We start from the raw sequence: 72089 nt of genomic DNA, 5'->3' as shown, positions 1-72089 counted from the left end.
CTGCCCAGTCCTGAGGCTTCCACACCCCCCCCACACCCCCCCCCAGCATACCCTGTCATATGCCTCACTTCCACCCTCATGGGCAGAAGGACCTGGCCCTACTAGCATTGGGTGGGGCTGCTACTGCAGGCTTCCCTGAAGTCCCACTTGCTTCTGGCAACAGGCAGGGAAATGGTGAGCAGGGGCAGGGCTGCAGCTGGGTGGGAGCTTGGAGTGTGGGGCTGGCAGCAGTGAAGAGCCTGCACCCAGTGGGCAGCAGCAGCGTGGAGCTCGGCTGGGCAGGGTGATGGTGTGGGGGGTGGTTACAGTGACCCCTCCTGCACTCCCCCTATGGCACGCAGCCCTGGCAGCTGATGGGGGCAGCAGCAGTAGCGGGGGGGAGGGGAAGGGGGTCCAGCAGTGGTGCTTGTGCTTGGCGTTGGTGTCTGGCTCCAGCCAATGCTGCACATCCCGCGGAGGAGTGCAGCTCCCATCGGGCCAACTGTATTGCCAGTGCTCCCTGCACAGGAGGGAAGCCCCAGGTGCTGGAGCCAGTTGGGGCAGGGAAGGCAGCTGTTTCTAGCACCTGGGAATTCCCTCCCTTGCCACTTGAGTTCTGAGAGTGCAGGCTATAGAGACTACCCGGTGGGGGCTGCGTTTCTTGCTGCGATGTGCAGCGCTGCTCAGAGCCAGACACCAGTGCCCTGAGCACCCCTTCCTGCTGCTGAGCCATTGGGGGTGTGTGTGTGAGGGGTTCCCACACCCCTCTCATCCTCCATTACACTGCACAAATGCCACAGAATCCCTCAACATACCCTATGCCCCCCCCATAGTCACACCTCCTTACAAGCTCCCCCCTTCCTGCTCAAACACACATCCCACCGTACACACCTTCCCCACCCCCACCACAGACATATACACATACCCCCCACTCCACTGTACACCCTCCCACCATACACGCATACACCACCACCATCATATACACACACCTAACCGCACCCCCTACACAGTATAAAAGATTAAGAATTTTGAGTTATTACGCAATTACCTCTATATGCTATAGTAGGTATATGACTTTTAGTGTACGATTTGTTTTTTTTCTGGTTCTAAGATGGCAACCCCCCTGTAACAGGTCGCCCTCCCCAGCAGCATCATTTTTCTGCTTGTTACCTGCAAAGGGGTGCCCTTGAAGTGCCTTAATGTTTCTCGTGTCCCGCTTTTAGTTACCTGCCATGTCTTGATGGAAATATTATACAGATGTTCTTGTAAGCGGGGGACTGCCCATTGTATTATTTTGTGTTGGGTTCTCAGCCACCACGGGCCTTGATCCCCCATCTTTCTCTAGCTAGGCCTCCCAGTCTAAACCCACCAGATAGGGTTTGACTCCAAGGCTCTAGCTCCTTGACCTTGGGGCTTATGGCCCTCCTTTTTTGCCTCCAAGATGGAACCCAGACTGTCTGGCCCAGCAGCCCATCCACTAGACCCACAGCCAGGGGGCCACAAGTTCAAAGCTGGGCAGTGGTCTTGAACCCCCACTGTCCCAGCCCAAAAGCACACAGCCACACACCCAGTGCACCAGGCCACCCTGGCCTTTTATCACTCTGTCTAAGGCACTAACAAGGCCTCCTCCACCCCTACAGCCTCATCCACAAACCACCGGTGCCAAGCAACCATAGTGTGTGTGTGTGTGTGTGTATCTATATCTAGTCAGTTAGCGAGTTCTAACCATAACAAAAAAATAGAAATTGAAGAAGGCGGCAATGCCAGCTTACATTTTCTTTGTGGCTTCGTGCTTCTGCTTCCCCGCTGCCTGTGATGCTCCTCCTGGTGGCTTTGCCGCCACTTCTCAGAGGATCAGCAGCAGTTCGCTTCTTACAGCAGTCAGACCTCTCTGGGGAGCTCCCACACACACCTTGCTTCCCCTTCAGCCACTGCCACCCTACTGCAGCCAAGCCCAGGGTTTTTATAGTTCTAGCCTGCCCCTTCTGGTCACCTGACTAGCTGGCCAGGCTCAGCTTTTAACCCCTTCCCTGCCAGCAGGCTGTGCCTGGAAAGTTCTGGTCTTAAAGGGACCAACCTGCCTTCTGGTAGCAGGGATAGGGTTCCCTGTTACACCCCCCTCCCAAAAGAAATATTTCTGGGAGTCAAAAGGAGGGACTTCTAGTGGCAAAAGTCAGGGGTTAGGAGGTGGGACTTCCACTCCCAAGATGGTGACCAGGGAATGGGGCAACTGTCAAGGATTAAGTGGCCCTCTGCCCAGAAGAATTGCCTGCCCTGGTATAACCCCATTTTTTAAGTTGATCATACTATCTAATAATGGGCTTCACAAATTGACTATGCATTGTATGAAAAGTACTTCCACTTGTTTGTTTTAAACCTGCCTTCTGTAAGCTTCTGTAGGTGCCCTCTAAATCTTCCTTTCTGGGACCTAATGAATAACAGTTCTCTATTCACTTTATGCACATGTGATCTTATAGACCTTTATCACATACCCCCTCAGCCTTCTTTGCAAACTGAAAAGTTCTAGCCTTTTCAGTCTGTCTTGATAAGGCAACAGATCCCCTAATTATCTTTGCCTTTCTCTGAACCTTTTCTAATTTCACAAATTCCTTTGTAAGATGTGGAGACCAAACTGGTGTGCAATAATCAAAATGTGGGTGCACTATGGATTTATACAGTGGCATGATGATGATTTTTTTTCAATTTTCTTCTTAATGATACCTAATTTATTGCCTTTTTATTTTTGGTCACTGTTGCATATTGAGCCGATGTTTTTTTAGAGAACTATCTACAATGACTCTGTCTCCTTCCTGAGTCGTAAGAGCTAGTTCAGAACCCAGTGTTTTGTCCCTGTATTTGGGATTATTTTTCCCCATGCACATTATTTGCGCATATCAACACTAAAATTCATCTGCCATTGTTGCTTACTCACTTAGTTTTGTAAGATCTTTCTGAAACTTTTCACTATCAGTTTGGGATTCAGTTACGTGAAATAATTTAGTATCATCTGTAAACTTTGTGATTCTACTATATACTTCATTTTCTAGGTAATTTAGGAAAGTGTTGGACAAAACTGGTCCCATCATAGATCTTTGGGGGACCCCTCCATCCTGAAAAATGACTATATACCACTGTCTTTTGTTTCCCATCATCTAACCAATTTTTATCCCATGAAAGGACCTTCTTTCCAATCCCATGATAGCTCAACTTTTTAAAGAGCCTTTGGTGAGGGAGCATATCAAGAGCTTTTTAAAATCTAAATATATCAATTAGATTCCTCTATCTTTGTGCTTGTTAAGACCTCCAGCAGATGGGTGAGAAAGGATTTTCCTTTATATAAAAACCATGCTGACTTCCCCATTATATCATATTTATTCGTGGGACTGCTGTTTTTATTCTTTATTATAGATTGTATCTATTTGCCATAGATAATTGTAGTGCCCAGGATCACCTATAGAACCCTTTTTGAAGATGGGTGTCATATTGGCAACTCATGAGAAGACTGGCATGGAGGCCATTTGTAACAATAGGTTACATATGATTTGCTGCCCACAGTTCTGTAATTTCACATTTGATTTCCTTCAGAACACTTGGGTAAACGTCATCTGGTCCTGGTGACCTGCTACTGTTTAATGTATCAATTTGCCCTAGAACTTCCACAACTGTCATTTCAGTTTGATCTAGTTCTTTGGATTTATCTGCTGAGAACAATTCATCTGGTTGGGGAATCTTCCCAGTGCAAAGAATTCATTTAGTTTCTCTACTAAGGCCTTATCTTCTCTGAGTGTACCTTTTACATCGTATTCATCTAATGTAGGGGTTGGTAACTTTCAGCGTGTGGGCTTGATCTGGTCATTTCATCCAGTCCATGGATGTGGGGTTTGGTGGCATTTGATAGTGGGGGACTTCATCAGCAGTTGCTTTCCTGTGCTGCTGCAGGGAAAAGCGCTGGCACCAGGTGCTGTCCCCATGTCACCACAGGGGAAAGTGGTGACAGTGCCTGGGTCCTAGCACCTGCCTTTTCACCGGCCTCTGACCTGAAATGAGTTGATCTAGCCTGCAGCCTAAAAAGAATGCCAGCAGCTGATGTAATGGTCCAACCAGTGGTCTTCAAATTCTTTTTTGAACACTTGTACATTTTTTGTATTCTGATTTGCTAATCTTGCCTCTAAGCCAATTGTTATACTGGGGTTTATATGATGACCATACAACAGTAGCCTAATACCTATACAGCTTTGAAAATCCCTACACTTCACTATAACTGTGTTTGCTCTGAGAACTTCATAATAATAGTTATTCATAAACTCACAATAACTATGACTAACTTCACCATTTCTTTACCTAGGTACCACAGATTTTACTGCAGATATTAAATACAATTTAATAATAGTTTCCTAAGAATTAATAAAATAGGTGGTGAAAGATTTCTTTTAGGTGTGAAGACAGAAATGTAGTTGAGAAAAATGAGGTCAAATGGATCAGTGGGGCTAGATCCAGAAGTTGAAGCATCCATGTTTGTTTGGAGCCTACATATGTGTCATTCTGAAGGCATTAGCTTATCATCTAAGAGGCTGGAGAGCGCTTGTTTATAATGGTAATAATCATATCCTGGGCTAATAATAACTCAGTGCTTCTAGGCCAGGATATAATTGCCTCCACAGTCTACGTGTGTGATTAATGCATGCAAATAAACTGTGGAGCTTATTATTTTAGAGTGTTTTGCTCCTAGATGTGCTGTTTGAATGGGGCAGGATCCGTAGTAGGCTGTGGATTTTTTTCCTGTGCAGCAGTGTACATGTAGACACTGGCCCGGCTGACTGGGGCATGAGAGTACTTCAGTATGGGGGCTGCCTGCCAGCTAGCCCCATACTGAAGCACCCTTATGTCCTGGCCAGCCCCTCCACAGCATACTGAGCCTGGTCGGAGAAGCCTCGGGCTGGCAAGCTGAACCCCCTGGTCCCCTGCCAGGTGGGGTTGCTGCAACCCAGCTCAACATGCTGTGATTCAGGTGCACATGTACACCACGCACCTGGGAGCTTCCTTTATTGCTGCATGTTAATGACACATGTAGATGCACCCAGTGAGTATAAGATTGGGCTCAGAGTGACGTGCAAAAGGTGTCTTTTAAGGAGATCTATTGACAAAGTTGCTGGAACTTAGATGCTAGAGGTAGAATACAACAATTTGGTATAAAATATAAAAATTCACAAAGCCCTTTTAAAAGATTAGGTCTCCTAAATAAGTGATGAATAGTTATTTGAAGATATAGCTATAATTTTGTTTGCTTCAGGATTTTAGAGATTACTCAGTAGAGTAGGGGTGGGCAAAATACAGCCCATTGGCCAGATGCGGCCCACCAGTCACTTTTATCTGGCCCATGGTGCTCCCCAACAAATTGTGCTCTGCCCAGCCCATCTGCCCATGAGGGTGGGAGCAAGGCGCTTACACCCGCCCTCAGCATATCCTATTATGCCTCACTCCCATCCTGATGGGTCGAAGGGCTGGCCCCACTAGCATGGTGTGGGGCTGCTACTGTAGGCTTCCCCACATCCCATTTCCCCTGGGCAGCAGGTAGTGAAGCTGGGGGCAGGGGTGGGGCTGCAGCTGGGTGGAAGCGCAGAGCATGGGGCTGGGATTGGCTGCAGCATGGAGCCCTCACCCAGGGGGATGGGGGCAGCACAGAGTTTGGGTGGGCAGGGTGTGGGTGTGGATGTGAGGGGGGAGGGGCATGGGGATCCCTCCCACACTCTTCCCCATGGTGCGCAGCCCTGGTAGGCAGTGGGAGCAAGTAGCAGCAGCAAGGAGGGGCGCTCTGCTTGACTCTGGTACCTGTCTCCTGTCTGGCCAGCGCTGCAAGGAGCATAGCCACCACCAGGCTGTTTGTTTCCCCAGAGTTCCCTGCATTTGTGGGGCACAGGAGGGAAGTCCCAGGCACTGGAGAAGCCTGGGGCAGGGAAAGCAACTGGCTCCAGCACCTGGGGCTTCCCTCTTGTGTCCAGCAAGTGCAGGAAGCACCAGGGAGACAAACAGCCCGGTGGGGGCTGCACTCCTTGCTGCTATGTGCAGCTCTGCCTGGAGCCAGGCACCAGCTCTCCTGCCTGCTGCTGCGCTATAGAGGGAGTGTGTGGGGGGGTCCCCACACCCCTCCCACCCTCCCTTAAACCCTACAAATCACACACAGACACACACACACCACTCCCTCCAGTGTTGACTGCATTGACTGCAGGAGAGGACAGTTTGCTCCAGAGACTAGTGTGTTCCAGAGCCACCCCCCCAACATATCCTATGCCCCCCCACACAGCCACACCCCCCTTACAAACTTCCCTTACACTCCACCACGCACACATCATTCACCACAGCCCACCCCACACACACCATACACCCCACCATATACTCCCCCACACATGCACTCAACCTCACACCCCTATACAATACAAGACTGAGAATTTATTATTGTGTTATTATGCAATCATCTCTATATACTCTACACAAACACAAAGCATGGCAAAATATTTTTTGTAATAAAATTAATATATATTATAGTGGGTGTTTGACTTTTAGTGTGTGATTTGGTTTTTTCTGGTTCTAAGATAGCACTCCCCTCCCCCCCTCCCAAAAGGAGTATTTCTGGGGAACCAGGGGAAGGGCCTTCTGGTTGCAAAGTTCAGGGTTTAGGGATGGGACTTCCAGTCCCAAGATGGTGGCCAGGGGGTGGGGCACCTATCAAGGGGTGGGGCTACCCCTGCAGCCCTTGACAGCTCACTAAACTTCGTTAAGTAGCCCTCCGCCTGAAATAATTGCCAGCCCCTGCAGTAGAGGCTTAGTTTGCAAGTCTGTAGGTATGTGCATCAGTGATTTTACTAAGTTGTGGTTATGTCTGAGCAAAAAACAGAATGATGAGAGTCTCTTTCACTGGTGTAAATTTAAAGCAAGAATAATTTACATTTAGCATAAACAGTTAAATGGGTAGCTGGCAGGAATAAAGAATTCTCAGTCCATCAGCTGAAACTCATTCTTCCTAGTAAACTGTATCACTTCCTAACAATGACTTGGGAGCTAGTAGTCTTTCAAAGCGTGCGTCTACAAGTGTGCTTTAATGTGCAATAGCCTACTCTACTGCACATTAAAGCAGCACATAAAAACTATGCTAATAGTAGATAATGCTAATACATCATAATAGAATAGGATAGTGCACATTAAGTGTTACCTGAAAAGCTTTCACTTTTGCTGCTGCGCATTAGTGCAGCCTAATGCACATTTATTTAGTACCTCATATTGGAGGTACTAAATTTAATCCACATTAGGAAAAGCACATTAATGCACATGTAGACACACCCAAAGAGACATTTTTATTGGTTTACATTTATTGACAAACACTTCCCTAATTCTCGGTGTTGAAATCATGCCCCTATTTAAAATGGTGTTGAAACTCCGATTGATTTTTAGTGAGTCCAAGACTTTTTTGTTGCATAATAAATTATTAAAGAGCAGTTTTTATAGCTAAATTTCTCTTTGCATTTGAAATATGAGACCTAAAATATGACTTTAAAGTTCAGTGTCCAATAGAGAATGCTGTTAGGCTTTTTGAGGTTTACAGTTATGTTACCATTTTGCTAAGCATTAGCAATGGAAATACTGAGAGAACTAGTGTAAATATCTGTATAAAAGACCTAAAGAGTCTTTGGGAATCTGAACTAAGACATGATAACATTGTCTACAAAAGAAACTTTATCTTGGGATAAAACTTTGTTACCCTTTATGCAGCTAAGTGGTACTTACCCAACCATGTTTGCACTTACATGTCCACACTGCACAGGTAGTAGAAATGCAGACTGTAAGAAGGATACATGCATGTACTGTGCAGGTTCACTAGGCTGTGCACTAGGGCTAAGTACAAACAAGGCTGAATCAATTCAATCTTTGCAGGTTAGTCTAAGCTGTGTAGATTGAACAGAATTCACTTTTGATACTGGAAATGCAGCCACATGCCTTCAATGGCCCAGGTCAGAAGCTGGGGAGTGCTAAGGCATGCCTCCCTGCTTGGCTGGAGCAGGCAGCTTGGGCCAAGGCTTGCCCACCTTCCCTGGGGGAGTGGGGGAGAGGGGACACAATATCCAGGGATACTGGAGGACTGTAAGTTTACTTGAATCTGGAGGGTAACTAGGGCAGAAGTTCAATAAACCAATTTAACCTAAATCAGTTTAGTTTGATACTACATCCATCCAGGCTTATGTTAAACTGGTTGCGGCCATTCTGAAAGTGGTTTATGTGAACTTGTGTTGTGTTATGGATTTGAACTGGTTTCTGATTACCAGGAATCCGGGTTTTCCATTTGCTGTGGAAAAACATGGATTTTCTCATTTAAAGGAGAAAATAATGGATCTTCCACTTTAAAGGAGAAAAAATCAGGAAATGGCGGGTTTCCCCTTGCAGGCTGGCAAACTCCCACTCCCCCCAGCCCCAAGCATTCTCCTGCAGGCAGCAACTTGGCCAGCCTGCAAGAGGCTGCTTGGGGCTGGGGGAGCGGGATGTAGTGGCGCCATGGGATGTAGAGGCATCTACACGTGCACACGCATGTGGCAACCAGGCATTGGTGAAGAGCAGCTCCTGCAGCTCTCTCCAGTTAAGTCTATGAGGGTGGGGGTGAGTGGGGAAAAAGAGAACACAAGCCACATGTCAGGGGTGTGGGGAGAACAGGTGGTACAGGGGAGGGGGCACATGCCCCCTGAGATTTTTTCACACAGTAGGGCACAGGGCTGCAGCTGGGCCAGACCAGCTCCAGAGGAACTGCCTTCATGGTCCAGCAGGCAGGGTTTGCTAGGGGAGGGAGTGCCACACCAGTATGGTTGTCAAGGTTTTATAGATTTCATAGATTTTTAGGGTCAGAAAGGACCTCAGTAGATCATCAAGTGTGACTCCCTGCCCTGGGCAGGAAAGAGCGCTGGGGTCAGATGACCCCAGCTAGGTGCTTGTCTAGTCTCCTCTTAAAGACCTCCTAGGTAGGGGAGAGCACCACCTCCCTTGGAAGCCCATTCCAGATTTTGGCAACCCTCACTGTAAAGAAATTTTTCCTAATGTCCAATCTAAATCTGCTCTCTGGCATTTTATGGCCATTGCTCATGTAACCCCAAGGGGGGCCCTGGTAACCAGATGGCCACAAGATCCCCTATCAGCCTTCTTTTGCAGCGGTTGAAGAGATCCAGGTCCCTCCATTTCTCCTTGTAGGATCTTACCTGTAGGCCAATAACCATACGAGTAGCCCTTCTCTGGACCCTCTCAAGGTTATCCACATTCCTCTTGAAGTGTGGTGTCCAGAGCAGTACTCCAGCTGTGGTCTTACCAACGCCACATAAAGAGGACCTGCTCATGATGCACCTTCCAATGCATGAAAGAGGGGGGTTGACCTTACTTTTCACTTTGTCACATTGATGACTCATGTTTATTTTGGAGTTGACTATGACTCTGAGATCCCTTTCTGCTGCTGTGTTGCTTAGGAAGTCACCTTCCAGCCTGTAGGTGTATTGGTGTATCTTTCTCCCTAGATGCAGCACTTTGCACTTATCCTTGCAAAGTGCATCCTATTCTTTCTGCCCACATTCCCAACCTGTCTAAATCTGCCTGAAAACACTCCCTGCCCTCCAGCGTGTTAACTTTACCCCATAATTTGGTGTGGTCTGCAAATTTGGACAGAGTGCTTTCCACACCCTCATCCAAATCACTGATGAAGCTATTGAACAGCACTGGTCCAAGGACCAAACTCTGGGGAACTCCGCTGCCCACATTTTTCCAGGTCAAAAATGACCCATCCACCACCACTCTCTGTGTGTGCCCCATAAGCCAATTCTCCACCCACCTGACCATGTAGTAATGTAATTCTCCACCCGCCTGACCATGTAGTAATGTCAAACACAACTGCTTAATTTATTTATAAGAATGGGATGTGACACTGTATCAAAGGCCTTTTTCCAATCCAAGTAGATGACATCTACCTCAACTCCTGCATCTAAGCATTTTGTGACCTGGTTATAAAAGGAAACAAGGTTAGTCAGGAAGGATCTACCTGCTATGAAGCCATGCTGGTTGCCCTTCAGCATTATTTTTCTTGCTGGAGTGCCACAGATGTGATCCTTAGGTTAGATGCCCCATTCCTGCTCAGCAGCATCAGGAGGCACCATTCTGCACTGCCAATGCTGCTGTTGCCATGCCCCACCATGGCCACCATGGTGGTGTGTTGCTCTCTCCTGCCCACTGAGCTGCAGCTCTTGTATGGAGCTGGTCTGGCCCAGCTGCAGCCCTGTGCTACACTGTGGGTGCAAAAATCTCAGGGGGCATATGCCCCCCTAACCCCCCGGCATTGCCTGTACTCCCCCTGCCCCCCCACATATCACCTGTGCCCATACTCCTTCGTCCTCATGCACCTACCCCCTTTCTCACACACTGGGGGTGGAGGGGCTGTGGGTTGGGAGTGAGGATCACTTTCATGGCTATGGCTGTTGTGGGTTGGTAATGAGGGGCACTGGCAGGACCAGGGGGCTGTGGGCTGGGAGTGAGGGGTACTGGCAGGGGTGGGGGGCTGTAGGTTGGGAGTGAGGGGCACCTGAAGGGCTGGGGGAGGGATGTGGCTTGTGAGCGAGGCACAACTGCATGGGCAGAGGCAGGATACTGGCATATCAGGGCTGTTCATAGCCACAAAGCAGCAGGGGGGACAGCCGCAGCTGGACCCATGTCCTAGTGAGTGTAAGGGGCAGGGGAAGCTTTGATTTTCGAAGATAAAAAAATGGCAAAATATCTATACATATACGTATGCATTTAGAATTTATTTATCATAATGATTGAGGCACTATTAGACTTCAAATTGCTTTAAAATTATAAATATATCCATAAAACATTGTGTTCAACTGATACCTATATTTATATAGTGGCATTTAATTTTAATTGTACAAAAAGGCGTATTTGGGGGTTTTTAATCACAGAATGTGAGTTTTATCAGGGAATTTGTGGTTTTTAAACAGAAAACCAGAATCCCTGCTGATCACTTATATCAGTTGATGTGTAACTTCTGTCTCTAACCTAGCTGCATAGCTGCATAGCTGCACTGGTGTAAGGTGGGAGGAGAAGGAAGTCGCTCCCATGTTTTGGTCCCAATGGTTGAGTGCAGGGGTGGATCCAGTGGGTTGCAGCAGTGCAGTCACACCCCCCTTTGCCTGTGTCATGCATAGGCTGTGAACTCAGAGATAACTGGCATGTCAGTATAGCTACTGCCAGAAACTTTGCGTGGGCTGGGATCTTTTTGAGCTCACCATGTAGTTGGTTTGGGCTATGCCCAGAGGTTCTTTTTTCACACAGCTCTACAGCCCAGCTATTGAAATGTCCCTTCCCTTTCCTCCTCCCTAGCTCTGAATTCAGCAGGGGGAAGGAGGACAAGCAAAGGGGGTTGTAAAAGCTGTGCTTGTAATCCCTGCTGGTGCCATTGCTATCTGGCTTCTTGTCTCATTGTCCTTCTTTACTTTCCTGCCATACCTTGATTAAAAAAATATATACAAAGACAGAGGTGGGGAGGCAGTATTTCTTAAATACAGTTGGTATAGTGATCCTGGGCATCTTCACAGGGATCCTCCATTCCTTACACCCTGTCCTGACCACACCTGTGATGCTCTGGGCATGATTGTCCCTCTGGGTGCTCTCTCTTGCTCTTTCCATCCCTCTCTCTTGGCTCAGGCTGTTCGTCTTACAGCTTAGCGCTGCTAGTAAAGCTGTTAGCTGTTGGTCAGCAGTCCTGTTGGTGGTCCCTTGTCTCTTCAGGGTTCCTGAACCCATCCGCCCTTCCTAGCGGGAATCGTCATGGACTTAACAGTAATCCCTTTGCTGGGTCCATCCTTCTGTGGGCTTCCTCAGAGTACGTGGGGCAACACCCCAAGCCCTTCTGCCTGGCAGTTGGCTTTTCTTGTCTTCTTCCCTCACGAAAAGGCCTCTTGTCAGTTCCTTACTCACTGGTTACACCACTATTCACCCCAAAGAGGATTTCGGTGCTGCTTCCTGATGATTGGTAAGTACCTATACTCTTCAGGGTTTCTTCCAGTTCCCTGGCTGACTGTAGCTCTGTGATCCATGCTGCAGCTCCATGCGAACCCCGCTGCTCTGGGTATCCCCTCCCCAGGGCCACTAGCCCTTGGGCTTGTGTCCCCTTTAACTTCTGGCTCCATCCCCAGGAGCCAATCCACTCTGTTCTGCCCCACACATGTTCTCCTGCTGGGGCCGGGGTGGGACTCAGTGGCCTGGCCACTAGTAAGTTTTCCTTAACCCACTCCATGTAGCGTGTCTCTTTTGTCCCAGTAGTGGGCACTGGAGTGGGTGCTCTGTTATAAATCTCCTCCCCTTGTGAAGGCCTGGTCTTGTCCAGGCCTGAAACACCTCTTACAGCATGCTCAGCAATTGTGTCTGACATCTTATCGGTGATGGTTCTCTGTGGCCCTTCCTCGTCTATTCATGACAGGAAATCAGTGCCAATGTTCAGTTTTCTGGGTTGATGTTCTATGGAAAAAGAAAAGGGTTGCAAGTCTAGGGCCCATCTCATCAATCTGGAGTGTTCTGTTTTTGTGGGCTGTGGACCTCAGGTGGGCATGACCTGTTACTAAAACAAAAATCCTCCCAAGTAGGTAGTACCAGAAGAGCTTGATCCCCCATTTAATTGCTAGACACTCTCTGTATTGTTGAGCAACATGTCTGCCCCGGTAATTGCCGGCTAGCAAAAGCCACCAGGTGTTCCTCTCCTTTTGCTCATTGTGTCAGAACAGCCCCTACAGCTATGGTGGAGGCATCAGTTTGCAAGCAAAGGGGCTATTTAAAATCTGGCGTGAAAAGCACCAGGGCCTGGCACAGGGCCTCTTTGATCTTCATTGTTTCATAGTTGGTAGGGTTGGAAGGGACCTGAGCAGATCATCAAGTCTGACCCCCTGCCATGGCAGGAAAGAGTACTGGGGTCAAACAACTCCGCCGAGGCGTTCATCTAGCCTCCTCTTAAAGACCCCCAGCATAGGAGCCAGTACCACTTCTCTTGGAAGTTGGTTCCAGATCCTAGCTGCCCTGACAGTGAAGTAGCACCTTCTGATATCGAGCCTAAATCTACCCTCTGCCAGCTTGTGACCATTATTTCTTGTCACTCCTGGTGGTGCTTGGGGGAACAGGGACTCCCCCAATGCCTGTTGGTCCCCCCTGACTAGTTTGTAACAGGCCACTAGATCCTCCCTCAGCCTTCTCTTGTGGAGGCTGAACAGGTTCAGGTCCCTTAACCTCTCCTCGTAGGGCCTGCCCTGCTGCCCCCTGATCATGTGGGTGGCCCTCCTCTGGACCCTCTCCATGTTGTCCACATCCCTCCTGAAGTGCAGCGCCCAGAACTGGATGCAGTACTCCAACTGTGGCCTGAGCAGTGTCGCATAGAGGGGGAGGATCACCTCCTTGGACCTGCTTGAGATGCATCTGTGGATGCATGACAAGGTACGGTTGGCCTTCCTTACTGCGTTCCGACACTGTCGGCTTATGTTCATTTTGGCATCAGTAATGACTCCAAGATCCTTTTCTGCCTCCGCACTGACAAGAAGGGAGTTCCCCAGCCTGTAGGTATGCTGCTGGTTCTTCCTCCCCAGGTGCAGTACCTTGCACTTGTCAGTGTTGAAACCCATCCTATTCTCATCCACCCACCCCTGTAACCTGTCTAGGTCTGATTGCAGCCTATTCCTCCCTTCTAGCATGCCCACTTCTCCCCACATCTTAATGTCATCTGCGAATGTGAACAGGGTGCTTTTTATACCCCCATCCAAGTCGCTGATGAAGATGTTGAACAGTGCGGGCCCGAGGACCAAGCCCTGTGGAACCCCACTGCCCACATCCCTCCAGGTCAAAAATGACCTGTCCACCACCACTCTCTGGGTGTGGCCTTCCAGCCAACTAGTGACCCATTTGACTGTGTAGGTGTCAACACCACAGTCCCCTAGTTTTTTAATGAGAATGGGATGAGAGACAGTCGAAGGCCTTCCTAAAGTCCAGAAAGACTACGTCCACTGCTGCACCTGCATCTAAATATTTTGTGACCTGGTCATAGAAGGCCACCAGGTTGGTCTGACAGAACCTGCCTCTAATGAACCCATGTTGGTTGCCCCTAAGCATAATCTCCCCTGCTAGCCCCTCGTGGACATGCGCCAGGATAACTCTCTCAAAAAGCTTACCCAGGACCGAGGTAAGACTGACTGGCCTATAGTTTCCTGGATCCTCCTTCCTCCCTTTTTTGAAAATGGGAACCACATTGGCCCTTTTCCAGTCCTCTGGCACCTCACCAGAGCACCATGAGTGCTCGTAAAGCTGTGCCAGGGGTCCTTGAAGGCTGTCTGAGCCAACGGGCCCCGTCATTCTGACGTAGCTGTCAGAGTGAACAAAATACTGGCATGCATCTACCGATGCCTCTCAAGCAAGACTAAGGATGTCATCCTCCTGCTCAACTTGGCATTAGTGAAAATGTAGCTGGAGTACTGCGTCCAGTTCTGGGAGCCACACTTCAGAAAGGATGTGGAGAAGCTTGAGAGAGTCCAAAGGAGGGACACATACATGAGGTCTGGAGAGCAGGTCATTTGAGAAGAAGCTGAAAGACTTGGGATTGTTCAGCCTGGGGAAAAGAAGACTTAGAGGGGACCTGGTGGTAGCCTATAAGTATATAAGGGGCGTACATCAGGGCCTGGGGGAGCATCTTCACCAAGGCACCTCAGGGGAAGACAAGAACCAATGTACACAAGCAATGGATACTACTTGAAGATTGCTTCAGATTGGACAAAAGTAGAAACTTCTTTACAATTTGAGTGCCTAGGGTCTGGAACAGATTCCCCCCAGGGGTAATACAATCACCTACCCTGGAGATCTTTAAAAAACAATTGATGCACACCTTGCTGGGGTCATCTGACCCCAGCAGTTTTTCCTGCCCAAGTGTAGGGGCTGGACCCAATGATTTTGTGGGGTCCCTTCCAGTCCCTAACATCTATGAATTGTACCAGCCCTGTTCATGAGCCTTTGATCAAGTCTGGTAGTGGCGTGGTCAGCTCTGAGAACCAGGGAATAAACCTTCTATAATAGTTCACTAAACCAAAGAAAGCGTGCAGTTGTTTCTTAGTTTTAGGGCAGCTCTAAGACTGGATGGCCTCCGCTTTATCTATGAGCAGCTGAATTCACCTTTGGCTTACATTGAAACCCCAAGTATTTAATTTCTCTTTGGCCTAGGGCATGCTTCCTGGGGTTGCTTGTCAGTCCATTGCTTCTCAATTCCCCTAATATACTTTTTAAATGCTGCACGTGCTATTCCCAGGTTTGGAATAAATTATATTGTCTCCATATGCTATAGCATATGTTTGATATGGGGTCAATATGTGGTCCATAGGGGTGCACTGATAGAGAATTTTTGGGCCGATACCAACGGCCGATTTTTTAATGAGCCATATCAGCTGATACTTATCCAGTTCAGATATGCAGCCGGGCAATGTGGAGAGCATCGTTTGGCTGGTAAGTCTGTTGTGGCGGAAGGGGCATAGAGGGGACAGATCAAGGCCCCCGCAGTGAGGGAGGGAGTGGGGCTGGGACAGTAGCAGGTGCTGCACACCTGGGGCAGAGCGGGGGATGGAGCTGCGCATGGCTTATCTGGTAGGCACAGGGGAGGCAGCTCCCACCACTATGCAAACCCTGGGAGGGCATGGGAGGGGCATGTGCCCCTGGATCTGTGTGTGGGGCAAGGGCGGGACTTCCTTCTGGAAGTCTATATATAGCCTAATGTTTCCATCTGGTTTGGGTACCACCACCAGAGGGCTACTCCACAGACTATGCAATTCCTTGATAATACCTCTCTCCAACATTAAATCCAATCCCTTTCATAAGGATTCAAATATTAATTAGGTTAATTGCCTCCAATGCTCTCTCGCTATACTCCCCAGGGAAATGAGTATTCAATGTTGCACCCCTTTGGTCTACCCGGTTCTTCCATAAAGACATCTTTAAACTCCCTGATAAACTGCTTTATCTGGTCCTGGCCGCCCTTGGGGATTTGCACTCCAATTATGGGTTCTGCTTTTGTTCCCCTGGAGTTTGAGTCCCCTCCTTTGAGTCCCAGGATGGGTTCCATTTCTCGTGGGTCTAGGAACCCCCCTTTCCAGGCTTTCCCACTTCTTTAGTAGATTCACGTGGTATACCTGAGTACGCTTTTTCTGTCCTGGTTGCTCTATCTCGTAGTCTGTTGGATTTAGTTTCCAGACTACCCTAAACAGCCCCTGCCACCTGGCAATCATCTTACTCAGTTGATCTCTCAACATGACTAATACCCGGTCTCCCGTTTGAAACTCCCTGTCTTTAGCCCCTCCGTCCTAGTACTGTTTTTGTCAGGGCTGGCTTTTCTCCAAGTTGTCCTGAGCTATTTGTCTCTCCCTTTCCAAGCGCTCTCAGTTCTGCTACCTGATGCATTCTCCTTCTACCTGGCAGCTCATTCTCTTGCCAGCCCTCACAGACTAAGTCCAATAGGCCTCTGGGTCTATGGTTATATATTAACTCAAAAGGCGAGCATCCTTAGGACACCTGGGGGACCTCCCGGATAGCAAACATTAGTGGTGGGATGCTAAGTTCTCACTGTCTGATATATCCTTGGATGCAAGTCTTGATCATTGCCTTCAGGGTATGGTTAAACCTCTCTACCAGGCCATCTGTTTGGGGGCAATACAATGACACACACACTTGCCTAATTTTCAAGATCTCACAGACCCCCCTCAAAACATTCAACATGAAGTTTTTACCTTGGTCACTTAGTATTTCATGGGGGATTCCCACACTTGTTATCCACTTAATTAACTTCTTGGCCACTTTTTGGGCTGTTACCATCAGCATGGGCATTGCTTTGGGATCTGAATCATAAGTCCATTATCACCAGTATGAATTGGTAACCCTGGCGCTCTTTGGGAAGGGTTATCTAAAGCCGTCCTATCAAAGGTTTTCATAATGACGGGCAGCAGTTATAAGGGTACCTTGGCTTGTTTGATAGCTGAGTACCACTGGCATGCTGGATATACCCTGCAAAACCACTCAACCTCTTTATGCAGACTGGGCCAATACACGTGCTGGGAGAGATGGGCGACAGTCTTTTCTCGCCTTAGGTGTCCCCCTAAGGGTAAGATGTATACTATTTGGACTAATTTCTTTTGATATATTTGTGGCACTAATACTTGGGCCACCTCCATCCCCTCTACTTTCCCCTTTTCAACCCAATATAATATGCTATCTGTTATCTCAAACCAGGACCATATGGTCATTAGGTCTGGGAGTAACACCTCTTCCTCCTGCTTGGCTAGGTTCTCAGTATACACTTGCTGGAAGGTAGGTTCCTGCTCTTGTTCTTCCCTGAAATTGCTTTCACTAATCACCTCACCCAGGGTGATGAATTCCCTGGCCTTGTTTTGGGTCCTGTCATCCCCCACAAAACCTTCCTCTGAGGCCTTCTGAGCAGAGACTGACTCTGCGATCATGGGCCTGGTCCATTACTTCACAGAAATAAGGCCAGTCCCTTCCATGTAGCATTTGGCAGGGCAGCATGTGAACAAATCCCACAGCTAGTTTTTTTCATTTTCCCCATCACTGTGAGACTGATCCGCCACCTTGGATACGTAAGTGACCTGCCATGTATGCATACCATACTGATCTCCACATCTTCTTCCCCTACATGGGGGTCCACTACTCCCTCCTTTATGATGGTTTGGGTGCATCCTGAATCAATTATGACAGGAATGATCAGAGAGCCCACCTTCACAACTACCATTGGTTTAGGTATCTGACTTGATCCTGTCAATCTCCTGAAGCTGCAGTCCATCCTTTCTTCAGGGCCATGTTTGGGTAGTTGCTCCCTCAGAGTGTCTGGTCACTTATCCCAAGTGTGCTGCTCCCCAGGCCTACAGGGACAATACGGGGCAATATGCCCTGAGGTGCCACACCTGTAACAGGTTACTTCTCATGGCTCTGCATTCTTCCCCTTTTTTCCTGCAGTCTCAGGCTCTTTCATCCTCATGCTTGTGGTCTCAGCCCATACCCTGTTGAGATTGCAGGTCCAGTGGTCTTGTGGCCTTTTCCTCTGGCCCCTACTCCACAGTTATGAATGCTGAAGGGCCAGCTGAAGGGTTTTATCCATGTCACCAGGTTGATGTCTCCTCACCCAACATTGTGTTTCCTCTTCAAGGTCTTCCAGGAATTGCTCCAGCATGAATACGTCCAAAACCACAGCCATCATCTTGCCTTCAGGTTGGACCCACCATTCATTTGAGTCTCTAAGTGTCTGGGCCAAAAGCCTCAGCCATTGTTCCTCTGACTTCTTTGCCCTGAACAGCTGCTGTTAGACTTCTGGGGTGATCTGAAATCGGTATAAGATTGCCTTCTTCAGAGCTTGGTAGTCATTAGCCTTATCTCATGTTAGCTCCCTGTAGGCCACTCCGTGTGATCCCCACTGCTCTGGTCATCCCCTCCCCAGGACTATTAGGTCTGGGGCTTGTGCCCCCTTTAACTTCCAGCTCCATCCCTGGGAGCCAATCCACTCTTTTCTGCCTCGCACCTGTTCTGCTGCCAGGGCCGGGGTGGGACTCAGTAGGAACCAGCTGCATTCCCTGCGGCTCGTGCTGTCCTTCAGCAGCTCAGGCCCTGGTAAGTTTCCCTTCCCCCTCTCTGGGCAGCATGTCTCTGTTGTCCCATTAATGTGCCCTGGTACAGCAGTGCTCAGTCAGGGTTCAGAGCTGAGTAGAAGCAGGGACTGAGAGCCACCACTGCTATTCTTCATCCCTTCTTTGTTTGTCCTCTCCTTTTCCCTGCTGCTGAATTCAGCAAGCAGGGCAGAGGGAGGAGTAGGGTGAGTAGCAGCAGCACTCACCCCCTGGGCTCAGCATCTGTACCAGAGCAGGAGCTCCAGCCAGAGCCCATGAAGACCAGCCAGTGAGATCAGAGAGCTCCGAGTTCCCTGGCATGCAGGACTGTGTGATAAGTGGAGTATGGCCACCCCCCCTTTGCCTGGTGCATATGCTCCCCTGGTGCATGTGAAGTGAGCACTCTTCACAGTGCATGTACATCACTCCTGACAGTGGAGTGCTCAAATCTCCCACTGTGATCCAGGGGTGAGTGGCTAAGGTACTTGCCCAGGAAGACTAACTTTTAGGCACTCCTTACCCAGAAGAAAGGATTTAAACCTGCTTCTTTCCAACTTCCCGGTACAGTGCTCTAACCACCAGGCAAAAAGTTAAGTATTATCTTTTGTCCTTGGACCAAATTGACGAATATTCACATTTGTGCACTATTAGAATAATGGTATAGCTCAGCAATGTTCAACAATGGCTAAACAAGTGCCCTGGGAAAATCCTGTTGGAGAGCAGGGTGGCACGGTTCTGGCAGTTGTAGAGGGGGCGGTGAACAGGTTCAAAGAAGAGAGCGTGTGTGTGTGTGTGTGCGTGCGCGCGTGAGTGCGTGAGTGCATGCGTGCATGCGCATGCAAGTGTTTGACACAGGAGTTTTACCCCAAACAATCCCTGGCTGCTGCTATTGCCACTGCACACTGCCTGCCCTGTCTCCTGCTGTTAGAGCACAACAGCACTGTGTCTGTACCCTCACTGCAGCAGCAGCAGCAATGCTATAGGGCTGCTCTTGCTTCTGCGGTATGGATTCTGAAGGGGTGGGTATGGCTTTGGCCCCCTTCTAATTTGGCACGTGGCGCTGGTTCCCTTCTTACCTGCCCCCCAAGTTTATACTACTGGTGTTCATCTGGCTATGGGCCAGATCTGGCACACAAAGGCATGTCATCTATCCTGTAGAGCTCCCCAGAGGGGCCATGTGCCAAATTGTACCCACATGCCAAACCTGCAAGTGGACTAGACCCACAGGCCATTCCTGTGGAACGGATCTAGCCTGTGGATTCACCCTGCACCACTCATTGCAGCCTGGAAAAACTGAGCACTACTGTTATAAATTGAGTACAGATAGGAAGAAGTAACTCTAGATAATAATAAGAATATTAGCTAAAGAGTTGCTCTGGGCAGGATTGTGGCCAAGGTAGATGAATGGAGACCTTGGTTTTTCATTTTCTAGCAAGAAAGAGTCTAAATATAGGTAGTCCCTATGCACTCCTTTTATAATGTAAATATAGGTATAATTTCTCTTTCCTAGAGAAGGAGCACACTACTGACAATGGTGGTGGTCGTTATACTTACCACAAGACTTGAAAGCAAGAATCATTTTATAAACCAAGTACATGTTACTTGAGAAGGGCATTGTCTCACTATTGAATGGGAAATGCACGATAGGCTCATGAGAGTGAAGAAAGGAAGGACCGAAATAATTTCAGAATCCACTTTAACTGTAGAAATAAGAGACTTTGAGATCCATAATAAGAATTTTGATTTGATTTACTGAGGTTCACAAAAACTGATGAAATGGTTATCTGCTCTGTTACTGAGCAATCAGGCTTCTGTCCAAAACCTAAATTGCACTAGGTCCGGCTTGGGAATTGGTTGTGGGGCTGGAGATCGGCATAAAAAGCTTTCTCACTACATATCTTTAAATGGAATTCAGCATCCATCAGCAGCACTATAGCCTTTCTTGGCTCTAGAGTAAACTTTGCCAGAGGTAAGGTTGCCTGTCTTTGCTTTGGGTAATTGGATGTTTGAGTGGGATCTTGACAAACCCTGACAGCACATGTTAGCTGTGATCCAGTGGGGAGCTGTCTATTGACTGGATGCTGGGCATTGGAGCAAGGATTTGATCCATAATGGGTGAAAGCACTCTTCCTTCAGGCTTATTTCTATCTTCCCTTTCTTTCCAGGGACCTCTTAAAATTTTCTACAATTCACATTTCATTATGGAAACAATACTTAGACTTTCTGTCTGTCTGTCAGGATGGACTTTCTCATTATTTCTCATTCTCAGACTTCTGCAATCTGGGAAAGAAATGGACATGAAATAAGATAATCAGAAAAGTCAGCTATCTTTGCATTTTAAGTAAGGGAGACAAAAATACCTGAGGAGTTGGAATACATCCTATCTTTAACTGACAGGTGTTGATCCATGCAGATATGTAGAGCTCCCTGTTAACAATAATCTTTATTAATATACAGAAGAAAAGAAAAGCAAACCCTAACTTCCCCCTGTATCTCTGGCATCTTGCTCCACAAAGCCACAATGAGAATTCAGCTTCAGGAGGAGACTAGGTCCTGATAAACCACGTGGAGTAGTACATTTAGTAGAATTCAGTAATACTCAGTAAAAATGTGAAAATTCCTTTATTGCTTTTTATCACTACTAACCTTGCTCTCTCCTAAAGTCTTATATAATATTAATTTTTAACTTGGAACAAGATAACATTCCTAAAAGATTACAGTCTTTAGGAGATCTTTTAGTTTTAATTCAATGACAATGATAAAAAGAAAAGCCTTTTTGCCATGTGGCACTTCTCTTCAAAGATTTACAATATTCCATGTTTTTAGCAGCCAGTATTCTTTATTTGGATGACAAGAGGGTTGATTTTTTTATTTCAGAAGAAAACTAATAGAACAGCTTTAAAAAATGTGGGATGTCTTTTCTGTTTCTCCTGAGGCTCAAGAAAGTTTATGCTTGGTACACAAATATGTCATAACTTATTGATTTGAAAGGAAATGTGTAAATTACCAGAAGACAGACATATGGCCATTGGGAATCCCCTTAAGGATAAAAATATACCCTTGTTTGAGCTCTCAAAGTAATCATGGCAAAGACTTGTGTGTAAATTTTTAGAGCCGAAATGTATGTGTTTTTCCCTAAATGCCTCTCTCTCTCAAAACTAAATAGCAAATCTCAAGAGCAAAAGAATGAGGCCAATGTTAAACAAAGAAAGTTGTGATAGATAACTGAAAATAGCTGATCAATAAGAAGATACATAAAAACAATCTCAACTCTCTGCTTCTTTGAAGAGGGAGAAAAAGAGAAAGAAATAAAGTGTGGGGTAGGTTTGTAGAGATCCAGGAAAAAACAAGGGGCAGGAGATTGGAGAAAAGAGAAGCCAATGTGGATAGTGGAGCTGGGGAATCAAGGGAGGTGTGAGCAATGTGGGGAAAGGGGGGGAGGGATGGCAGCAATATATTGTGTGCGTGAAGTCTGTGTGGCAAGGTTCAGCAATTCTGTCAGTTATCACGGCTCATATGCAATCCATTGAGGACAATGCAGCATATTGCTACCTTATTTTGTATATCATCTTGCAGGCAGATGTAAAGGACACAGTAATATTGGGGTGGGAGCCTGAACAAAATTGAGATGGGTCACCCCTCTCCTCTGGTTCTGAAGTGTCCATCCCAAGTCCTGCTGACTGCCCCTCTTCTCCAGCACTTTCCTTTCTACCTTCTTGCCTCCTTCCTCTCTTCCAACAACTAGTCTGCTGCTTCCCCTCCCTGTTTCTGCTTAGCTGTTCGGCTCTTGTACTGGCTATTTTGTTGGCTGGAAAGCTGTAGTACTGTTTTACATGTCGCACTGGGGCTGCTGTGAGTTGTACATGGAAAGGGAGAGATGGTGGCAGGATGCCTTCTGAAGTGCCAGTAGCCCTGTTGGTGGTGCAGTGTTGAGGGGAGAGCAAGGATTCTGGCAATTTCATCTTCTTGCCTTTTTCTTTCTACCCTTTTGCTTTGCTCTTTAGTGCAGGTCTATGCAGCCCTAATCCACTTCCTTTTTGGTCCCTGGCTTTCTTTTTGAGGCAAATTAGAGGCAGGAGGAAGGGCATTCCCTTGAATAGCAATGTGGTATTCTTTCCTGTGCAGGTCCTTCGGACCAAATAATGTTGCCAGGGGTTGGAGCTTTACAGCAGCTAAAAACACTAGCAGAGTGCAAAGGTGAAATAAAAACTCAAGAGAGATGGAGAATAGGTCTGCAGCATTGGGGACGTGTAAGAATGAGGCAGGGCCCGTTGACCAAAAAGGCCAAACATGTTACTGCAACCAGGGTCCTCATATAGCAGCATCTGTTCCCTAGAGCTCAGTGGATCATCAAGGTCAACCCCCTGCCAGTGGCAGGAAAAAGTGCTGGCGTCATGTGACCCTAGCCACGTGTTGTCCAGTCTCTTCTTGAAGACCCCCAAGGTAGGGGAGAGCACCATCTCCTTTGGAAGCCTGTTCTAGATTCTGGCAAACCTAACCATGAATAAGTTCTTTCTGATGTCCAACCTACTCTTTATCAGCTTGTGGCCGTTGTTTCTGGTTATTCCAAGGGATGCCCTGGTAAACAGAGCATCTCCTATTCCCTGCCGCTCCCCCCGGGGTGAATTTGTATACTGCCACAAGATCCCTCCGCAGCCTTTTCTTGCAGAGGATGAAAAGTTCCAGGTCCCTCAGCCTTTCCTCACAGGGCCTTCCCTGCAGACCTTTAAACTATATGAGTGGCCCTCCTCTGAACCCTCTCAAGGTTGTCCACATCTCTCTTGAATTGTAGCGCCCAGAATTGGATGCAGTACTCCAGCTGTGGCCTGACCAGTGCCACATAGAGGGGAAGCATCACCTCCCTGGACCTGTTTGTCATGCACCTACTAATGCATGACAAAGTGCGATTAACTCTGCTAATTACTTCATCACATTCACAACTCATATTCATCTTGGAGTCAATAATGACCCTGAGATCTCTTTCTGCCACTGTGCTGCTGAGAAGGTCATCCCCTAGCCTATAGGTGTGCTGGTGATTCCTTCTCCCTAGGTGCAGCACCTTGCATTTGTCCTTGTTGAACTGCATCCTGTTGTTCTCTGCCCACTTCTCTGACCTTTCCAGGTCTGCCTGGATTTGGTTTCTACCCATCAGTGTGTTTGTTTGCTTTGCCCCATAGTTTTCTATTCACAGGTGTCATCTGTGAATTTGTACAGAGTGCTTTCCACACCTTCATCCAGGTTGCTAATGAAGATATTGAACAGCACTGGCCCAAGGACCGAGCCTTGGGGGACCCCACTGCCCACATCTTCCCAGGTTGATACCAGCCCGTCCACCCCCACTCTCTGGGTACAACCCTTAAGCTAATTGGCCACCCACATGACTGTGTAATCGTCTATGGCACAGCCATTCAATTTGTTTATGAGAATAGGATGGCATGCTGTGTCAAAGGCCTCCTTAAAGTCCAAGTAGATGACATCTACCTTAACTCCTGCATCTAAGCATTAAGTGACCTGGTCATAGAAAGAAGCAAAGTTAGTCTGGCAGGATCTACCTGCTGTGAATCCATGCTGGTTGCCCTTCAGCATTATATAACCTGCTGGACTCCTACAAATGTAATCCTTGATAATTTTTTCAAGGGTTTTCCCAAGGATAGAGGTGAGACTCACCATTCTCCCTGCATACCTGTCTTACTAAGCCACAACTGCCTGTACCCCAAGGGCTGGGAGGAGAGGAAGCAAACTGTATTTTGTATATTTATAATCAGGAATCCTGGTTCTCTCTGATTTAAAAAAAATCCCTAATTTTCAGTTAAAAAAGTAACCACAAATCCACGTTTTCCCATGATTTAAATGAAACACCACTAATATATAGATATAGATATATATATATAGTGATGTTTTATTTTAATCATGGGAAAAGGTGGATTTGGGGTTACTTTTTTTTTAACTGAAAATTGGGGATTTTTTTAAGTCAGAGAAAACCAGGATTTCTGTATGTAATTTATGTATTAATAAAAGGAAAAGGAGATTTTGGCAGATTTGAAATGGGAGAGTTGAGTAGGTGGAGAGAGACCCTTTGGAAGAACATTATGCTGTGAGCTGCAGAGAAGATAACTAAGAACATGTGAAGGGAGAAAGAGGATGTTTGATATAGCTGAAAAAGTGATGAGGGGAGTTGAGAGACACAAGGTGAAGAAGGCAGGCTGGAGGCAATTCATACAGAGTTGTAGAAACAACAAGGCTGTTTGTAACTGGAAAGTTTATAATGTAAAGTCTAGCAGGCACCACTGTAATTCATTATAAACATTAATTCAGTGAATATGATGTTTCATGGTTATGGTATGTTTGAGTAAAGAGGGTTACCTGTCTTTTTTAACTTTAAATATACATTATACTAAATTACTTTTTCTATATTAGTTTAAAATTCATATAAAATGATTACTCCAGAGTTACTTTTATCTTAATGGGTGTCATTCCATTGACTAACTTACCTATTGGATAAACTGCTGAAGCCAAAATCTCATTCTGAATCTACAGGTGCCAAATTTATAGAAAGATTAATTTATAATAAAAAGCTCCTGCTACATTATGACAGATCCAAGCCAGGTGTTTGTGGTTCCATCTACACATTGTGAATATCACAAAAAGTTTTGAATACAGATGAGACTAGTGGTATTTTGTTTCACAGGAGAAAGGAAAGGAGAGAAGTAGCTAGCTGTGTTATGTCTTAAGTGAGGCAAAAGGAAGAAAGGGATGGCACCTTAGGGACCCTCTCCATGTGCAGGTAAAGATATGATGGGATCTAATGTGTGATCCACACAATCACACCTCTTGCCGTGCCACACGTCCATAGTAGGAGACACAATTGTGTGGACCATGCATTAGTTCCCGTCATGCCTTATTGCCTGTGTAGGGAGAGGCCCATCCTGACAAGAAGAAAGCTCCCTTGGGTGGGAGCCCAGGTTGGATGATGGGGCTCCCAGCTGCAGGGGTGCCCCAGGAGTCTCTACAGCAGGGAAATTGAAATTGTTGCAATCTTTCAGCCTTAGGGGGACTTCATGCACCCCTGAAGCTGGGAGACCACAGCTGCCATGCTCTCCCATCCAAGCAGGGGTGGGGGGAGTGGGGCTCCATATACTTCCACAGTTGAAAGACTGCAGCTGCTGCAATCTCCCAGCTGCAGGGGGGTGGGAGCTACATGAGCTGGGAGCTCCCGGGCTGTGGGTTGAACATGGGTCCCTCTGAACTGGGAGCTTCAATCAGCTGGTAGGGGTCCCAGCTACAGGGGCCCCTGACCACACGTTCAAATGTATATATATATAAAGGGCTTAGTCCGGCTGTCTGCGTGTCTGTCTGTAACACTTATGAGGGGCATGGCTCCCAGTGGGGTGTGGCTCCAGCCAGTGCTTGTATCAAGAATGCCCATCAAGAATGGTGGGCGAGGAGTAGCTACAGCGGAGCAGGCCAGGCAGAGCAAACCAGGTGGACGCGGGGGGAGGGGGGTGACACGGGGCCGGGTGCGGGGTTGGGGTGGGTGGGATGGGGCTGGATGTGGAGCGTGGGGGGGTTGGCGCGGGGCTGGACACAGAACAGTGGCAGTGTGTGGTGGTGGGTGGCCGCAACTGCATGCAAGCTTCCCCCCTGATCCTGGGGGGCAGTGGCAGCGCAGGGTGGTGGGTGGCAGCGCTCTGTCTCTACCATCCTCTCCCCCCCGGGTCATTCTTGACAGGCAGTTTACTTAGTAGTGTGATAAGCTGATTTAACTTAGTTTATGTCCTCAGGTAAACCATGTTTGCCTCCCTGAACTTCTGTACAACCTAGGGTTAAGTTGATCTAAGTGTAATGTCTGCATGTACCCTAACTCATTCAGAAAAGCATAGACTTTTGTAGGAAATGGTCTACTTCATCAGATGCATCCTTACAAAGTTGGCTGTCACCTACAAAAGCATGTGTCTTTCTGAATGAATTAATCACTGTGGTGCCACCCTGCCCTGCCTTCTGTCAATAAAAGGAAGGTAATTATTTTCCTGAAAACAGAGTTGGCTGAATACATGAGGGGAGAACCCTAGCTTACTGAAGTATATGGGAGTTTATCCAGAGGCTTTACTGAGCTAAGATTCTGCCAGCGTCTTTTTACAGCGCCCACCTGGTTAAATTTGAATCATTCTTTTTAACTCAGGGGTAAAGACCAAATAGACCCTGTAGCATGTTGTTGTTCTGTGACCATACCATCAAATTTTAAAGAAAGTAAGGCAGACAAAACGGTTCTTGTATCCTATTTACTCTTTCCAGACTTGGATCCTGCCAGTAGTGTAATAACAGTAGATTAAAAGATGCTCAGTGCAGTCATTTTAAATTTAATGTTGTGGCTGTTGGATCATCTTCCCTAGTTTCATCCCATGTGTACTTCACAGAGAAAGAGTCTCAAATGAGGGCTACTTCCAACAGAAATTGTAATCACAAGGTATAGTCACTCTTTTGGAATCTGCAGATTTTTATTTCCATATGAGATGCAATTTAATCATTAAGGGAACTTTTGTAGCGCCAGGCTAGCGTGCCTTCATAGAAGGAAGTTGACCCCAATTTTGTAAGCGGGTGTTTATGAAGTCAAAGGTGCACTCTTAAACAGACTAAGAAGCTGGGCCAGCAGCAGAATGCCCAATCTGGCACACACAGGAGAAATTATCCACGATTAAAGAGTTTCTGATTAATATGACTTATGTGCCAAAACTGCACATGCAGCGTATGATCTCAATTAGAGTGAAACCTAATTCTTCAAGGCTAAGCTCCAGATTCATTCTGTAATTTCTCCTTTGTTTAACTTGGACATATTTCGACAACAGGATTTAAAAAAAAAAAGGCAAAAAAACACCATTATAAATTGCGCTTCTAAAGAAAATGTCTTTCTTATGGTGCCGCACTGAGTACCTTGACTATTTAATTTTTTTGGGGGTTGTTGTGCATTCCTCTAAAGCACTGGCATTTAGTGTTGCTAATGGAGCTGTAACAGTTTTCAGGAAAGAATGAACACTCATGTGCAGGTTTTCTGCTTAAAAAGTAACTCTTGCCAAAAAAAACTGCTTGAAGGTGGAAAGGAATAAGTATATAATCACACCACTGTCATTACCTCTGATATTAAGAAAGTAGGAAATGTCAAAGGCCTGCAAGAAAAATAAGTCCAGGTTTAATGAGTCCGCTGGAGAGGAATTATCAACATTAATCATTTAGGCTAGTGGACTAACATAGCTGGCATCAATAGAATAACTTTTTCCATCCTGTTTCAACATGCAGCAGTTACTGTAGAGTTGGTTCTAAGGCCTTTTTTCTAACCACTAATTCCAAAACATCCTGAAAACATAAGCACTAATGAACTAGTATCATTGCATTTTACGTGCTCTTCCAAACTAATATTGGTGCTACTTAAAGATAATTCAGTATGAGGGACCAAGTCCTAGCCTGGTTGGAAGAGTGAGGGGTTACAGGCCAAGCAGAATCAATGGACAGTGGCTTGTGAAAAGTGGGCAATATGCTCAGTCCTTACTTGCTACCAAAGGTGCTGATTCTGGATGCAGGTGGATCTTTGTGCACATACTGAACAGTCTGTAGGAGTGGGGTCTAGGGCTGAAACAGTGCCTTAGTAAACTATAGGTACTTCTCTTTTAGACAAGTTACAAAGTTGAGGTCTGTTGCTACAGGTAGTCAAAGATTCAAAGGAGCATTTGCATCTTTAAGAGAAGGAATATTAATGTCAGAACATTCACCATGCTCCAGTTTTGTTCTGAATTACTAAATTAGCTTTTGCTTACTGTATCTGAATTTCTGCTATAAATTTTGGTTGGATTAGGTGCGCTCCACTTTCCATTTCAAATTTCTTTTTTGGCATTGTGGTAGTTTTGTCAAGTGGGTGCTGCCTTCAACACTTGAAACGTTGAAGCGATTTTTATATATTTTGTGTTTTAAGGCTTTTTGGGGGTCTTCAAAGTGAAAGGTATGAGTGTAGCATCTTTATTTAGTTATCCACAAGGGGGAGCTAGAAATCAGCTTGCTAGCAGACAGATTAATGAAAGGGCTTCTGGCTGCATATTTAATTAGGGGGAGGGAGCTGTGAGAGAAGAACTCATGAGGATACAAATTCCATTGCTCCCAATCTGGAGGACCGTATTTGTGTGTGTGTGTAAGTAACTGGAATAAAGTTGTTCTTCATTTTCATTTGAGACTTGTTGTGTAAAGGGAAATTATTGGAATCCCACAATTTTTATTTGGAATATTTCTGTGTAAAAAACCCCCAAAACAAAAACACAACCTACTTTCTACCGGGGAAAAATAGTAAAATTATTACATTAATCATACAATAGTGGAAAGCATACATGTTAGCAGGCCAGATCCTGAGAAGGTGTAAGTTGGTATAGTTCCCTTGACTTTAGTGAAGTAATGTCAGTTTTTACACACTTTAGAGCCTGTCCTTTAGTTAAAAATAAGTAGGTAGTCATTGGCATATCAATAAATTAAATTGTATAGTTTCTTAGTCCTCAATGGTAGCATTCTTTTCATTTAGACAAATTATTAAGATAAAAACAACAAAATAAAACCAACCCTTTAACAAAAACAATTAACTAGTGCCTACAGTCAAACTGTACCCAAAAGTATGTTTTTAAACTTTAATTGTTTCATGAATAAGGCCAGAATGAACTCTTGCCATCATGTGTTATCAATTTTACATTTTTAAAAAAAGAGACATTTGGTAATTACAATAAGAGGGCCTTTGTACACACCACAAAATTGGCCTTTAAAGCGGCTTAAATGTTCTTTTGCACCACTTTAATGGTGTGGCTGTTTACACTGTTGGCAATGTAATACGCTTTAATGGCATGGCTGTTTACCCACTGTTGACAGCGTATTGTATGTTAAATGACTTTGGGGTGCAGGAAAATAAAACACGTCCAAGGTGTTTTAGTTTGCTACCTTACAGCTGTGGAGGGAAGCAGTGGGCTTTGTGCGGCTCAGGAGCTGTGCAGGCAGCCTGTGCAGGCAGGCTCCACTGAAGGAAAAAATAATAAAAGTGGCAAGCCTCACTTTTTTTTCCCCCTCTCCCTGGAGCCAGCCTGCCTGGTGCTTCCCTCCACAGCTCTGTGTGTGTGGGGGGGTGCTTCCTGCAATCACCCGGGCCAGGTGCCTGTGGGCGGGTACTGCCAGGGGGGCACCCTCCCACCACCAGAGAGGGAGGTAAGGATTGGGCCCGACCCTTGTGTACATGCCATGGGGGTTTACTTCACCCTAAATTGAAGCGGTGTTTTTAAAAACCCACTGCTTCAATTTAGGCAGCATTAAACCAAATTAAACCCCTGTAGCATGTACAAGCAGCCACACACTAATGTGTAGCCAGTGTTCCTGAGAACCTTTTGCTATATACCTAGCAATGTACTTGAGGGTTGTATGCATTTTTGTTTACTAATATATACTGAAGGAGTACTACATCTTGATTGAATATTCAACAGAATGGCACAATTTCTGTCATATTATTGCCATATATCTAAGGAATAGGCATGCAGTGTTGCCTTCAATAGCAAGAAGAAAAAATGGAATGCAGTTCTGAAATAAACCTGCTTCCCAAAATGATTCTACCTTGCCTCATATCTAATCCTGGTGACCACTGAAATCATTGGCAAGAGTCCCATTGCTTTTAGTGAATATTTAAACACACTTGTTCCTTTCCCTAGCCTAATATTGTATCATGCTAGAAGGACAAATGCAATTGCATTCTGTGGTGATAGGATAAACCCAGGGCCGCCTTTGTGGCTTTTGTAGATATTTCCTGTGAAATGGAATTCACATGCAGGGATGATGACCCCCAATGAATTGCTTCTCTGAGCCCATCATTTCCATGTCAGTCACTCACATTTTTAAATCTAAAATGTTTCCCAAATTAAGTATGTTTGAATGACAACATTCTGGTTTAATTATAGACATTGTCATTGATTAGGCTAGACTATCTAAATAACACTTAAGCCCTGCTGGAATGATTTTGTGAACAGAATCAGTCAAATAAGAGGATTCAAATTTCTAATTTTAACTGTGGATGTTTCACAATAGCAGTAATGTCTGCTAGTTAGATCCTCTTCCTTCTAGCTAATTGTTGTTTTCTACATATAAAGCTTGATTGCTTAAGTAATTTACAGTTTAAATTCCCCAGTTTATGTAGCAGGCAGCATGACCAAGACAAACCCAGTTAACCTACTCTGTGGGAGGGGAATATAGATTTAAAATTGTGGTAGAGGGATTGAACAACTTGCAGAGAAGTTTAAATACACATGTACAGCTTTGTAAAGTTGTCAGTGGGCATGTCTACACATGTAGTTAATTTACAGCAATAAACTTGAGCACATATTGCTGCATTTACATGTGTGCTTGGGACTGCAGCACATTGAGCTGGATTGGAGTGGCCCTAGCTGCTAGGGGCTTGAGGAGTCAGCCTGCTAGCCTGGGTCTGCTCCCCTCTGGCTCAGCATGCTGCAGAGGGGCTAGCTGGGGCATAAGGGTGCTCCATTGTGGGGCTAGCTGGGCTGGCACCCTTGTGCCCCAGCCAGCCCTGTCATCATTTATAGATGTGTTGTTGCACACTAAAAAAATTCTGCAAAAGGATAGTACTTGTATTTATAAGGACTAACCTTCTGCAGAGTTTATAGTGCCCAGGTGGTAGTTAGTGGAATGCTAGCTAGAAGAATGACTCAAGAACGGAATCTAAGTCAAAGTCATTGTGTGTAACAATAAATGTAGAAACATTGGGGTGGAAGGGACCTCAAGGGTCATCTGGCCCAACCATGACCTAGATGGTATATACCAGGCCTGGAGCCATGGAAGGTTGAGCACAACAATGGGGCCATGAAGGTGATGGCATTTGGCTTAATGCGCCATTGCTACAGTGCATTAAGTTTAGTACCTCTTGATTCTTGATTAAAGTGGGTGGCACACTCATCCATGGGTTGGATCTGGTCTCTTGGCCCAATCTTGCTGCATAGGGCTGGTCCAGTCCAGCCTAGCTCAGCCTGGGCCCAATCCTGCTGTATGGAGCTGGCCCAGTCAGGGCCCTATCTGTCCACTTTTCAATGGCATGACCTTTGGGAATCAGTGATCTAGGATGTGGAGAGAGGGCAGAATGCCGATGGAGCTCATCTAAGAGAAGAGAAGCATGGGGAATGAACAAAGAACTGAAGGTCCTAGTACAATCTCACAGAATTATGATGTAATTTGTATTATGGAGACATGGTGGGATAGTTCACATGACTGAGTATTGTCATGGATGGATATATCTTGTTCAGCAAGAATAGGCAGGGGAAAAAGGTAGAGATGTTGCTCTCTCTCTCTATATATATATAAACAAACGTGTTTGTGTGTGTGTGTATAAAAAAAGAGATGTACATATGTTCTGAGGTAACATATGAAGTGGAAGTTAGGCTTGTTGAAGACCTCTGGATGAAGGTCAGTGGGAAGCGCAAACAGAGTAATGGCAGAACAGGTTAGAAATTACTTAGAGAAACTAGATGCTTTCAAGTTATCAGGGCTTGATGGGTTGCACCATAGGATATGGAAGGAATTGGCTGAAGTAATTTCAGAGCCATTGGCTGTCTCTTTGAGAACTTGTAGAGGTCAGTTGAAGTCCCAGATGATTGGAAAAGGGCAATCTTTAAGAAAGGGAAAAAGGAGGATCCAGGGACTTACAGACCAGTCAGTCTGCAAAGATCATGGAGTAGGTCCTCAAGGAATCTGTTGTGAAGCATCTAAGATAGAACAAAGTGATCAAGAACAGCCAGCATAGATTCACCAAGTGCAAGTCATGCCTGACCAATCTGATTTCCTTCTTTGATAAGGCGACAGGCTCTGTGAGTGTGGGGAGAGCAGTAGATGCGACATGGCTTGACTTTTTCAAGGTTTTTGACGTTGTCTTCCATGACATTTTCATTAACAAGCTATGAAAATAGAGACTAAATGAAAGTACTGTAAAGTGGATGCTTAACTGGTTGAATCATAGTGGTCAATGAGTAGTCGTCAATGGCTCAATGTCTAGTTGTGAGGAGGTGTCAAGTGTTTCCCTAGGGGCCTATCCTGTGTCTAATACCATTCAACATCCTCATTAAGACTTGGATAATGAGATCAAATATCGATGCAGCAAATTTGCCTCACTGAGTACGGCATCCAGTTTTGGCCCCCACACTTCAAGAAGGTTGTGGAAAGATGGGAAAAAGTCCAGCAGAGAGTGGGAAAAAATTATAAGAGGCCTGGAAAGCATGACTTAGGAGGAAAGGCTGAAAGAGGAGAGGAGAGGACTTAAGGTGGAATTTGAAGGGTGATTATAGAGAGGATGGAGATAGTCTATTTTCTCTGGATGTAGAGGACAAAAGGAGGAGTGATTGCTTCAGACTGCTGCAGTGGAAAATTTAGGTTGGAGATTAGGAGGAACTTTCTGACTATGAGGGTGGTCAGGAATTGGAACAGGCTACTTACAGTAGTTGTGGGATCTCTATTGTTGGAAGTTTTCAACAGCAGGTGGAACAGACACTTGGCTGGGATGGTTTAGCCAGGGATGACCCTGCTGTGAGCAGGGGGCTGGACTAGATGACTTCATTAAGTCCCTTCCAGCTTTACTTTCCTATGATCATATGAACCAAGATGTAGCTGTGAGGGAGTCTTGACATGAGAGATGAGGCAACTGAAAGAGTCACTATGGTAACCTTCGTAGATATGATCAATGAAATTGGAGGATCAGGTGACTATAAAGAAAGGAAGAAAGAGTTGAGAAGGGAGATGCTGACTGTCAGTCAGGTTATGGGTAGATTTAGAAGCAGAGCATAGAGAAGAGTGTCTTGAATTTGGTTGGGAGCATCTTTCTGAAATCTTATTAGAGAGTTTCAGTAGAGGAGGAGTGGAATCTGGACTGGATGGGATCAGGAAGGAGGAGTAAAATATTCAAGACAAAGGTCATAGATTTTTAGACTTGACCAAAAGGCAGATGGGAGGGGTAGCATTTATTAGCCAGAGGATAAAGAAAGTTTCTTTAAAACATGGTATAGTTCTGTGGATTTGAAATTAAAAAAAAAAAAAAGAGAGAGCTGAGGGAGGGAGGGATGGACAGAAACCAAGGACAAAAGATGGGGGAGAGGGAAAGTCATGAGCAGCATTGCCTGAATAATTAAATATTTCTACAGACTATGTTAATCTCATTAGCTATGTTCACATTTTGGGGTTTACTTTTTTCTAATAATTTAGCAAATCATTTGACTGGCAACCAGTCTAACTGAAGCATAATCCTCATGCTAGGTGAAACTTTCAGGGTTCATGTAACACTTCATTTTTAGAGCACAATTGGCCAAATATGTTTTTACTTGTAAAGTGGTTCATGCACAATTTTAAAAAGTGAACATAACTAAATAAACTTATTTGGCAGGAATTATTTATTCCTTTGAGTGGTAACTGAAAAAGTAGGCTTTTCACCTGCCAGACTAGCAGAGTGCACCTACAGACTCCATGTGGAAACGTCTGTTATAAGCCCCACTTAGTACTTGTGCACCGTATTTCCATTAAGGGTCTGCACTGCTATAACTGCATCACTGTGATTAAAAAGGTACAAAGTCCTTTCACAAACAGGGCCCAAGGATGGAGCTGTGTGGAAAGTGAATTCTAACATAACTTGCCGATGAATGGAAATCCCCTGTTACCAACCTTTAGACTCTGAAATTGAGGGACCCAATAGGAGTGTATCCAATGATTGTGTACGTTGTTTTAATCCAGGAAGAGAGGAGGTTCTTTACTGGTTAAGATTCTGAGTGGAGAGCTTTAAAGATCAATTCTAACAGTTCTAGCCTGAGTCTCAACTTGCTTATGCTAGTGTCAAAGTGGAGAATTTCCAGTAGAACTGGTGTGTACAAGAGAACAACTTAGAATTAAGTCCATTCAGCTACATAAAGTGATACATATACACAGCCTGTGGAAAATTGATGTTTTGTTCTACCTATGGCTAGGCCTACTAAAACAGCCTTGCCATAGGTACAACATAACATCACATTCTGCAGCAACTGCAGCTTCTAGGGTAGCCCCCTGCAGAATATATCACCCCACTTTACAGGCCAGATATTGCCACAACTCTTGCTTAATATGTAACTCTGTAGGGCAATTACAGCACAGTTTAATTTACAAGTCATTACAGTGTTTAGCCATCACCCAGCACAAGGTAGTTAGGCTTACTTTGAGTAATTGAAGCATAATTATCATGCCATCTGAAACTTTCAGGCATCAGGTAACACTTTATTTTATAAGACAAAAATAACCATTTATTTAAATTGTAAAATCTGTGTATTTATTCAGTGGTTATTTTTGCTGTTCAGATTTCACAGCAATTACACTGAGAGTTATTTTTGAAAAACTGAGGTCTCACTTAAGTCACAGGCAAGCACTTCCTATGTAGCTAGTTTCTTGGATAATTGTACTCTGCAAAAGAAAGTGAACTATCTTCTAATGGCAACTAATAACTACAATAGGGTAACTAATAACTACAATAGTATCTGCTAACCCAAGTAGACCAAAGGGAACTTTAGCAGTAGTTGGGTTTGTACATAATATCTATGACCTGGTCCTAGCTTTGGAGCAAATTTCTCAAGTACAAAGTTTTAAGCCCTTTGTAAATCTGAGAAAACGCCCCCAGATATTTTGCTTGTGCCTTGATCTGACTAAGAATGTCATACATGCATACAAAGCTGTTTCAAAGTGTGTGTGAGCAGATCTGTGTATACAGAGATTCCCATTAATGTGCCATTTATATTTTTTGCCAGTGCATCTGGGAGGACGAGGTGGCAGACATAGCTTTTCAGTACTCTAATTGCAGCTGGACAGAATTCCCCTCACTGTAACAGAATTTTGTATGCATGGTACCTCAATCCAAAGCCACTGTTCTGTTGTACTTTAGTCATACATTTAAAGTTATGCTGTTGATTGAATCTCTCCTTTGCACCCTGAGGAGATAAGGGTGCAGACCACCAGGAAATAAGCCATTTGCCTCTGTAGATGAGTGTGGAAATTATTGTAAAACTGGAATTACTGCAACACTCAGGACATCTTTTCTGAGCAGAATCTGTTAAATGTTGTAGGATGTTTTCTATGAATATTTTAAATGTTGGCTCTGTGCAAGTGCCTTTTTGTGCATTTGAACGGGAGCTGCATAAGTACTTAACTTTAGGAACAGGCTTACCTGCTTTGTTGGGGTTCAAATGATCTGAACTGGACAGAATTGAGCTAAGAGCAAATCTTTGCTATATTTTTTATAATTGCTTACTGGCTTTGGATGGCCTTATGAATTCATAGCCATATGCACAAAACTGGGATATGGATGGACATAAACATTACCTCAATCTTTACTTGATGATTTTCAAGTGCTATCACATACCCCCATCCATGCATCACAGAAATATATACCATTTTTACTAAAAAATAAGACAACATTTTTCCCCTTGCAATCAGCATGGGGATGTTGGGGGGGGGAGGGGAGAATTCATCTTATTTTTGCATACGAAGAAACCTCATTAAATACATTGTCATTCAACTGATGTCAAAAGCAGCATATGCTCAGTAATGGAAACCAACTATGAAGGTGATTAAATGAAGGCAACACTGAGCGTGACTATAAAACACATGGCCCATATTGGTCAAATGTGCTGATAGGAACCCTCCACAAGGGCAGGTTAGCAAAGCCCATCTGAATAAGATAAATAGTAGTGCCCATTGTGTTCAGTACTCTTCAGCACCAGTTCTTTTTTCAAGTCATGGTGAGCCACTACATTAAGTATATTTTGAGTTCTCGTAAAGCTGACCTACTCCTTTCTTTCCCATTTCCAATGATTCCTGTTTCTTCACTAACCTTAAATGCCCGGCAAACATCAGCAAACAGGGCCCCAAAAAGTTCACCCAGAATCTGTTGCCTCTCAGCCTGTCATATATGATAGTGTGGCTCCGCCTTCCAGGAGGTGGAGCTTGACCAGGTTGCCCTGTGCCTCATCTGCATATACATTTTTGGAGGGTCTCAGGACTTGTGACAAGAACACCCAGTTCTAGCCATGAGTGGGGGGCTAATTAGCACATGGATCCTTTGCGGGTATATCTGGAGTATACACACATACTGAGCAGTGCTGAGCTGTGGGGTTACCATGGCTTGAAACACTGTTGACTGTGCTGGGGCCCATATAGTTTTTACTGTATATAAGTAGGTACAAGAGTATTGCTTAAAAGAAAGTTTATGGAATACTTGTATTAAAACTTGTAACAGTTTCAAAAAAGGCAAATTGCATCAATTTTATATGAGCTAAGTCTATGGGTACCCATAGTCATTTGCCAATATGCAAATTATCATGGGCATGTTTATTCCAAAAATCAGTGTGCGTGTCAACATGAGATATTTACTGCAGAGTAGACTAATTAGCTTTGCAGTAAATGTCTTGTGCCTACACATGCGGTCCTATTAGTCCTCAGGAAACTAATTAAGTCCATGGCAAGATAGCACCTGTAAATACAAGTACTATCTTGCTGTGGAGCTTTTTTTTTATGCAGAGTAATGCATGTGTAAATGTTGACCCAGCTGGCTGGGGCATGAGAATGCTTCAGTGTGGGGGCTGCCTACTGGCTAGCCCTGTGCTGGAGCACCCCTGTGTCCTAGCCAGCCCCTCCATAACATGTTGAGCCAGGTTGGAGCAGCCCTGGGCTGACCCCCCAGTTGTCCTACCAGCTGGGGCTGCTCTGACCCAGCTCAGTGTGCCGCACGGTCCTAGGTGAGTGTTCAAATGGCACATCTAGGAGCAATAAACTGTGGTGCAATAAGTGCTGGAGTTTATTGTTGGATGCTAATAAGACTTGTAGACATGCCCATTGATTTCAAATTTGCCCCTCACTTCCATGTCCTCAGAGGATCAGGGTTTGAGAGTAAGGGAAGAGGGCTACAGGGGAAGAACTAGAGGGCAAGTAGGGCATTTGACTCCCCCTCCCCCCCTTGATTTATTTTCTCTGTTGTAGCAGTGGGAGGGGGGTAAACTCAAGGCAAACATCCAATAATTTATACATTTTCCATATATAGAATCTAATTATTGTGGCGGTCCTCTTATATTAAATACTATAGTATTTTAATTAAAAATAACCTGGAGGGGTGAGGGGGAGGGAATTATACTTGGCTATATAAGCCAAGCTGAAAATAGGTCTGTATGCTACCATGTTTCTTTCAAAGCACTTCCTACTTTGTGCCATGTTGCAAAGACAGAACTTTGTGTTTGTATAGTATTGCAAGATCCCTATGCAAGGGACGCTAAGTACAATATTTTATAGACTAACAACTAAGTTCTTACACATGTAATTAGTGCAGAAGTTTCTCCAACAAAACTGAATAAGTCCCTCTCAATGACTTTTCTAACAGGGTAAGTTTTCTAGACACTTTTTTTTAGTCAGAATAGTTTGTTCCTTTGAGCTGAGAGCAGTTCTCCTATAAATACCTCAGCCTTGCAGTGGGAGCTGTGAACCTCTCTCTTTCTCCATCTAACTTCTACCTCACTGACATCCACACCCCAGCATGTACACTGAGTGCTGCCTGTGTACAGACCTGGACTTTGGAGACTCACAAAGTTTAATATAGTTTTATATAAATAGTTTCTCAGAAAAGCCCAGTTTTGCCACATAATATTAACAGACTGCAGCAGGTATTTAATTACAATATTTCATTTATTTGCCCCAAATCACTTATCAAAGATGCCTTAAGCCTCTTTGATTTGTACTTTATCTAGTAGGCAACAAAATATTTAACTTCTGTTCTTTGTGCCTGGTAGATTTAGGTAATGGGACTTTGGCTGAGTACAGATAGTCAAAAAGCCTGAGGCTGAATTAATTCAATCTTTGTAGGTTAGTCTAAGCTTTGTAGATTGAACCAATAAACAAGAGAACAGACATTCACTTCTGATACCAGAAATGCAGCCACATGCCTGCAGTGGCCTAGGCAAGAAGGTGTGCTAGAGCACACTTTCCTGCTCAGCAGGAGCAGACAGCTTGGACCAAGGTTAGCCTGCCAACCAGGGGATGGGCGGGGGTTGTGGGGGAGGTGCAAATCATCCTGGGATACTGGGGGACTGTGAGTTAACTTGAAACTGGAGAGGATCTGGGACACAAGTTCAATAAATCGATTTAACCTAAGTCAGTTAAGTCTGATACTGCATCCATCCAGGTTTATTCTAAGCCAGTTTGGGCCATTTTGAAAGTGGTTTATATGCATTAAATTTCTGTTATGTTACAGATTTGAGCTGATTTCTAATCACTTATATCAGTTTATGTGTAATTTATGTCCCTAGTCTTTGAGTTAGGAGACTTGCATTAATACTGTTCAGAGTTCATCACTTTCACCTTTCATCCACAGTTCAGACTGTTTGCCATTGCTGAGTTAACCCCCCCCATCAGTGACATACCTCACAGGAAGCACAAGCCATGAATGGGAGATAATGACTAATAATGTTTCCATTCTCCACACTGTTCTTGAGCCATAATCAGCTGGAAGGAAGGCCTGGCTATGATTGGCATGAAAATTGATTATTACATGCCATACCAAAATTAGCATGAAAATACTTGCATAGAGCTAAAATTGGTCTTCCTAAACCATTCTGCTTTTAGCCCCAGAAATAGTATGTACTAGTAAAAAATGAATGAGCATACAGTATAAATAAAAGCCCAGTGCAAGTTTCTTTTTTTTATTCATTGTTCTTGCCTTTCTTATTGTGTTTTTCTTCTGCACATTATATCCCAACATGTATTATTACCATTTTAATCAATTTTAATTATTTTCTCTCATTCTGCCCCTGAACCATTTTCCCTGGCTCTTCCTTTAGCTTTCTTCCTTTTCCTCCTTGCCACTCCTTTTCCCTTTTTTTCCTGTTTCCCAGCTTCTGGCCCTCATTTCTCACCTTTTTTCTCCTTTAGCTCCCTGGGAAAGTCAAATGCTACAAAAACACTGTCAGTTTATATCTGAATAGCTGGAGACCATGTCAGTTGATGGTACTCAAGAATATGTAGCATTTATTTTAGGGGTGTGTTAAGTGGGCCCTATTCGATTCGGATTCAGCCCGAATTGGGGACAGTGATTCGATTCGTTGACTTGGGTCACTGTCCCAATTTGATTCAGCTGGCTCTGAATCTGAAGATTCAATGCTGATTTGGCAAATCAGTGATTTGGACATAGACACAGCTTAAAAGTTTTTTCTACATACCTCGAGGTACCAGCATGGCTTGTGAACACTGCGATGCTGGGGCGGATGGAGCATCCTACAAGAGTGTGGGGTGGGGCCCTTCCACATGCTCAGGGGCCCCTCCGTGGCTCCCTGGCTTGGCGATCATCCCCAGGGGGGCCCGGGTGCCACCCCCCAGGCCCAGGAGGCACCAGTTGCCAAGCCGGGGAGTGCAGCTGGGGGGGCCCCCAGTGCACTTCCCAGCAGACCTGGAAGTGGACTGGAAGTGCTTCTGGTCCACTTCTGGGTCTGCTCCCAAGTGCACTAGGGAGCCTCCTGCGGGTCTGTGGGACACTCCATGCAGCATTGCAGCATTCATGAGCTACCTGCTTCCTAGAGGTATATAGAAAAAACATTTAAAGCTGTGTCTATGTCCAAATCTCCAAATCTTTCCAGATCTATTCAGAAGGTTCCGATTCAATTCAGAGAGATTAAAGGGTCCCCTGATTTGATTCAGATTCAGAGATTCAGCCACCGAATTGGGCTGAATCTCCACTGAATCGAATCAGGGACTGAAGCTTCACACAGCCCTAATTTATTGCTTTTGTAGGACCAAAAATATTTATCTTCTAAGATGTATTTTCTTTCCTGATTATCAGTTACTTATTAACTATATTGGGGAGGGCAACATATAAATTGAAGGAATGAATGAATACATAAGTTATGCATGGGATGGATAGTGCTCTATGGATAAACAAAGGTTGTGCAGTAGGAGGCTGCAGTAGGAGGCTGTAGCAACTTGCCTTATTTGCTGCAGAGTTTGGATGATGTATAGTTTGTGGAAGCCCCAGTATGAAGAAGCCTAGGCTTGCAGATGAGTTCCTTAGTTCTGATAATATGTTCAGGCATTGCTAAATTGATGTCTTCTCCTGATTGTGCATTCATGTGAGATGGGTTTCTGGGCTCAGCTGGGTTAGTTTGTTTTTCAAAGCATCTGAATGGGCTCTCCATGTTGCTTATAGGCCACACTTTATCTTCCTAGGCTGCACCCTTGCTTGCCCACTGGCTCCAGCATAAAGCATTAGGAAGTAGGAAGAGCCAAGGGAGGTGTAGGAAGGCCCACATATGGCTAATGGTCTTGATGCTGGAGATTAGCAAAACAGTAATTTAGGGGTAACTGCTGGGGAGGAGCAAGGGGCTGGGGAGGTTCATTGCACATCTCAAGCATCTCTGAGATGTCTTATCATGATTATGACATCCCCCCCCAATTAATTACGGTGTTTAAATGTCAACATCATTCCATTCCATAATGGAATGGAGTCCGAGTACCCTTGATATTGGTGAAAGTTTTTCCACTGCCTTGAATGACAGTAAGATCTCGCTTCATGTCTGTATTACTTTTGGCTCTGAATATGTAGTTAGCTCCTTACAGCAAGGTCTTACTCTATTCTGTACACATGCTTATTATTTATAATGGAAAATTTATTCAAGGAGGAATTCACTGCTGTTAATTCTTTCTTTGGAACCAGTTCACTTTCTTTTTAAACAGCAAATGGAGAAAGGCTACCAAAGCCCAGGTCCACAAAGGTATTTAGACACCAAGTTACTGAAATTAAAGACAATGCTATGTTCCAGCATCTGAAAATCCAGTCCCCCTCCAGACTCTAGCAGAATACTTCAAAAAATGAAACCAAGGAATTATTAGATAGTTATAGTGCTCCAAAACAACAACAAACAGCTTTAATTATGGAATAAATTTGAACATTTTAATACCTCTGGTTCTGAACAGCAGTAAGGATTTTTTTTTCAACAAGGTAGTCTGGAATGTATCTTGAAGTAAAAAGGCTAACAGATAAAGAAAATTCCTTCTTCCATATTTGATTTATACTAGCCCTGATGGCTCTTCCAAAGCCGTTACAATGTTTTGCTCCAGGTGGGATCACCAGCAGTTCAAGGGCTGCAACACCATTCTGCTGAAGATGGTGTCTGCAGAGGCCCGAGTATTATGCATATCGTTTATCAAAAATGAAGGCTAGAAGTCACATCACTGCCTAGCGAATGTCTGGTAAATGTGCTTGGTAAATGTGCTTCCCCATTGTTTGTCCAGGAAACTCCCTTTAATTAGATCCTGTGAAGGATTGTAGTGCTTTCTTCCCTGCTGCAAAATTGTCATTCATAGTCAGATTTTTAATCCATGGAGATGGTGATTTGCCTTTCTTTTTTAATGTTGGTGCAGAAAGAATTATTTTTCCTGACTGCTTCAGTTTTGCTTTCCATACTATGTATAGTTGCAGGGCTCTGTGTATAGTTGCACTTCCTTGGGATTCTTGGGGTTGGGACAGATCTTATGTACTAGTTCTAGTCCAGGCTGAAAAAAAAAATGCCAGTGTTTTATAGTCCTGCCATTATGATGTTGGTGGAAAAAAAACAAACCAAACAGCTGTTTAGACATGAAGCCTCTTCCTGTCTATCGCTATTCAGGACTTTAAGGACAGTAATTAAAGGGAAACCCGTCTCACAGGAACAAACTTCGGAGACATGAGAATACTCACCCTGCATCCCGTGTGGAAGGTGAGGAGTACAATATTATTTCAGTTTATCTGTTGTTGTTAGGAACATGAAAATCCTGGGACTAAGTCTCGTCAATTACTTTATGGGGGCTGCTACCCTCAGCTGGAACACTTGATCCTGAACCACAGTGAATTAGAGGGTGGAGCAGCAGCAGCAAGGAAAATGCTCATATTAACAAGCATTAGTACTTACTTGGCTTTCAAAGTCCTTGGCTTGTTTAGGTATATCTGGTGTAACGAAGTAGAGTTGTTGCACTCCCACCTACTTGAAAAGAATTACCAGTCTCATAATCTGAATAGTACGTTTGGGGGTGGGGTGGGGGGGGGTGCAGAAGATGTTTCCCAAATAGTCATTCAGATACTCAAGCAAATTTTAATAGAGTTGAATCTTTGAAGTTTTGCACGCCCTTTTCTTAGAGTGTTTGAATAATCAAAATGAATGCTTTAGAAAAAAGAACATTTTTTTTATAGTTGAAATGCTGGCATGTTTTCTGAAAGCAAATGTTAGGATTTTTTACATTTTATTGTTGACCGTGTGCAGATAATACAGTGAAATGAGCTGTATAAACTGAGAAATGCATATATTTACAATCTAAGCACAGTATTTGAAATTCATACTGTATGTAGCTTAACTAATATATACTGATCTGTAGGCTAAGAATATTTCCTTGCTATATCCTCTCATAATTTCAAATATTGATTATATTGAAAAGTTAGCAGTCTGTTAAAGCAGTCTTTGAATGGGGAAAAAATAAAGCAAAATTTAATTGACTAATTTATTCATACATTCCTGATACTAAATTCCACATGACCATGTGGCTTGCTTAGGCAGCTAAAACTAAGGACTTCTTGACTATTTTAAAAATGAAATATCTATAAAATATGGAACAGTGCACAGTTAGGTTTATAAAAAGACCCAGAGCTGCCAGATATCATCTGTACCTCCTTAAACCACAATTTTAACCTCAACTGCCTATGTCCCGTAACATGCATTAACTTCATTGACATCATTTCCTTTCATTTCTAAACCATATTCAATTAGTGTACTGCTTTGGCCCTTGACATTGAAGATTTCTTCTTAATCTCCACATGATTCACTTCATAAATAGCTCGCTGTATATATATGCTATTTGAATGGGTATGAGAAAAGCAATATAACAATTACAACTTCGAATGGAGGACTGCATGCCATACAAAGCATAATCCATAAATTCAATAGCTCAACTTTTTCATATAGAAACATAATATCGAAGAATGTTTTTTAAAAAAATTCTTACATTCTCGTTATTGTGGTGATGGCATCATTTCTTCCTTTTGATTTTTCCTACCTTGTTACTGGTAATATAAAATTAATGCTTAATTTCTGTTAATAGCCTGTCAGGTTCTCCTGGGACCAAATCTGAATGATCTGGAGGGTGCTAGTAGTTTGCACATACAGCTCAGAATGCACATGTGCAGATGAGAATTGCATGCATTAAATGCACATCTAAATCCTGTACTATTGAACTGGATACAAGTTTTGCCAGGATAATAATCTTTTCTGTTTTATCACTAGGCCTTAAGATGTATTCATTTCTATGGTACACAACATTTATCTTGATAGATTTGCGGAAATTTCGTTTTGTTGTTTTTATTTATTTTGTGGCATTTTTCTCCTTAAGACCAAATTTTGAGGCTACTTATGGAGCACCAAGTTGTCTCTACAGGACACTGAGTGGTTTCAGATAGGTCTGCAAGCGTTAGTAATTTTGAATTTCCTGATGCTTCTTGCCATGCAACAAAGGCAGTAAGGCAATTGTATAGAAGGATAGGGTCCAGAAGCAAGATGCAGGAGTGCTGTACAGCACTCTAGGTATCTGAGCTAGCCAGGGAGGTTTGCACTGGTTTGTTGAAAGGTACCAAATGAACAGAGAAATGTCTTACTACAAGCTTGATACACCGTTAGCTTTTCAGGTAGTTTATGGCATTCACTTCAAGCGGAAAGCAATTCCTATCACAAATGGAAAAAAATATGACAACAGTAGAGGATTAGGTTTTATAGACAAGTTCCATTTAGATCTGGATGAATACTATTCATTAACCTGATTATTTTTTTCCTAATTTTTACATAAGAGTAATGAAGGATTATTTTGGCAATCAACCCAGTTAGTTTAGTTACTGTGTGTGCATATTCCATGGTTTGTGGATAGTTTAGAAGCTGCTTGTGAAATAAATGAAGCTGTAAATCAAGTACCATAAATCAATGATTTCCATCTAGTTTGTAACTCTAATGTGTACATGCATAAAAACTGACAATTGGGGAAAAAAATCCTGTGTTGGTACAGCATAGAAAAATGTTCGCTGTAAGGGGAAATGAAAATTATTTAGACTAAAGTCAAAGCAACAATTTAACATCCTTTTGTGTACACAAACACTCTTCTGAAAGTCACAAATCATAGAAGCTTGATGTTCGAAGTCATTATAAATGCTACTTACCTAAAGCCAGGAGATGAGAAACATGTGGCAGACCTTTCTTGCAAAAGTTCAGGGAAGGGAGGGGGAAGAGAGAGGATGTTTGCATCTGCAGAAGGAGGGCCTAAAAATTCTCTAAAAGCTGACAGTTCACTTAAATCATTAATCCTACATTGAAGACATTTCCACATTTTAATGGACTGCAATTAAACTCAATATTTCTTAATACGAGTGTCAGGTGTTTTCAGCAGTGGTGCAAATGACTGCTTAGTGCTATAACTCTGAAGGGGAAGGCATTTAGTCCGGGCTCATTTGAACAGCCAGATATAAACAAGAGCACATAATTCCATCTGCTTTTTGGCAATTTGTTGTTCCTTTTAGGTTCTCTTTCCCCGTTTGTCTTGTGGACACAGTTTGCAGGAAATGTCAGCCTGTGTGATTGATAGCATGAGATTGGATGTACTGACTTCATGCTTTCATAAAGCAAGACAGCTGTTGGGAGAAACTTTCCTTCAGGAGCTGGAAAGGTTTAAATTTTCCATCTCTGACTATTTGGCCTGATGAAGGATTGGGTTTTACCAGACAAGTAAATAAAAAGATGGCTAAGATGTTCTAGAAGGTCATTCAAATGATCTTTAAATAGCAATTACAGGGAGAAACCCCCCCCCCTCCACATTCAGAATATCCTTTAGTGAGCTTTAAAAAAGGTTCTCTCAACAAGCTTTCTTTTTTTTAAAACTACTTTGTAGAAATAGGCTATCTTTAATAGCATAATCTTACAATGTAAGCTTGTCACATGTCAGCAGACAGTGAAAATGTAATTCCCCAGTTGTTAGTGGGCTTTTGTGGTTCTGAGAATTAGGCATTATTCCAAAGTTCATAGACATGCATCAACTTGCATTTTTTTTATAGCTAAAATTAGTTATGTTGATTCTATTCCAATTAGTTACATTTTTTGAGAAGTTAATTATTTCATAGTAGTTGTATTTATCTTTATGGTTTAAGAAACACAATGCATGTACCATTATTTTAGAATTCTATCTAGATTTCAATCACAGTCTGTTTTATTTTGGGGAGCATGAATTGCAAATTTGCAAATGTTTTGAGAATATTGTTGAGAGAGTGCATTTCAAAATAAATTTTCTCTTCAGGATTTTTTTAAGGATGATAATTTGATGGACTCAGCTTAGTTCCAGCTAGTCTTATCTACATTAACCCTGAAACAGCCTTAGTCAGATCTATATTTCGACTGGAAATGGGCCAGAACCAAAATTCAGAACTGAACTCTAGTGAAGATTGGAACCAGATTGTGGTTTTACAGTTTGAGTCAGACTCTAAAAATTCCTGCTCAGTCTCATGTTTTATAGCCATGCCTCTCACTATGATATGTGACAGTTCCTGCTAAAAAGGTGTTAACAAGGTTTTCCAGGTTGAACTGGGCCTTACTGTATTTTAGACTATTTATCAAACTTTCCTTTCCTATAGTTATTAAGTATCATATATCAATAGCAAGTATCATAGCATGTTTTCTTAAAAAAAGGAAAAAAAAGAACAAAGTGGTGTAAAACATTGTCAACGAAACTGCTAGCTAAACACTTTGCCAGCCAGCACCATATTTATACACAATCCTGGCTAACCTGCTGTGAACTGTAATCTAGATGGGACTTCATTTATTACCATAATATTTGATATCCACCAGTGGTCTACATTAGTCCAAAGAGCGTCCTCAAGACACGTGGCAGACTTCCCCAAAGGAATGTAACATGTTGGGATATGTTTGGCCTGTTTATACCTTCTGGTCCCAATTGCTGCACAAGCACCAGGTGACACTGATTGAGCAGGAAGGTGCCATGCCCACCCACAATCGTTAGTGCTGCCCCACAGAATGGAGCCATTCCCTACTCTCTGCTTTGTGCCTCTCAAGAGTCAGAAGTTCATGGCAAAATACTCAGGGAGAAAGGAAATGCATTTATAAAGAAGTCATAATTATAAGAAAATGTGATATTCCAGCAAATCCTAAAAGACCTTGAATAACTTTTAAAATGGTTTAGGAACTAAACTGAAATAGAAATAGTTATATAGGGCAGACAAAAGACGGCATTAACTGCTGTGTTGCAATACATTGGTAAGAGGATCTCAAAGAACTATTTGGGTCATTTCATTTAGATCCAGTAAACATTTCTGTAATTACTAATCATCTGCACTGCTTAACTATCTGGATCCCAGAAACAGTCTGATCACTTACAAAAACACACAGTCTCAACCTCTCCAATTATCATGATTGTATGGAATTGAAAAAAAGCCAGTCTATATTATCCTCATACAGCCACCTTATTGTTGAGCATTGAAGGCCTTAATCATTTGTTCATACCTAACTGGGAATTTTTCTTTGTTTTTAACTTACACTGAGATCCTGGGTTTCTTCTGTTTCTGGTGGGCTGTCTGCACCCTCCTGTAATATAATTAGGGTTGGCAGGATGGTCAATTGACTGGTCAAATATTGTCAGTTGACTGGTCAATTGACTGTATATTTTTGACCAAAGATTATAGCAGTTTTACAAGAAGAAGATCTGAGAAGAGATCCTCATGTAGTTTTTTGACATTATGACTTTTTATTGTTTTTTGGCACATTTCTTAATGGAACACATGTGTTTTTTCTGTGTATTATTTGGACCTATTGACAAATTTTTAGAATTTTTGACCAATATTTGACTGGTCAATTGACCAAACTTTTTTTGACTAGTTAAATATCCAACCCTAAATATAATTCAAATCGGTAGTTTTACTTATGGCAGGAATTTGACCCATTACATCACTTTGGTGCATGGCAATTACACTGCAATAAATGAGGTTCTGATAGGTAGCTATTTATTTCTAAACTACTGTTCTACTTCCTTCACAAAACTCAGTTTGATCAACAATCTGCTGTTAACAGTATTTATATTGAGGTTTCCTGTAGAGACTGCAGATGAGTTTGGGGCTCTATTGAGTTTGGCACTATACAACCACATAATACATGAAGAGTTTATACTGTAAGCTGGGGGTGTCATACTTAAATAAGCTAGTGGGCCATGCTCCATGCCAGCAGTCAAGGGATGGGCATAGGAGGGGGGTAAGTCATATAGCCCATGGGCCTTCTCACAAGCTGGATGACCCACCTCCAGATCTGGGCTTCTTCCCATGGCTGCTGTAACCACTGTGTTGGTGTGACCAGTACCCAGGGGGAAAATGCTGCTGCTGCTCACTTCTCTTTTTCATGTTGTAACTGAAAACCCAGAATTCAGCAGCAGGCCAGTGGGAATGGGAGGGGAATTCATGGGGGCAAGTGGTGGTGATGTTAACTCCTTGGTTGCTGGCCCACACTGATACAGCAGCTCCCGTGGGCTGGATCCGGAGATTCATGGGTTGGATGACCCATCTCTCTGGGCTGGATTTGACCTGTGAGCCATATGTTTGACACCCTACTCTAAGCAGTAAGACAAACCAAAGGTATGCAAGCAAATTTGCATAAAGAAGGTAAGTGACTTCCCTGAGACTGCACAGCAAATTAGCAGCAAAGCAACCCCAGAATTGTATTCCAGTGACCTCAACATTGGTAGAAGTTGCTTCTGAAGTTGTTACTCCCACTTAATGTGCTAACTTAAACCTGTTAGTATCTCTCCATTCACCAGGTTAAGAAAACTACAAATACAATATTTTCAGAGTGGTGGCACTCCATCCTTGGAAACCACAGTGCACATAAGTGCCAGGAGAGCCACAAGAAATATATTTATACTAGAGAAATGTAGTGCGTTCATTTTAAGCATAGAATCATAGGCAGAGTTGAAAGGGACCTCAGGAGGTCATCTAGTCCAACCGTTTGCTCAAACCAGGACCACCCTCAACTACTACCATTCTAGTGAGAAAGTGTTTCCTAATATCTAACCTAAACTTCCCTTGCTGCAACTTGAGACCATTGCTCTTTGTTGTGTCATCTGCCACCACTGCCACCATCTTCTTTTGAACCTGCCTTCAGGTAGTTGAAGGCTGCTATTAAATCCCCTCTCAGTCTCCTCTTCTCTAGACTAAATAAGCCCAGTTCTTTCAGTCGTTCCTCATAAGTCATGTACCCCAGTCCCCTCACCATTTTTGTTGTCCTTCACTGGACTCTCCCCAATTTGTCCACATCCTTTCTGTAGTGGGGTGCCCAAAACTGGACACAGTACTCCAGATGTGACCTCACCAGTGCTGAGTAGAGGGGAATTATTGCTTCCCATGATCTGCTGGCAACATTCCTACCGATGCAGCTCACTATGCCACTAGCCTTCTTGGCAACAAGGGCACACTGCTGGCTCATATTCAGCTTATTGTCCACTATAACCCCCAGGTCCTTTTCTGCAGAGCTGCTGCCCAACCAGTCAGCCCCCAGCCTGTACTGATGCATTGGGTTATTCCATCCTAAGTGCAGGACTCTGCACTTGTCCTTGTTGAACCCTCATGAGATTTCTTTTGGCCCAGTCCTCCAATTTGTCTAAGTCACTCTGAATCCTAGCCCTTCCTTCAGAGTATGTACTACTCCCCCCAGCTTGATGTCATCTACAGACTTGCTGAGGGTGCACTCTGTGCCATCTTCCATGTTGTTGATGAAGACTTTGAAGAGAACCAGCCCCAAGACTAACCCCTAGGTCACTGCACTTGATACCAGCTGTCAACTAGACATCAAGACATTGATTACTACTCTCTGAGCCCACTACTCCAGCCAGTTTTCTATCCACTTTACAGTCCATTCATCCAGCCTGTACTTCCATACCTTGCCTCAAGAATGCTGTGGTCTCCCTGCATCCACAGAGCCAGTCCTCTCATCATAGAAGGAAGTCATGTTGGTCAGGCATGACTTGCCCTTGGTGAATCCATGCTGACTGTTCCTAATCACCTTCTCCTCCTCTTCAAAGTGCTTAAAATGGATTCCTTGAGCATCTGCTCCATGATTTTTTCAGGGATGAGGTGAGGCTGACTGGTCTGTAGTTCCCTGGATCCTCCTTTTTCCCTTCCTTAAATATGGCCACTATGGTGCTCTTTTCCAGTCATCCAGGATCTCTTATGATCACCATGAGTTTTCAGAGATGATGGCCAGTGGCTCTGCAATCTCAGCCAATTCCCTTAGCACCCTTGGGTGTGCCCTGTCCAGCTCCATGGACTTGTATATGTCCAGCTTTTCTAAATAGTTCCTAACCTGTTCTTTTACCATGGTTGGCTGCTCAACTCTTCCCCAAACTGTGCTGCCTGGTGCAGGAAGTAGTTTGGGAGCTGACCAGACCTGTGAAGACTGAGGCAAAGAGGTCATTGAGCACTTCAGCCTTTTCTGCATACTCTGTCACAAGATTGCCCCTCCCCCCCCAGTTGAGTAAGGGACCCACAGTTTCCCTGATTCTGCTTTTGCTACCTGCATACTTGTAAAAACCCTTCTTGTTACCCTTCAAATCCCTTGCTAGCTGCAACTCCAGTTGAGCTTTGGCCTTCCTGACTTCCTCCCTGCGTGCCTGAGCAATGCTCTTATACTTCTTATTTATTTGTCCAAGTTTACACTTCTTATAAGCTTCCTTTTTGTGACTTAGTTTACTAAAGTGTTCCCTGCTAAGGCAAAATGGTTTTCTGCCATACTTGCTAGTCTTCCTGTACATCAGGATGGTTTGTTCCTGCACTTTCAGTAAGGCTTCTTTCAAGTATAGCCAGCTCTCCTGAGGGGGACTCCTCTCCCCCTCAGACTGGCTTCCCAGAGGATCTTGTCCATGAGTTCTCTGAGGGAGTCAAAGTCTGCTTTTCTGAAGTCTAGGGTCCTTATTTTGCTGTTCTCCATCCTTCTTTTCTTCACAATCCTGAACTCATTCATCACGTGGTCACTGCTGCTTAAGTTGCCAACCACTGCTACCTTCCCCATCAATTCTTCCCAGTTTGTGAGCAGGAGGTCAAGAAGAGCATGGCCCCTTGTTGGCTCCTCCAGCACTTGCACCAGGAGGTTGTCGCCAACTCTCTCCAAAAAATTCCTATATTGCTTGTGCACTGCTGTATTGCCCTCCCAACAGATGTCAGGGTGATTGAAGTCCCCCGTGAGAACCAGGGCTTGTAACTGAGAAACTCCCGCTAGCTGTTGGAAAAAAGCTTCATCCACCACTTCTTCCTGGTCCAGTGGTCTATAGCAGACACCCAGCACAACATCACCCTTGTTGCTCCCCCCTTTCACCTGAACTCAGAGACTTTCAACAGGCCTATCTCCAGTTTCATACTGGAGCTCTGAACAATCATATGGCTCTGTTACATAAAGTGCAACTTCTCCTTTTCTCCCCTGCCTGTCCTTCCTGAACAGTTTGTACCCACCCAAGACAGTGCTTCAGTCATGCAAGCTCCCACCAAGTCTCTGTTATTCCAATCATGTCATAGTTCTGCTACTGTGCAAGGACTTTCATTCTTCTTGCTTGTTTCCCAGGCTCCGTGCATTTGTGTACAGACATCTGAGGTAACTATTTGATTACTTTGATTTCTCAGGAAGTATGAGAACAGCTCCCCTGTTGCCCCCCTCCGCCGCAATTTGCTCTTCCTTCAGGTCTCCCACTTCTCCATTTACCTCAGGGCTTTGGTCTCCACCCCCCAGCAAACCTAGTTTAAAGTCCTCCTCACTAGGTTAGTGAGCCTGTCTGCGAAGATGCCCTTCCCTCTCTTCATCATCTGAATCAAACCAGGAGACCAATTAAAAGGTCCAAATCAAATCAGAAGCCTCTGAATAGATTTGGAAAATATTCGGCGCTGATTTGGAGATTTGGTCATAGACTAAACAGGCAGCAGTCCTCACCACGCTGGACACAGCTGCCTCCAGCTGGTAAGTCTGTTGTGGTGGGCAGAGTGGGGAGGGAAGGGGCGTGGGGGGGAAGATCAATGCCCCTCACAGCAAGGGAGGGATTGGGGCTGGGGCTGTGACAAGCTGCCCAGTCAGTGTGGGGGTTGCAGGACTCAGGGAAGGGGGCAGGGGCAGGGACACAGTGCAAGCCCACAAGCAGGGGCAAGCATAGCCCCCACTTGCCCCCCGCTGGGCAAACAGGGGCTATGCTTTCTGCTGCCACTTGCCCAGCCAGGGTAGGGGCAGAGCGGGGTGCAATGCAGGCCTGACTCGCTCTGGGAAAAAGGGGGCAAGAGGCAGTAGGGCATAGCCTATGCTCCTGGCACTGCTACACCTGAATCCCATGCTGCCCCCCCCACCCTGCCTTGGCTGGGTGCATAGGCCCTGCTCCCAGTGCTGCCGCACCCGCATCCTGCAAACCCTGACTCCCTCCCCAAGTCCTGTGCCCCCCGCCCCAGCTGGGGAGCTTGTCCCAGCCCCAATCCCTCCCTCACTGTAGGGGCATTGATCTGCTCCCCTCCATGCCCCTCCCCACCTCTGCCCACCACAACAGACTTACCAGCTGGAGGCAGCTGTGTCCAGCATGGTGAGGACTGCTGCCTGTTTAGTCTGTGGCTGAATCTCCAAAGCGGTGCCAAATCTTTGGATCCGATTCAGCTGAATCAATTTGAGACAGTGATTGGAATCTCTGAATCAAATCACTGTCCCTCCGAATTGGATGAATCCAAATCCGAAGTGAATACTTGCTGCTTTGCTCAGGCCTGATGTTCATGTCTGAGAAGAGATCCTTGTGCAGGCTTATAAATAGCCATATATGGGTTATGATCACTCTAAAAACTTGTTCCTTCTTGTTTCCATCAACAGATCTGTCTGTCTGTCTGTCTGTCTGTCTGTCTGTCTGTCCATAATGCTTTATTCGCACTCTGATTGGCCGTCTTGGCAGTGAATCAGAGAGTTCTAGACAGACAGGACAGATGGTGGAGCACTGTCGTGACAGTGGGGACTGAGGGACTGGGGAGGCAGAGGGGGAGGGTGGGGACCGGAGTCCTGTCATAACATAGGGGACAGAGCCACAGGGCAAGTCTACAGTGCTGGCCTCACCCCCTGATCAGCTTCTTGGAGCCAAGGACTGGAGCACCTGCCTTGCCCCCCAACAAGAGCCAGCAGGAAGGGGACGGGGCAGTTACCAGTAGCTGCAGCCACCACCCCACTGCCACGCCCAAGCCCAAGCCCAGAGCTGCCACACCAGGCCTGTGGCTGCTGTTGAACCCACATCTGCAACCAGGCCTGGCCCCAGGCCTGCCACCGCTGCTCTGGGGTTGGGCGTGGGGCAGCGGTGGGACAGGTGCAGCCGCGGCTGTGGTGGGGAGCGGGCCTGGACTCAAAGCTGAGTGGGTGGGGGGGCAGAACTGGCCCGGGCCCAAAAAATTTTGGGCCCAGCCTTGGAGCAGGGGGAGAGACCCGGGGGGGGGCAGGGGTGGGAATGGCGAAAACGGTGGGGTTGAGGGAGAAGCAGCCTCGGTCCCAGCACTAGCCCTAGCCCCAAAGCAGTAGGAGTGACGGGGGAATGGACCCAGCCCCAAAGTGCGGGGCAGGACCACTGTGATGAGCAGGGCAAGGGGGCCAGGCCCGCAGCAGAGGCAGGATGGGAAGAAGGAGAGTGGCCCTGGCCCAGAACCCAAACTGCTGGGGGGGACAGGTTCAAACCTGAAGGGGGCAGGGCTGGACTAGCACGGGGCGGGTATGGGGGCGCAGGGCCAAATGCTGGGCTCCATCCCTGCCACCCCCACATCATTTTTTACGGGCAATTTGCTAGTAACAACATAAGTGCCACATTGGGTCAGACCAAGTGCTCATATAGCCCAGTATCCTGTCTCTGGAAAGTAGCAGATCAGGTGTAGGCAATGTTTTTTGGCCGAAGTACCGAAAAAACCACAATGTCTACCTTCTAAGGTGCTGGAGTGCTGGCATGCCACAGAAACAAAACTGGGGCAGAGGGGGTACATGGCAGGATGCACTGTATATTTAATATCATTAATAATCATTAATGTTGCTTTTTTTTTTTTTAGACAGTAAATAGAGAGCTGATCTCAGGTGGGGAGCAGGGGCTGCCCCAGGGCTCTGCTACTTGGGCCACAGTGCAGGGCCCAGCAGCACCAGAGGTGGGGCCCAGCCACCCAAGGCAGCTCTGTGGGGATGGGATGCTGGCTGGGGCAGAACGCCAGGCCCAGGGAGCTCCTTGCTTGGTCTCTGTGCCAGCTGAGTACAGTGCAACTGGGATGCTGCAGCCGCAGGCTGTTCCCTGGAGTCTGGGAACAGCCGCTGCAGCCGGTGCTGAGGGCCGAGCCAGCTGGGAGCCTGCTGCGCAGCGGCTCTGTGCAGTGCCTGCCCCAGCCCTGGCCCCTTGAGGGGAGCTGCGGGTGGGCAAAGCTGAGACCCGAGCAGGCTGAGGCAGCCACGGTGGCTGTTCCCAGGCTCCAGGGGGCTCCCACAGCCAGGCCCCTGCACTGGGGATGGCTCTGCCCTGCCTGCACTGTGCCCAGCGTGCAGGGAGGCTGATCCTGGAGAGGGAAGCCCTGCGAGCCCGGTGTCCTGCCCCAGCCAGGTAGCATCCCCACGTGCGCAGGGTGGCTGCGGCCCATCCCTGAGGAGCTGCGTGGGCCAAGCCAGGCCCCACCATAGGTGCTGCTGGGCACCCCCGCCTGCCTGCCCACCCCAGCTCGAGCCTGCAGAGCCCTGGGGCTGCCCCCCCTTCCTGCCCAGCCCCCGCCTTCCTAAGGGCCCGACTGGGCTGGCTTGCCTGCGACGTCTCCCCACATGCCACCCAGACCCTGTCCTGACTGACTGGCCCCAGCACTCAGCACCTCAGTGCTGCCCTGGGTGGGACAGGGCATCTGCCTGCCTGGGCAGCAACCTGCAGGGGCCAGCTGGGCTGGAGGGTGCAGCCTGGGAGCAAGGGGTGGGGGCAGTAGAGCACAGACAGCCTCCCTGCCTGCGTTCTTCTGGCTCTGCCCCAGTGCCTGCCATGGCACTGGGACTTGTGGCTGCACAGCCCAGAGCAGCACCTTAAAAAAACTCAAAAAAACAATTTCTTTGCGTGCCTCCTGGCGTGCCAGGAAAAATATCTCCACGTGCCACTAATGGCACGTGTGCTGGGGGTCGCCGACCCCTGTAGTACATGCTTTAGTGTGCACACAGGGCATGTCTAGTTTAAACCATCTTCTGTCATGCCCTCCCTGGCATCAACCATCCTTGGTTTTGTTTAATAGCTATCAATAGAGCTGTCCTTGATTAATTTGTCCAATTCCTTTTTGAACCTGGTTATACTGCCTGCCTCTACAACCCTGTAGTATTGAGGGTGAGACCGGGATTGACCTATGGCTATAGCATAGTTATGGTTTCTATGGAATCCCATTGAGATTTGTTGTAACTTGTACATGCAGCTCATGCACTCTGTATGACCCAGACTTAGGCAAAGGACTTTAGGCTTGGGTCATCGCCTAAGGTGGCTCTGGAAGTGAAGGGTCAGGTGCACATTTGTGTGTTGTGTGCTACCTGCTGGAGGAATGCGTGCAAAGGCTCTTTAAAAGACCCTGTGAGGGTGGGGTTCTCAGTGTGGGTGTGTGTGAGTGTGAGGAAAGAGAGAGGTGACAGGACAGGAGAGAGAGTGAGTGAGAAGGGGACTGAGTATAGGACAGACTGAGAAATAGACTGAGACAGAGAGACAAAGAGTAATGGATGGGATGAAGTGAGTAACTGGGTGGAAGGTGGAACACGAGCGGGACCACAGCATGGAACTGAGATTCCTCTCATCAGTGGGGATCATCCATCGCTGAGGCTGCCTTGAGTCAGGATGGAGTCGGCTCCCTGACAATTCCCTGTCAGATGCACGACAGTGCTATAGTAGTGGCTCCCCTGATTCCAGTATAAGTATCACCCCTCCTAGGTGGGATTGGATACTGACTATCACTGTCCTGAAACCCAGTAAGTGACCAGGAACCCACGCAGAAGTAAGTAAGCTTTGGGTTGGGTTGAAGGGGAGACAGAGCCAAACGCCGGCAGAGCCTTCAATAAATAAATCTCTGCATCTTTCTGGCCTTTTACAAAGTTCAAATTTATAGAATTTTCACTGTGTGTTTATATTTTGTAGTTAACTTTACTGTTTGTCCCAAAGTTTGTTAATTAATAAAGTGTTTTATTCAAGTACCTTAAGCAGTTTTCTTAGTGATTATTAATTTAAACTGGTGATAGATACAGACAGAGCGAAGACCCACCATACCTTTTCTGGGGAGAGATCCAAGAGGAAGCAGCTGCTTGGGCCTGCTTTATAATTTGGTTTAAAAGAATGATTTTTCCCCCAACAGTAGCAGGTTGTCGCTCAGCTTTTATTTTCCCTGGGGTAAACTTGTCCTCACAGGAAACAACACCAATAATAAACAAATATATGAACAATAAACAACTCAGAACTTGTAGTCCTTCCTTGTACCTGGAGAAGGCAAACCTGGCTCTGTGCTGCCTCCTCAGCACTACAGCCTTCCCTCTCCCCCTCAGCTCCCCTCCCTGGGACCTTTTAACTTTCTCTGGGCCATGCAGTCATCCTCATCAGCTGTTCCTATGCCCCTGAATAGCCAGGCTGTTACTCATTAACCCCCTGCAAATGGACTCCCACCCATGAGCCATGCACCCAGTTACAAACTTCTTGTGGCAAGTTCCACAAGTTAACTATGCACTATGTTTGTTGTGCCGCCTTTTGATTTCAGTGGGTCTCACCTAGTTCTTGCTGTGTAACTGCTCTTTTGCTTTCTTTCTTGCTGTACAACTTTATTCTGCCCCCCAAAATTCTGAATTCTGCATTTGTGGATCCTTTGTTCCCTGGGGGGATGAGCGTCAATGTCAAGTAAGCAATATGAATTTATCAGTGAACCTTGCAGCCCCATTCAACAGCCAGGACCCTATTTAGCTAGGTAGAACAAAAAGACAGTCTCTGTCCCAAACAGCTTTCAAATCTATCAAAAGGACGCCAAGGAGGACTACCCTGCAATGCGATGCTGCGGCTAGTAAAGTGACCAAAACGCTGGCTTGCATCCATAGATGCTTCTCAAGCAAATCCCGGGACTTCATTCTCCCCCTGTACTCGGCCTTAGTGAGGCCGCAGCTGGAGTACTGCGTCCAGTTTTGGGCTCCACAATTCAAAAAGGATGTGGAGAAGCTTGAGAGAGTCCAGAGAAGAGCCACGCACATGATCAGAGGTCAGGGAAGCAGACCCTACGATGACAGGCTGAGAGCCCTGGGGCTCTATAGCCTGGAAAAGCGCAGGCTCAGGGGTGATCTGATGGCCACCTACAAGTTTATCAGGGGTGACCACCAGTATCTGGGGGAACGTTTGTTCACCAGAGCGCCCCAAGGGATGACGAGGTTGAATGGTCACAAACTACTACAGGATCATTTCAGGCTGGACATAAGGAAGAATTTCTTTACTGTCCGAGCCCCCAAGGTCTGGAACAGCCTGCCACCGGAGGTGGTTCAAGCGCCTTCATTGAACACCTTCAGGATGAAACTGGATGCTCATCTTGCTGGGATCCTATGACCCCAGCTGACTTCCTGCCCTTTGGGCAGGGGGCTGGACTCGATGATCTTCCGAGGTCCCTTCCAGCCCTAATGTCTATGAAATCTATGAAAACTGTCTTGTGGATATGAGTGCCCTCTAATAAGGGAAGGCGAGTAAGTTGCCATCTAAAGATCTGTAGTGTGTGGAGCTTTAGGATCACACATGAATTAAATGATGAGAACAAGCTCTATTCTCTTGGTTCGTTTAACTACAAGTAAATTTGCCTCATCTTATAAGCCTTTCTTGGCCAATATGCTCATTGAAGTTTAAAAGTCAGGTTCTGGTCTTTCAACTATGCATCTATAAATAAGGCCAGAGTAACGAAAGGTCAATAGTTGCTTTGGATTTATACTAACAGAGCACTTGGTCAGTAGGAGTTTTGTTTGAGCTGAGTATGTAAAGAAGAGTAAAATGTTCAAGAATTGGCTTGGTATGTTAGCTAAAGCAACCCTTTTCCTTTTATGGACAGTGTGGGTTCGCAAGGCTGACAGCTGCAAAGGGTGGCATGTGTGCATGTTTTATCATGGCAGTTTTTAGAAAAAAATTCAGACAAGAGGAGGCTAAGCGTCATAGAAAAAGTAGAATATTTTGGGTACAGAAGATCCTTTATTGTTTATCTTAATGCATTGTATTTCAGAGGACTCCACAACTATTTCAAAGGTCATGTTATAGTATATAACTTTTCTGGGCTAGAAAAAGTTTGGCCAATAAGAACAATCAGCAGAAGCAGAAGAACAACTTTTGTTTGGAAGCATATAGCAAGTTTTTAAAGCTTGTGTGGATTGATCTTATTTTTTTTTACCAGTTGATGTCACATTACCTAGCTCTCTGACATATGCTAGCCCAGTGGTTTTCAACCTGTGGTCCACAGACCCTAGGGGTCTTCAGACTATGTCTAAGGGATTCATGAAAGATGACTATATGCAATCAAAAGTATGTGAATACCCACACTTACAGTTGAAAGGGGTCCATACCTTCATGCAAACTTTCCAAAGGGGTCCACACGTTCATTCAACATTTTGTAGGGGTCTGCAAATGAAAAAAGGTTGAAAGCCACTGGACTAGCCAGAGTTCTGAAAGTGCCAAAGGGAGTATCTACATGTGCAGTTAGTGTGAAGCTGTGCACTTTGGAGTTTATTGTTCCCCGACGTGCCATTTAAACATGTATCAGGGACTGCATCACACTGAGCTGGGTTGGAGCAGTCCTAGAGATGTAAAATTTCCAGAAATTTTGAAGCCATGGAAAAAAAAGTTTTTTTCAGAAAAAAACATAAAAATTTGGGGAAAAATTAAATATCTGCAATACTTATTTTCTTAGTACCCTTTAAGATCTAAATTCACTTTGCTACTTTAAAAACATAAAATAATTTTTGCCCATAAAATTATCATGTTTGGTATATTTATTAAATTTAAAAGTATAGTTTATTAAGACAATAATTACAAATGTACTAATTGAATTTACTTTAAAATGGTTTTAATTTTTGTTACAAATAGAGCTACAAGCTGCTGAACTCTAAGGAACCTAGCATCTCTTAGTTTTTGCCAGTTTATGAGAAGCAGGCAAAAATTAAAGTTGAAAATAGAAGAAACCATCAACATTATAGTAAAACAAAAGAAGTTATTATGTATTCTGGACTTAGTCTCCTCCACAGTGTCAAACAGATACAGAAAGTACTCATTTTTAGAAAAAGAGCTGAGGAAAAAAAGGAAAGAGAAACCCAAGAGCCATTGAATACAAATTTTGCTACATGAAACCTTGTCTAATCAGTCTCATTTTCTGAGCTACCACTATCAGCAGTTTCTGCTTCTTCTGATTCTTCCGATCCTTCATTTTTACCATCTTCACGGACTAATGAAAACTGAAGGTTTGCCTGGACTGAGACAAGCTTCTCTACTCTTTCACATGTTAGTTTGTTTCTTGATTTGGTGTGAGTATTTCCAAATATAGACCAGTTTCTTTCACATGCTGCAGCCGATGGAGGAATCTGAAGCAGGCGAGAAGTAAAAGGAGTCAGAGGGTATGTCGTGCAAAGGCCTTGCCACCATGTTGCAGGAGGGATATGCCTGGCAGAGTCCCAGACTGCATTCCTGGACCAAATACTTGACGATGTTCTGTATTCTGCAACATTTGAAAGAACCTTTCCAACATCAAGTGCTAAGTGTGTTGCTTGTGTTGTAATCCAGTTAAATGCAGGATCCAGGAGATTTGCAGCAGCATGAATTGATTGGCAACAAAATTCTTTCCATCTGTTAATAAAGTCTTTCACTTTTTTTTCTTCTGTACTTATAAGTGGAGATACACTTAGAGTCTCAAAAATAGTTGATTTTATCTGGGCCATTTGGTATGGAATGTCTGACAAAAGTGTGCTGCCTGATTCAGATGCAGTGATTGCTGAAGAAATTGGCTTTCAAATCTTCAGGGAGTTCTGCAGCTGAACCCAGAAGACATCCTCATCAAGTACAGTGTTCATTACTCTTCTGGGTACTTTAAGATCCTGAATTATTACTGTTTCTTGAAGAGCTTCTTTGTTTTTTAGTAATCTTTCAAATGAGTTCACTACTCCATCCCATCTAGTTTTACTATAGAGTTTGTGTCACTATTTTATCCTTTGCATTCTTTTCTTCCTGCTTCTTCTTAAAGACTACAGCTACAATGAGTAGCTTTTACATGTTTTATAACTTCTTTTGCTCTTCTGTAGATCTTTTGCAGAATGTCCAACTTCACGATGTCATTAAGAAGCAAATTTAGCCCATGGGATGCACATCCTATTGCAGTAATATGTGGATATTTATCCATTATGATCTCCCATGCTGCTTTCATGTTACTTGCATTGTCAGTCAGCAAAGCAAATACTTTACCACTCCCAATCTTCTGTAGGACTTCACATATTTTACTACTGATATACTCTGCAGTATGCCTGTTCTCTCCTGTTTCAATGCTTCTGTAAAAAACTGGTTGAGGGGTTGTTACCACAAAGTTCATGATTCCTTCTCCTTGCACATTTGTCCATCCATCTGTAAGTACTGCAAGACACAGTGCTTTGTTGATTTTTCCTTGCACAGATTGCATTGCACCAGGGTTGTCCAACCTTTTTGAATGTAGGTCCAGATCATGAACTTTTTAATCACCCAGTGGGCCGGCAAGTCATATTCAGAGACCTCACAGGAAGCAGTATTACATCGGGAAGTGATGTCACGTGACCTTTGACACCAATGAAGTTGCAGGAAGTGACAATGAAATGGGTCTAACCAGTTTAAAACTCTCCCTCTATAGCATCCACCTCTGCCACTGTTCGGGACAGGATACTGAGCTAGATGGACCATTGGGCTGACCAAGCATGGCACTTTTTATGCTCTTATGTTCTTTGGTTGAGCTTCTAATCTATGGCTGAGATTTGCAAAAAGGGGTAGATAGGCATGTTACAAAGTTGTCATAAAAAATGTGGAGCCCTCTAAATCCCATTCATTTTAATGGAAGTTGGCCTTTTGACTCAGCTTTGAAAACCTCAGCCCAAGGTGCCAACCGAATAAGTTAAAATATATTTTGCATTTCTATGCAGTGCATTTATGTGGGTCTCTCCAAGCATTGAATGAACCTCAGGATATCTCGCTTTTTTGCAGGTGGTGAGGACATTCTGGGAACATCTTTGACTCTGTGCGTGATCTGCTTCTACTGTCCTTGGACCACCCTAGAAGGGCCCTCACTGCCTCATTTCCAGTTCAGAGCAAGTAAAGTGTAAGTGGGTAGGAAGGGCTTATTTTTTGGCAGCAGGTTTGAGTGGCTTGAAGCTAGTGAAGATGTACCCACAATTAGTCACTGACCAGAATGGGAACACAGTTGTCCTTACTTATTAACATGGCCCCAAGGCCCTGCACTGTCTCTGCCTACATGTTGCTCTCATGTCCTTTTGCTTTCCTAACTCTCATGAAAGTAGAGGATTCCCATTATGCCTACTGGACTGCCGTCACTGGATAGCTGTCCTGGTTCTAAGGTTGTGCTTCTGACTCTTTCATGGACTCTTTTATGGTGCACACTTAGAACTCTGGCTTTTCCTTCCCGCCCATTTTGCTGAATTGTAATTATTCCCATGGGGCATGAATTTAGTTCAGTGGCTATGATTCTGCTTTCTCATACAGAGGCAATGACTCTCTCAAAGTATGGTATATTTTAGTAGGATAAAAACATTTTGAAGGCCACACAGACAGCAATAAGCAGTCTTTACTCACATGAGCTTACCAGGTATCGACCACCTGCTACTTGGGTTCCTAGCAGGTACAGACGCAAGTTTATTAGCATGTTGTTCCAGAGTGAGTCTCTGTGCCATAGCCTACATCAGGTCTCAGATCTAGGGAGCCTGACCCCTCCCCAGCCATAGGCTTGTCACGTTATACCAATCTGCTGGCTGGTGCAGACCCGGTCGGGCTCCTCCCATCCCCAGCAGCATGTGGGAAGCCAGCTTCAGCTGCATGCCACTTTTCCTGGCCAGTGCAGACCCAGCTGGGTCTGTCCCATCCGGAGCAGCATGCGGCTGAAGCTGGCTTCCCACGAGCTGCTGGGGATGGGAGGAGCCCGGCCGGGTCTGCACCAGCCAGCAGAAGCAGTGGCGGAGCCATGTGCCGCTTGGTATGGGACAAGCCTGGCTGGAGCGGCAGGGGCTGAGCTGCATTTTCCCCCTACCTGTGCCAGTCAGTCCTGAGCAGCACACGGCTCCACTGCTGCTTTTGCTGGCTGGTGCCAACCCGGCCAGGCTCCTCCCTTCCCCAGCAGCACGTGGGAATCCGGCTTCAGCTGCATGCTGCTCTGGATGGAACAGACCCTCCCGGGTCAGCACCAACCAGCAGAAGCGGCTGTGGAGCCATATGCCGCTTGGTACTGACCAGCACAGGTAGGGGGAAAGTGCAGCTGAGCCCCTGCTGCTCCGGCTGGGCTCATCCCATCCTGAGCGGCTACTCCTCTTCCCACACGTGCTGCGTCGGCAGCGTCAAGCTGACACGGTGCGTGTGGGAACCTTGTCCCTTCCCCAGCCCTTCAGCAGCCATTAGGAATCTGCAGAGTGTCTGGGCGAGGGACAAAGGGTTTACTTTCGTTTACAGTGTTTACTTTCGTTTCCCATCACAGCACCTTGGGCCTCAGAAAACAGCTTGGCAGGCCGCATGTTGGACAAGCCTGCATTACACGTTCATATTCTGACTCTAAAAGAGGCTTGCTCAAAGAATATCTGTTGGGCAAATGATATAATGGTCTTAGTAATTTAAAAACTTCCTGCCAGTATGCATTTTCCGTTATTGACAATGGTGTCCCAGAAGAATATACTGCTCTTGCAAGAGCTTGGTCAATTTTTTCCTCATTTTCAAGTGTCATCTGGTCTACAAATGAAGCTATTGAGAGTCTTTTGTATACAGTTGGTTGCAATATTTAGTTAGTTGAGGATGTTGATTGGGCAACCCTTTGTGATACTGATGTTATAGAAGCAGCAGCAGCAGTAGGAGGACTTCTGAATCGAGAACATTGGAAAGAGCTCCTTGCACTTTCATCATCATGATCTACCTCCTCCTCATTTATACTCATGAAGAATTTTTAATGTCTGTAGGACAGTTCTTACATACAAGGATGTGTTTGGTCATCCTAGTAGCATTTGGAAATGCATATTTTATTTGACAATATTTGCAAATCACATTTTTTCTTAGAATAACTTGCAGTGTGGAAATGCTTCCATATGCTAGAAGTTGGTCGCAGCAAAAAGAAAAATGTAATTTAGTGGCTAGGTTGCATATATAAACACTAAGCTACAGCTTGTACAAATTTAGCAGTGGATGAAGAGAGGCCTCCTCAGAATTAACTGTGAACAACTTCCCTGCCCTGCAGGCTTCACTTCACTGCTAAGGTTGGGTGATTAGTCACAAGACATCAGATTAGTAGGAATTCAATTATGAATTACATAGGTTATGAAAATATAGTAATTCAGCTAAAATATAGTTTAATATGGTGAATTCAGAGAAATTTAAACTCTTACCTTTCAAATAAGAAGTATACTTTCTTGCAGCTCCTTTGTGGTGCTTCTGTACTTCTGTGCCTCTCAAGGTCACAGGGCCACAAGGAGGCAGGTTCCTTCCAACTCTAAAACCTTTAGATTTGCTGTCTCCTCTCCTGATGCTTTTGAGCAAGCAGGGCAATAAGGTTTTTGTTTCTAATCTCTACAAGAATGAATGGATGCTGCTGCCAGTGTCCACTCCCAGTCCTTTGAGGCCTAGTCAGGAGGACAGGAGCAGATCCACCAATCTCTAGATCAAAAGTCAACAATAGAGGAAGTCCGCAAGCAAAGAAGGCACTGGATCCTTCTTCCTTCTCTTGTGAAAATGGCAGTGCCCTCTTGCATTTCAGGGTTGTTACTGTACTGCTTGTCCTCGGTGTACAGGAATCATAATGATCTGGTACTGTAGATAGTCTTACATAAAAGTCTTCCTATTATATAGTTATTAGAAAACATTTTTGGGGAGTAAATGGTAGCAATATATGAACATCTTATCTTAAACATTTTGTCATTCTAAAATAACATATTTCATAAGAGGTTTTTTAAATTTTTCCAAAAATTTTCAATCTTTCCAATTTTTCAGAAAAAAACCAAAAAGGTCCTTGGAAAAAAATGTTTTTTTTCTGAATTTTTCGGGGTTTTTTTCTGGGTCTTCATATCTCTAAGCAGTTCTGGCTGGCAGAGGTCCTGGGGGTTAGCTTGCCAGCCTGGGGCTTCTCCCGTCAGCTCAGCAAGTTGTGGAGGGGCTGGCAGGGGCACCAGTGCTGTTGCCTGCACTGCCTATCCTGGCTTCTCTTGAGCAGCAGCTGGAGATGGAGTGTGGGCTGGGCACCACTCCTCCTGCCTCAGGCGGGGATAGACCAGGGTGGGGTGGGCACAGGCTGCTTGTGCACACGTGTGTGTGTGTGTGTGTGTGTGGTATCCCGCTGACCACAGTGCTCTGGGTGGTTGTTCACATCGCCCACCCCTATGGCCAGCTCTGGCTGTGAGTTTTGGATAACTTGTCCTACCGTAGTATTGGGCTTGTAGGACTAGATTATCGACCTCTTTCATACCAGTGAATTCCATCTTTGTTTCTACGTAAAACTCTCTTGTTCATGCAAGAAGTTTAGCCTTTCATTTCTGCATTGCCAGAGCAACTGGTAGGCAGTTACATGATGCAGTATGTTTTATAATAGAAAGCCCACCAAACCAGCATTAGGAGGAATTCACATGCTTTGTAATTTTTTTCCCACATTTTAGCTTAATGCTGATGTTTCTTTCTTTTGAACCAATTACAATATGAATCAAACCCTTCAATCTTTAATTGACTACAGTTGGAACTTTTCCTGAGCAACAACTGCATGATCAGTAGGCCCCATATCGAGTTTAAGTTTCAGCAACAAGTTTTACTATTTGCCATTTATATAATACAGTATGTTTAAAAGGAATATATTTATCAAGAGACCTTAGAAAGCTTGCAGAAGCTGTGATGGCTTTATAATCACTGGATGTCTAAAAAACATGTGCTGTCAAGGAATTATTGCCATGGTTACCTCAGTATTGTATAGAAACCATATTTAAAATGCAGTTTATATTGTTTTATTCCTCTAAGAGTTAATAGGTTTTTCTTTCTGTGCAATGCAAACGTAAGACAATGTTAGCCTTTCTGTATGGGTTGATGGTTAGTAAATCACCACAGAGAATGTAAACAAGTAACAATTCAAACTCCTAAAAGAATGAATAATAGTATTTTAATTCAGGGCAAAGGATACATAGAAACTGTATCTAATTGTAGCTTAGTTTTAACTTGTGTATTTGTATTTAGAGAGCAAGAGTGTTTTTAAATCAAATAGTTCAAATGTAGTGCCCCTTTTTTTGCTATCAATATCATCAAAAAGGAAGGAAGAGCTGAAGTGCCTATTTCTCACCTGCTTTCCATCCTGCTTGGGGATGGAGTAGTACTACTGGAATATTGTAGTGGTAGTAATAGTAGTTTATATACATCTTTCACCTAAAACAATCCAATAAAATGAACAATAAAGTTATATATACCAATAAAAGGTAAATAATTTATAATGTAGAATTTTTGCTAAAAGCATACCCTTCAGATCATACATTCTACCAGTTTAAATAAAATAAGAACATAGAATCTGATGTTTCAAAAAAAAAAAAAATTAAAGCAAAGTAGTGAACAATAAAGTAAAACAGGGGAATTCTATTTGATTTTAACACCTGTGCAAGGAATAAGTAAAGCAAATAAACCTAGGGAATATAGGACAGTCTATAGAGTTGTTAGGAAAAAGCCCATTTTTTTCTCTCCCTTAGCCCAGTAAAGTGACCCCAATAGAGAGATCCATTCTTTGTTCAGAGCAAACAAGACCGCAGATAGTGATTTAAGTCATCTATCTCATTCTTTCAGCAAGAACCTATTCTGTCTGAATATGGGGTCCAATACCACCTATCCATGACATGTCCAGTTCTCATTCTAGTGAGTATCACTCTAGTAATGGCCTCTTGTTGTTTTTAGGGTGCTTTATTAATCTCAGAAAAGAAGTTTGAAAAAAAAATCTTACTACATATTTGTCAGTTTGGCGGTATCTTTAATTCTTAAACTGATGTCCTTTTACTCTGGATACCTTTAAGAAATGCTTGGATGCTTATCTTGTTGGGGTGATCTGACCCCAGCTGACTTCCTGCCCCTTGGGCAGGGGGCTGGACCCAATGATCTCGTGAGGTCCCATCCAGCCCTAATGTCTATGAAATCTATGAAATGGGAAATATTGACTCTCAATATGTTTTCCATGCCATTTGTCTGGAGGAGAATATACATGTTATTTAGTCATCCAGACAAGGATTTATGTGGTAAAGGAGGGTTTTCTAAAATGCATTTCTTAGGTTATCTGATAGGTGTAAAAGACCTAATTTTCAACCAATAATTTAGAATCCATAATTGAACTAAAGTGCTTACCTTAGGCTCATTTCAGAGCACCTAACCCCCCCCCCCCCCGCCCAACACACACACACCCTGCCATCACAGAATTTGGTAGAGGCAATAATTGTTTAAATAAATTAGAGGGGTTTTTCTACTTTTGAATGAGCTTTGGAGTTCTGTACAATAAAATGGACTTCACCTTGGATCTATAGACCTTTCATGCTGCCAGTACCACTCTTATGCCTGGTTTGGGTTTTTTTTGTAAAAGGATAAAATTCTGCCCAAGCCTTGTTTTGCTCTAATGCTTATATTTTCAGTGTGCTTATTCCAGCTCATATTTTTATTAAAATAGTCTCTAAGGTATTTAAATGAAGACACCACCTCCTAATTTATTTTCCTGTAAAAAATCAAACTCATTTCCTCCTTTTATACCCTGAAACCAAAACCTTGGAATCAACAGTGTTGATTTCTGAGGCACATGAGGTTCAATAGGTACTCACATGAGTACTGCATGCAATTCTGGGCTCCACAATTTAAAAAGGATGTGGAGAAGCTTGAGAGAGTCCATAGGAGAGCCACGTGCATGATCAGAAGGCAGGAAAACAGGCCTTATGATGAGAGGCTGAGAGCTATGGGACTCTTCAGCCTGGAAAAGTGCAGGCTCAGGGGTGACCTGGTGGCTGCCTATAAGTATACAAGGGGTGTACATCAGGATCTCAGGGAACGCTTGTTCACCAGAGCACCCCATGGGATGACAAGGTCAGATGGTCACAAACTCCTCCAAGACAGTTTCAGGCTGGACATAAGGAAGAACTTCTTTACTGTTCGAGCCCCCCAGGGTCTGGAGCAGATTGCCGCCAGAGGTGGTGTGAGCACCTACTCTAGACTCCTTTAAGAGTCAATTGGACATTTATCTTGGACATTTATCCTGTGACCCCAGCTGACTTCCTGCCCCTGTGGCAGGGGGCTGGACTTGATGATCTTCCAAGGTCCCTTCCAGCCCTAACGTCTAAGAAATCTATGAAATATTGCTGAAAAGCATCTAATAACATTTGGAGGCCTATTTGGAGTTTTGACATTAATAATGTGTCATCTGCTTAAAGCAAGAAAGAGATATAGAATCTTTCAATATCATAAGTGCATAGGACTAATTCCCTATTAGCATATTTTAAATCATTCAATAATAGATTACAAAGTAGCAGACCAAGCAAACATCGTTGTTGTAACCTTGTCTTAGTTGGAAAACTATTGGACCAATACCATAACATACCCTAGATGCTGCATTTAAATAGTAATTACTGTGTTTACATGAATCTAAGATGACCCTTAACTTAAGGTGACCTCCCCATAATTTAGATTCTATACATAGAAAATGTATAAATGTATTATAATTTTTCATATAGATAATCTAATTATTGGAGGGTTATCTTATGTTCATCCCCCTCCTACTGCAGGCAATGGGGGAACAGATGATAAGGGGACAAACATTGCAGAGGAAGGTCAGGCAGCGGAGGAGGCAGTAAAGGGAAGGTGGTGGAGGGAGCAGTGGGGAACAGGCAGTAGAGGGGACAGGTGGTAGGGAGCAGGCAGTGTGGAAGTTGTGGGGAAGGTATATAGCTTGTCCCCTGCCTACTGCCCACAGCCTCATGCCCCCACCCTCCTTTTCCCATCTTCCCCTTACCCTCTGCATGCTGCTTCTGGCCTTCTGCAGCCTCAGGTCCCTGCTCCCTTCCCCCAATCTCAATGCCCCACCTGCCCCTCTAGCTGCCACTTACCTCTTCTACAGTGCCAGCAGGCTCTGTCCCTGCTGGAGCCTGGGGCACCAAGCCTGGCCCCAGCCTGGCCCAATAGCAGTGGCGTGGAGCTGGCATTGCTTCTGCTGGCAGAGCTGTCCCTAGGGGCCCAGGGGAGGGGGGTGTGGCGAGCAGCATAGGCGGAGGAAGAAAAAAAAATTGGGGGGACTGAATGTGCACACGCACATGTGCCCCCCCCCCTCGGAAAAGTCTGCAGGAGGAGGGGAAAGGGCCGGGGGGGGGGGTGGCATTGCCCAGTGCTGCGCTGGCCCCAGCTGCCTGCTGGCCCCAGCTGCACCAGTCCTGGCTCTGGTCCTGGACAGCTTCTGGTCCCAGCTGCCTCCCCACCCTGGCCCTAGCCACGCACCACCCAGGGGGGTCCAGAGCAGGGCCAGCCTCAACTACACTGCCAGGCTGGAGGGCTCTGTGCCTCCGCACCTCCCTGCTGCCACTGCTTTGAAAGTGGCGGGCACCACCATGTGCGTCCTGCTGGTGGGTGGGCAGCGAGGTACATGGTGCCACGCCACTTTCAAAGTGAGGTGTGGAGGTGCAGAGCAGAGCACAGCTCACAGCTGTGGCCCACTTGTCCCATACAAAAATTGGGGACCACATCTCCCCCCCCCCCCCTTTGGCTGCCCGGTGCCGCGCTTCTGGAGAGGCCCCTGGGCTCCAATTGTCCTGCAACCTGGCCTAGCCGGGGCCTGATTACCAGTGACTGGAGCCCTAGCTGGGCCAGTCTTGGGACAACAGGAGCCCGGCAACTTGTCCAGGGGTGCAGCACGAGGCAGCCGCCAGGGGGGTGGATCTCATCCTTCCCCCCACTTGGCTTCCTGTGGTGCGCGCAGTGGCAGGAGCTGCCCGCCCACACCCCTGCATGAGCTGTTGGGCTCTGACTATCCCATGACCCGGCCTGGCTGGGGACCCAGTCATGATGAATGGGGCCCCAGCCAGGCTGGGTCATGGGGCAGTCCCCATTGTGCAACAGGGAGGGGGCAGGGGTGAATGATTTGCCCTTCCCCTACCCCACTCTCCCCCGCACTGTGGGGATCTTGATCTGCCTCCCTCCTCCCCCCCACCCCCCGCCAAGCCCAGGGTGATAAAGAAGATTAAAAGAAACTTACCTGCCTGCATGCATCTGGGCCAGCTGCGGTGCTGGCTGTGAGTGCAGGGTAGCGGAGTGTGTCCGCCCTTCTCCCCTGCTGCAGCAGCCCTTGCACGGCTTAAGGCTATGCCTGTTGCTGCCTTCCATTTGGAGTGGTTGAGCCCTGTTAGCCCCCCCATTCTGCTGCTAGCTGGAGCCAGCAATGCTCTTGGCAGGGGCAGCGCATGGCGGGACCTGTACGGAACTGTCTGTGGGGCCCCCCAAAGCATAGGGCATGGGGCAGTCACCCTGATTTGCCCACTGCAGGGGTGGCCCTGTCTGCTGGGCTGAACTGGGGCTATGCTTCATGCCTGGTGCTCTGTGCTCCAGGCTGCAGTGAGGACAGAGCCTTCTGGCACCAGAGCAAAGGTAAGAGGGAGTGTGGTGGGGAGTGGAGGGGAAGGGAGAAGTGGTACAGTGGGGAGACTGGGTTCAGCGGGGGCCTAAGGCAGAAGGGGAGGAGTGATGGTGGGTGCAGAGGCAGTGGAGGGAAAAGTCCCAACCTAGGTTGGGACTGGAGCTGCAGCTGCAGCAGCTGCCTGCCTCCTGCTGCCTCACACTCAATTCTAAGACAATGGTCCCACCCCCTAGCATATTAAGTGAGAGGAAAAAATCATCTTTTAATCTAGTAAGTGGTAATGATTAATTGTAAGAGTTTTATCCATTGAATATAGTTTCCCCACTCAGGCACACATCAGTAGTGAAGGTAAGCCAAGAAGTATGTCACTTGCTTCTCCTGTGTGGCTGTATAGTGAAAATTACAATCTTTTCTCTAAGGAATATAAAACTCTCCAGAAATATATTTATTTCTTGTAAATGGGTGAGCTTTGACATAAAGATAACATAAATATACATCAAAACTTGTGAACTGTGTATTTTAAAACACTTGATTTTCTTAAAGATTTCTAAACCACTTTAAAGGGATATAGCTATATTAATGGATGCCAGAAAGAGTGTGACAGAGAATGGATCATTCTAGATATGTCCTATTCATATGTTCCCCATCCATATCATCAACTCCTGCCACTCTCAGGGACAGAATACTGGTACAGATAGATCATTGGTCTGGCTCAGTGTGGTAGTGCTTATGCTCTTTGAGCAAGGGTGGGCAATTATTTGGGCAGAGGACCAGTTACTTAATGAGGTTTGGTGAACTGTTGAGGGCCGCACAGGTAGCCCCACACCTTGATAGGTGCCCCACCCCCTGGCCACCATTTTGGGACTAGAAGTGCCACCCATGACCTTTGCCACCAGAAGTCCCTCCCCATATCCCCTGGAAATACTCTTTTTGGGACGTGGAGAAGGTGTGCCATCTTAGAACCAGAAAAAACCAAATCATACACTAAAAGTCAAACACCTATCATAACATATTTTAATTTTATTACAAAAAATATTTTTGTCATGATTTGTGTGTTTGTGTAGACTATATAGAAGTGATTGCATAATAAATCAAAAATAAATTCTCAGTCTTATATTTCATAGATTTCATAGATTTCTAGGGTTGGAAGGGACCTGGTAGATCATCGGGTCCGAGCCCCTGCTCCAGGCAGGAAAGAGGGCTAGGGTTAAGTAACCCCAGCCAGATACCCATCCAATCTCTTCTTCAACACCTCCAAGGTAGGGAAAAGCACCACCTCCCTTGGAAGCCCATTCCATCTTTTGGCAACCCTTACCGTAAAGAATTTCTTCCTTATGTCCAGTCTAAATCTATTGTCCTTCAGTGTGTGGCCATTATTTCTGGTAACCCCGAGGGGCAGCCTGGTAAACAGAGTATCCCCTATTCCCTGCTGACCCCCCCGATGAGTTTGTAGACAGCCACAAGATTGCCTCTCAGCCTTTTCTTGTGGAGGCTGAAGAGATTCAGGTCCCTCAGTCTGTCTTCATAGGGCCCTCCTTGCAGGCCCTCAACCATACAAGTAGCCCTCCTCTGAACCCTCTTGAGGTTATCCACATCCCTCTTGAAGTGCGGCGCCCAAAACTGAATGCAGTACTCCATCTGAGGCCTCACCAATGCCACATAGAGGGGAATTATCACTTCCCTAGCCCTGCTTGTGTTGCACCTGCTGATGCAAGAAAGAGTGCAGTTAGTCTAGATTGTTACCTTGTCACACTGGTGACTCATGTTCATTTTTGGGTCAACCATGACTCTTGAGATCTCTTTCCACAGTTGTGCTCAGAATGGTACCCCCCAGCCTATAGGTGTGTTGGAGATTTTTTCTCCTCAGGTGTAGCACCTTGCACTTACCCTTGTGAAATTGCATCCTATTCTGATCCCCAGTCTGTCCAAATCTGCCTGAATTCACTCCCTGCCCTCCAGTGTGTTTACTGTACCCCAAAGTTTAGTGTCATCTGCGAATTTGGACAAGGTGCTTTCAACACCTTCATCCAAATCACTGATGAAGATATTAAACAGTGCTGGTCCAAGGACAAAGCCTTGGGGGACACGACTGCCCACATCCCTCCAGGGAGAAACTGACCCATCTACCACCAGTCTCTGGGTGCATCCCATAAGCCAGTTTTTCACCCACCTTACTGTGAAAAAATCCACATCACAGCTACTCAGTTTGCTTGTAAGAATTGGGTGTGACACTGTGTCAAAAGCCTTCTTAAAATCCAAGTAAATAATATCTACGTCCACTCTTGCATCTAAGCACTTTGTGACCTGGTCATAAAAAGAGACCAGTTTAATCAAGCAGGATCTGCCTGCTATAAACCCATGCTGGTAAAACATTGTGTTACCCGCTGGCCCCCTGCAAATGTGATCCTTCATGATTTTTTCTAAGGTCTTTCCGAGAATAGAGG

This window comes from Alligator mississippiensis, chromosome 12, assembly GCF_030867095.1.
Source record: "Alligator mississippiensis isolate rAllMis1 chromosome 12, rAllMis1, whole genome shotgun sequence".
Classification (NCBI taxonomy): Eukaryota; Metazoa; Chordata; order Crocodylia; family Alligatoridae; genus Alligator; species Alligator mississippiensis.
The sequence above is the reverse complement of the archived record's forward strand: the minus strand, read 5'-3'. Positions refer to the sequence as shown.